Source organism: Cricetulus griseus, chromosome 2 (assembly GCF_003668045.3).
Source record: "Cricetulus griseus strain 17A/GY chromosome 2, alternate assembly CriGri-PICRH-1.0, whole genome shotgun sequence".
Lineage (NCBI taxonomy): Eukaryota > Metazoa > Chordata > Mammalia > Rodentia > Cricetidae > Cricetulus > Cricetulus griseus.
Window position 1 is genome coordinate 389,816,184 of NC_048595.1, and position 72,089 is coordinate 389,888,272.

Here is a 72,089-nt window from a genome sequence, read left to right on the forward strand (position 1 = left end):
GAATTGTAGACTAGATTGGCATCAAACTCACAGAGACCCACCTGCATCTGTCTCTCAAATCCTGGAATTAAAGCTATGTGCCACCATACCGAGGCCTGGTCTCCCTGAACCCAGAGTTCACTGGCTACACTAGCAAGCTCCAGGTCTACCTGTAACCCTGATCAGTACTAGGGTTTTAGGTGTGCATCAGCATGCCTGGATCTTAGGTGCTGAGGATCCTAATTCAGGAATGGAACTAGGGTTCTCTGCAAGAGTACCAAGTGCTCTTAACTGCTGAGCCATCTGCTCAGCCTGTAAAATGGTTCTGCCTGGTAAAATAATTTTGACACGTGAGAAAATCCAATATTTATTGAGTACATCTTTAGTAACAGCAATACAGTTTCTCAAGAAAAACCTGAGCTGAACCCCTCCAAAACAGAATAAGGCATCTTCCAATACTGGCAAGCTAGACCCCACATATCTATAATTTCATATTCCCCTTTAAAAGAATTTTCAAGATACAAAAGCAACTGAAAGATATTCACATTATTATAAAACCAAAATAGTTTAAGGTAAAAGCAGTTTCAAGGCAGTAATGTCTACACAGCACAGTTCATCACAATGCTGTCTATGCAGCACGGTTCATCACGATGCCTTCCTGTAGTTTCAGACAACTCTACTCAGCACACTAATAGACTCATGCAAAACGCCTGGCAGAATAAACGCTTGCAAATGATTTCAGATTCTGAATTCCAGCGCACAAACCTGATCCAGTGCTCATTGACACCTCTGATACAAATATGGATGTCAATGGTAATTCATGAGATACAAAGGCAAGTTCAACTCAACTCTGAATGGACAACCGTCTACAGCAATGCCACGATCTATGGATTATTTTGAAACATTTCAGTATTCCCTGAAGATTTTATACAAAAGTTGAATCTTTTTTTTTTTTAAATCCACTTGTAACAGTTCAAATGGAACTATCTCTACGGAATTATCACAGTGAAACAACTGAGTTTTTAAATAGCATGTAGTTACCACATTCTCTTAAATGAACTTTTAGGAGCTGTCATGGTGTGCTATATGAGTGAATATGCTCTCACAGCTCAACTGCATACATAATCTACATGGGTCAAAGGCTCCAATCAGTTCTCAAGTTTGGAAGTAAATATCTGGTATTCACAGTATTATTGAGAGAAATTCCCTACAAAGCTCCTGATTGCTTGAAACAACAATTTATAGAAAAGTCTAAGGAAATCCCAGTAGATACTTACAATTATTAGTTGGGATGAGGTGACAAGTTTTCAAAAGTAAACCGTCACTGATATGTAACCAACTGTAGATTGCCCAGGCCAATATGCTATTATATGTTTTCTCATAATTCTCTAATTACTATATATTTGAGTAACATACACTTTTAGCGCTTTTTTTTTTTTTTTTTGGCTTTTTGCGATAAGATCTCAACAAAGGCCATACTGGCCTTGAATGTACCTTAGTTTCCCAAGTGTTGGGTAACAGGCCATGTGCTAGCATGCCCAGTTTCAATCTTTATAACAGCTTTTAGACAACTGTCTTAAATCTATATAACTTAGCTTTTTTAAATCTAGTTTTATCTTCAATGAATTAAAAAAACAACAAACATCAGAACAAGTTAGACAGGCTTTAGAGGACAAGAAGGGCTGCTTTGGCAATGTAGAAAAAGATGACTACTGCGATACTAGTCATCTTAGTCTACCTCCATTAAATATTAAAATGTAGTAAGGCAATTATTACTTAAGACGCTTGAAATTACACCTAATAAATGGATAACTGGCCCCACACATGACATATTGCACACTTTATTTTTCTTCTCTATATATTCCAAGAAACCAAAAACATTGTTTGAAAAGGCAACTTAACCATCTTTCTAGAAGTTTGTACTATGTGTTACTATGTAAGCAACTGAAAAGGAGAATGAGTATTTATTTTTAGGTTTTTTAGATTATTTTATGTGTTTTTTGCCTGTGTGTATGCTTACGCACCACATGTGTATCTGGTGTCCACAGGTCAGAAGAGGGTGCTGGATGCTTTGGAATTGGAGTTACAGATAGCTGTGGACCACCACATGGGTGCTGGGAACAAGTGCTCGTAATCACAGAGCCCATTCTCTGTCCTGACAATGAATATTCTTTAAGGTTTTGCTCTTGTTTCTACCATCTTCTGTCCTCTTGAATCCACTTAAAACAGTCCAATTGAAAGTATCCCCACTGAGGATTAAACAGACTGACCACTGTTCCAGCCACCACTCAAGGCAGGGTAGTAATTCCCCTACTGGCCTCCTATTTCTAGTGCTCGAGAAACGACTCCACCAGATTTAGACACAATGAAGCAGTTCTCTTCACACAGCCTTCCCTTGGAGATGCTGAAGGACACTGAAACAGAAAGTGGGACCCAGGGAGAGAACAAAGTATGTTGGACAACTACTACTAAAAAACCAGTGAATAAAGTGACCAAGAAACATGTCTGGTATCAATAAACAAGGTTGGCTCTCCTGTCCCCACGCAGAAGGCACCAGTCCTGGCTGTGTAGGTATAAGGCAAGCATTGACCTAGGCAGGGAGACCCCATGTTACCACACCGTTTCCTCCATTTCTACTTCCCCACTGTCATTCCGTTCCATCTTTCTTCTTACTCAGCCTTTCCTCATTCCTGTACCCCTCCTTCTTTCCTTTCTTTTTTCCTTCACTGTTCATTTGCATCATCCTTCTCTTCTCTACTTTCTCTTCCTTAAAGTACGATCCTTCCACATACCATCAGCAAATCTACACTGGAGGACAAGTCAAAAGTTACTCAGCCTCAGAAGTTGGCCCTCGGCAAACCAGCTTCCATCAACACTGGTGTGGCTGCAGAGCTACAGAAGTTCCTGCAGTCAACCCTGCCAAGTCTCCCTCCTTAGGCCCTATGTACAATCTGTGTGCCCCTCAAGCCTAAGAAGAAGGGAATCCAGGTCCAGCCCCCAACCTGTACTTGTCATCACACTGATATTTGACAGGAGGCAGGTAAAAGCCAGGAGTAGGAAGTGTCCAAGACAAGCAACAGCATAGCTCATGAGCTCTTCTTCATAAGGGAAAATGGCATTTATTAAAATATATTTTCTAGCTGATTTTCAAATTCTTTTTATACAAAAGAACTTTGAATGCATTTTAAGGTCCTTCTATACCACCTCAACCAATCATGCTAAAGCTCAGAGTCTCCAGCTACTGAAAAAATAAAACCTTAAGGAACTTACTCATATAAATTCCTATCTTGTCAATAATTCCAACTGCTTCCTCTATCCAAAAATGGCACTTATAATTTAGCAATTGTACCAATAGCTGTGACCCCCAACTTCAACCTTAAAGATGGAAAGTAATTTCCAGTAGTTCCCAAACTATGTGATAACAGAACCTTCTGAGGAACTCATGAAAAACAGAATCAGCACGTCACAAGCACATTTAAGACAAGCAGGAAAATCTGTTTAAGGGTTGGCTATGAGATGAAACCAAAAGCCAGCTGTCCCTTTTGCTAGGTATAATGTAGTTACTGGAGTTACTTGTAACATTGAGACATTCGCAGCAAGGACATAAAATGATGCCTGAGACTTTAAGATAAGAAAAGGGAATGAAGGAAGTAAACACGGCAAGATACTGATAGGTAATAGAGTGAGTACCACTATATGAGACTCTCAATTCCTTCCATTTTTTATTATTTTTATTATCCCTAAGGAGGGAGTGCTGGGCCTTGAGCTGCTAAGCAAGCACTCTTTCTATTACTTTCATATAATTTTAATCTCTTCATTTAAAAAATTTACTTCTTTATCTTCATTTAAAAATCAGCTTCTTTGGATCTCTCTGAGTTTGAGACCAACCTGGTCCACAAGAGCTAGTTCCAAGACAGACTCCAAAGCCACAGAGAAACCCTGTCTCAAAAAACCAAAAAAAACAAACAAACAAACAAAAAAAACAAAAAACAAAAAACAAAAAAACCTCTTCAAATTAAAAAATTCTTGAAGACTCCTAGTTACAGTATACATAAGCTATTTGTTTTTAGCAAGCTCCCTCAGATTATCAGCCAAACTTCAAAGGATAGGTTCTCATTTTTCTATCTAACAAGCCAAACTTTAACACAGTTCACAGGTTCTTACTTCACAATGGCATTCTGCCAAGGAATTGTGGCTGCTGCTCTCAGTCTATCTGTTCTAGAGTACTAAGTTTGCTAGCAATCCCTGTTCTGGTCACAAAGGGACAAATACTTTCTAACTGTATTTTAAACCTTTTCTCAGAATGTCCCTAGCTGAACTGCGTAAGTTGGAACAACTGTAGTGATCACTTCTTTTGAACATTCCCTTGCAGAGGATACATGATCTTCATAAATGAAATGGTTCCTTCATAATTTCCCTTTCTCTGTGTAAGTACTGAAACACAAGAGAAAAGGTGATACCCGAGAGCACTGGGTAGGATGAGGCCTATGTCCCAGCACAGCACATGCTGCCCACTCAGGATCCACAGTTACATTAGGTGTCAAGACAGAAAGCACATGGAGTCATGTTTCTCATCCTCCAGATTTTAAAAAGGCAACTGTCTTCAACGATGTTCAGAACAGGAAATATACACATTATTCAAATCAAAACGATTTTTCTACAGCTAGATATAAAAATCCTCTTCCTCAGAACTGTCCATTACAGCTGTCTAATTTAAATAAAGTTCTGTATTTGCCTCTTCAAAAGGATCCTGAAATGCACTTTGAGGTAGAAGGAAGTCTACATGGACCACTTTTTAATCTCACAGGCTTATACATTTGGTCCGCTGCATTTTCCACCATCCTGTTACTGTTTCGATTAAGGTTCTCACACTTCATCATCAGCATAATATATTTTGCTTCCAGAATGCCCAGTAAAGCTGATTTTTCACTTAAGGTGATTTTAAAAATGTCCCCAAATATCTTAGAGCTTAGGTTTGGCAAGAGTTTAAAACATACAAGACACACACACACACACACATACACACACACACCCCTCCCCAAGTTTTCATTATTTCCCCTCTTTCTCATACAGGTAATTTTTAAATGTGCAGCTTTCTTAAAAGTCTACAAATAATTTTAAACATGATTGTCACAAGATATTATAGGAGATGAAATGTATGTGGGTACATAGATTGTCAATGGTTACATTGGTTATATCACATTTCTTAAGAAACAGAACTGTTCTGCTCCTGTAAACTTTTTTCTCACACTTTAAAGTGAGGTTAGTGCTGACATAAAATTATTGCTATACTCACAGCTTGAATGTCTCCACTGTGTGTGAGGTACATTTTCTTCATCCATCCCCCCCACTGTTCTTACTTACTTGATTCAAGAGCCAACACAGCTCCCGAGGCCACACTGTTGAATGTTTTCACTAACACTGGAATGACACCAAGTAATGTCACAAAATATCAGAGATCAACATTGTCTTCTTATAGGAACCCAAGGGTTTAACTTATTCTTCATGGCGTGAATATACTGCTCTTTTAAATTCCGGAGACCATTACTCTGGAGACAGAAAGGCCTTCCTAAATCCGTCTCCACTACCATTTCTTCACATCTCTGATGCGCTACCACGTCATCACTTAGCTCAGCAGTCACGAAGAGTCACCTCTCCTTTGGTGGTGTGTCATAACGGCTTCTTATGCTTTTTGTCAACTGCTTGATAAATATTTTGTATGTTTTTCCACAGTATGTGTGAACTGTCTTCTGTAATTCCAGTTCTAAAGGTTTTAATAAGGAACGGACGGCATCATCTTCAAAAGAACACTAGAAAAGAAACAGGCAACAATACATACAAAAGTTTAATATTTTCCAAGTAACTTCTGCTATCAGTTACTTTTTCACATGAAGTACACACTCAAATATTTTCAGTGAATTAAACATAACTATTAAAGAAAGGAGATGTGAGTGATGGCAAATCTCTGACGACAGGGAAAACTTCATAAAGAGGCAATGGAAGGGCCCAAGCCAAGGGAAGAACACATTCAAGAGCAGAAAACACGCAGACAAACTGGGATAAAATGGCTAAACCTTGTTAAAGGCATCTGGGAGAAATTAATAAAAAGCTAGACTCACTTAAAGAATAGGGCCCAGGCTTTCCATGCACTCCATCCCATTCTTGAATGGCACTCTGTGACAGTGCTGATGCTGGCCTAGACGTGAACACGACAGCCACAGAGCGGGAAAAGGGAAATGTTTCACTTTCCAAAGAAACTCAGCACTTACTATAGTTTGGCTATGTTTCTCCAGAAGATCCACACGGCGGATTGGACCCTAGACCATGGTGATACTGGGTGGTAGTGGTAGCTTTGGGAGACCTTCCTTAGAAGGGGACACAGGACTGTAACCATTCCAGTCCCTTTCCTCCCTTCCTCTGCTCTGCTCCCATCATGCTGTAATGTTTTACCACAGGTAATGGGGCAGGATGACTATGAACTGAAATGTCTGAAACTGTGAGCAAAAACATCAAATCTCCCTACACATAAACTGACAAATCTCAGGCATTTCTTACTATAAGGGAAAGCTTGTTAGCACATTGCACAGAAGGACCCAAGGATAAACATACATGAGAACTGCTAAATACCACATACTTTCCACAGGTGCTCTTATTGTACATGAGTGTCTATGAAGCAAACTAGGAAACACATCAGTTAAATGCTGATGGTCCTAATAATCTAAAAGGTGCATTTCTGAGCAGTTTCTATCTATAATGTACAACATATAATCCTCTAAGTGACACACTTCAATACACTGTAGAAGTAGAAATAACTTAGTATGTGTGTGTATATGTGTGTGTGTGTGTGTGTGTGTGTGTGTGTGTGTGTGTGTATATATATATATATATATATATATATATCTTTGATTTAGTGTTTTCAACTATTTTCCACTTAAAAGATAGATGGGTCTTGAAAATAGAGTATTTTACATGAAAGTCTGAGATTAGTGAAAACCAAAATCACAAAGAAATTTAACTTGAAATCTGAGAAAAAAATGAACCAAGATTATCCTGAGGGGTAATTTCACCAAGGGAAAGAAACAAAAGCCCCAAATCAAGCTGGGACTAAACTGGAAGCTACTTCCCTGCTGACTTAGCTTCAGCAGTGCTGGATGGTGCTATGCAGACCAATGCAGAGAAATGTTAACAACTACTGACATGCTAGGCAAGATGTGCCCACTAGGGCAATAGCGGCATGACTATGCTTTCTGAGAGGGTCTAAGGTTCATGCCATAGGAAAGAATCAACATCTAATACTGGAAAATAAAACCTCTCAGCAACTACAGCAGGAGAGGCCACAGGCTGTACAAGGAAAGCTACTATTGCCATTTTACTAAAGTGAGATGATGTGCCTCTCAAATTGCTTTCCTGGGTGTGGTGGCACACATCTTTAATCCCAGCACTCAGGAGGCAGAAGTAGATGGATCTCTGAGTTTGAGGCCAGCCTGGTCTACATGTAGACTGAGTTCCAGGATGTCCAAGGTACACAGAGAAGCCCTATCTCAAAAAAACAAAAAACAAAACAACAACAAAAAAAGCCAAAGCCACCGCACTGCATGCCATGGTCTGTAGAGTAAACAGCTGTGTCTCTTTCTTGGAGGCCTCTCATGTCCTTATCTAACTGCAGGCCTTGCTCTACACTGCTGACTGACTGATCCTTACCTTTCCTAGGTCTCCGGTCAAGTGTCACTTCTGAGAAGCCCTTTCCAGACAGTACCCAGAATACAAGTGTCTAGGAAGGTCTTGCTGTATGTTAGACCATCTGCTATGAAGAGGTATAAATAAGTTGTAAGCCTATGACAATCACAACTAGGCATTTGAGGCATTTTCAAAGAATGCAGTATACCTTAAAAGTATGGAAAACTACTAAAACACAGCAAATCCTGGGTACAAGGTACGTGAAAGGTACAAGGCTTCTGTGGGAATAGTTGTGCTGGGGTGAGCGAGAAAAGGAGAAGCACAGGCAGCATGGAAGTCAAGCAAAGGCTGACTCAGAGAACACCTTACAGAGCATCAGGATGCTCAGTCCTCATTGTGATTTAGCTCTTAGTTTTAAACATTATTTCTCTTTGGGTAGCCACCGTTTAACAGGTAGGCACAACTGTAAGGGCTGCCTACAGCAGGCACAGCCTGTATCCACAGTTCAGAGATGCCTCATATCCTTAGTCATGCTGTTTGCAGCAGACCCTGATTAGACTTCTCCCTGAAAGTTATGTAAATACCCTTCTGATTTTATAGTTATGCCCTTGCTGAATTATAGACAAGAAAAGATAAAACGCAAACAGCACCATAAAAGACCAATTAACTTCATTAAGCCAAAAAAGGACAAATATAAGCTGTAGTTAATAAAGACCTGACACAAACATAACACTGATTAATTCAGTAGTTGAAATCATTTGATATATAAAACCTATTTCTAAAATTACATGTAATTATCAACTTTAAACTATTACTAAAAATGTAAATGGTATATAAGTCAAAAGGAAAAAAAACAGAGCTAGGGAAATTTAATTCTCTAATAAAAGATTTTTTAAAACTGTCCAAAGGAAACAAAATTGCCTTTTTATAGGTACTCAAAAGTCCCAGAACCCCAAAAGTACCTTTCTTCATTTTTATCAGTTTCTGAGAATCCATAGTAAGGCATTATTAAAATGATACTGATCTCTGAAAGCACATAAGACCTGCTACATTAAAGTGAAAATTTACACTATGCATACAACCCTATTTTCATAAACTGGATTACTAACTAAGTATTCAAGTTTATTGAACAGATTTGAAAAAAAATCGACAAACACACGGCAAGTGCAGCCTACGGTGCCAGGAGCATGTGTCTACAACTGCACTTGAGGAACACTGGTGTGCTGAACACGTTTCAACTCACATCAACAAGGCACACAGCCACTCTCACCCCTACTAATGCCTATTACTCAGTCAATGCCTAGCCTCTCCAGACATAAAGACACAGCCCAGGCTAGCCCACTCATCTGACAAACTCCCCCTCATTTCTCATGGCCCACTTCAAATAACCTTTCCAGGCAAGACTGCTAGCCCTTCTTAGTCCAAGTGCACTCTGTCACAAGTAATTAGTTCAGTGTTAATATTTCTGCTGCTATCAATGAAGATTTAAACCCAACCAAAACTCAAGTCACTAGTAAATAATGAGAACCCAGTAAACAGGTAGCAAGTGGTGGCACTTTCCAAGGATAGCCAAGATAGAAATTCATTTGTACCCCACGCCTCTCCTGCACCCCCATTCCAGTCTTCTAGAGAACCATGCCTAATACAGAAGCATAAATGTACCTAACATCCAGGGCCCATTAAAGGGAACAAAGTACCTGTGACAGACAGCTACCTGCAGGGTTACCCAAGCAAAGGATTAAATAAACCTGGACTATTCTGTTGAAGCAGAAAGTAAAAAAGATAGTCTAAAAAATGATGAGAACATGTCAAAGTGTACAAGAAGTAGCCAAAGAGCCCCCGATGGCCAAATCAGCATCAACACAACTGGGAAGAAATATAAATCACAGGAGGGATAAGAACCCCCCCTCCAATTGTCCATAGTGATTATACATACAATGCTGGGTTCCAGATGTGAACTGTGGACACAGCATCCCAACTGTGAGAGGAGAGGAGGCTAAGCTAGTGGGAAACTTTAAGATTAAGAAACACATGAAAAATAGACCTGAGTTAGTATCTGTATAATGCTTAATAAAGAAATACCCTTAGTCTTACTTAAAAAAAAAAAATTGCAGGTTGAAGGGGGGGTCAAGAGGATATTACATACAATGCACATTAAAAAATGTACAGAGAGAGAACCCATGCTAAACCACAAAGCCAAATTTTGGGAGCTGATGACTTTATAGTAAGAAGATAAAAAAAATTCTTCACACTGTATTTGCAATCTTCATAATATTGTAAATTTTAAGTGACAACTTTGGGGGAGCAAACCTTACATTTCTTAGTGCTTCATACATAGCTCTAAATGCTGGCTGCTTGTCATCATGGTAAACACCTCTGTTTCCATGAAGAATGAAGACTCCTTCCTCTTCTGCTTCTCGGCAGTTGCTTCCATAGATACAGTGATCTGGTCGATAATTCCATTGGCACGGAAAAACAAACAGGCTTTCTACAATGAAGAAACGCCCAACAATAGGAAAGAGATAAAGCACAAACTATCTTACAGAACAAACACATGCAAACATTTTAGCTTTAAAAATTATACTTGATATTTAGATTTCTCCCAACCAAATAATATTCAAGCCTCAAAAGAAAATATTGACAACCCTTAATATAAGCAAAAATCAAACAAATGTGTTTCCTGTGGTCCCAAAGATTGAACTGAGGGCACTGTATGTACTAAGCAAGCACTCTCCTAGTGAGCCAGCCAGACCACTATCTCTTGCTTTCTGATTTTTAACCCATGATTGTTTTTACAGACATAAAGAATTAAAGGAATTTAGATGATTACCTGGATTATGGAAAAACATGATATTTAACAGATCTTGATCACCCCATGTGATGTTCAGTTTGTATTTTTTAAGCAGTGGCATAAGTATGTCTCCCCATTGCAGCCGCGCAGTTGTCATATCATTCTGTTGATAAAACATTGAAGAGTTTTAGCATTCAGAGTTAAGTGGCAGCATGACAGCTCCCCTTTGTTCACTTCAAAACCATTACAAAGCCACAAAGAGAAAGAAAAACCCCAATTTCTACAAAACCATGCGCCATTTATTATCCTAAATGTGAGGAGGGCTGCCAGTATGAGAAGAGAAGGCAGCACAGAAGGTAAAAACAGCAGTGATGAAAATAAGACAAGCAAAAGACAGCAAGGAAAGGCAAGGGGGATGACAGTTCAGCCACATCTTCATTTTAAAGTACGGATTATAAAAAGTGTTTGTTTTTTGGGGGATTTTTTTTTTTTTTTTTTTTTTTTTTTTTTTGCAGGGAACAAGGTTTTGCTATGTAGTCCTGGGACTATCCTCAAACTCATGATCTTCCTGCCTCTGCCTCTGGAATGCTAAGATTACAAATTGCACCATCACACCCACCTTTGAAAGTTCATAGTTTGGTAAGGCAAGGTTGCTGAGGACATCACTGATGCCCTGTCTGGGGTAAATAGACATCTGTTCATACCTCCCAAGGAAAAAATTACATAGCAACCCAACCTTTCACTGAGGCATTCACTGAGGGTCTTGTAATGTATCCCCCTCAGATAGTGGGGGATACTATACCACAAGTACACAAAATTCATTACATTTCATTCCTTTGCTCTTTATTTCCCACCCACTCCAATCTATTTTTGTCAAGCTTGTTGCTTTTTTTCTTTTTTGAACACATACTCTTATGTAATCCAGGCTGGCCTCACACTTGTGGCCTAAAACCTTTTCCTTCTCTCTGCCTCCCAAATGCTGGGGAAAGCACAGTTTTTAGTGTTAAAACTTTGCTTGTATTGTATTTATTAATTTCCAATAACTTCTAATTATAAAAGAAATCATGGTCCTGGTACAAAAACAAAACCATACAGGTGCCAGACACTGTACTGAATATTTCTTATCACATTCCATCAGGTTCAACCCCAACTCTAAAACAAACACATAGATACTAAACCTGAGTCCATTTTAAGGACACAGTCTTCATCACAAAATGTACATATGTCATATATAAAACTACATGCACAATTAAAGCAGATTTCACAACAGGAAACAAAAATGACCACAAATTATAATATTTTCAAGGAGCTGAGGAAATAGCTCGGCATATGAGAGCACTTGCTGCTCAAGGACAAGAACCTTAGTTCAGATCCTCAGGATCAGTGTAAAAAGGCAACACCCACAATGCTGTAACAGGGGCAAGAAACAGGAAGATCACTTAGGTTTGCCGGCCACCACCCTAGCCAAAGATCAGTGAGAACCTAACTCAAGGGACAGGTGAGAGTGATAGAGCAAGATGCCTGCTGTCCCACTAAGCATAAGAGCCTTTATCTTCAGAGTAGCTGTGATCACTTGCAATAGACTGTCACCATCAGCCTCGTCACTGTCGATGTCCATCATACAACAGAAGGCAGGGGCAGTCATCAGCCCTTTAGCTGAGATTTCTTCTGCTCACTCCCCTATTTCTGAGCCATTTTATGTAATTGTCTTAACTGCACCCAACCTTGTGGTCTTGGGAGGTCCTAGCATACATAGGAAGTGGAAGTTTCATTAAAGGGGGTTCCCACATACGTAGCTAGGAGGAAGTTGTCATCTATTCTGGGTGAGACTTTCTGGTAGTACAACTGTTAGGAGTCATTCACTCTCTGGTAAAAACAAACAAACAAGCTCTACAACTATGTTCTATAAGTAAGCCACATAAATTCTGGTTCCCCAAGTTTGATTTTGATGACATCATTGTGCTGTGATTTGTCATCAGAGTCATTTTAAGAAAGAGGTGGACATTTATCTCCCCAGAAAAAGTTCCCGATAAAACAAAAGATAAATCTTGCACTCATTCATTAGGCAGATGAAAAAAAAAAAAAAAATCAAAACACCTTCCACAATATAACACATAGTACAGTACAGAGTACATATAAGAAAAGAACTCAGATCCTAATTTAAAATATTTTTTTTCTAATACGCTCATCATTTTCTAAGAAAGGAAAGATCTGAGTGTGGTGGTGCACACCTGTAATCTCAGTACTTGGGAGGTCGAGGCAGGAGGATTATTGGAAATCTGAGGCCACCCCTTAAGCCACATAAAGCCATACAAAGACCCTGTCTCAAAAAAGAAAAAGGCAGGAGAGATGGCTCAGTCATTAATATAACCAAAAAGAGAAAGTACTGGGTAGATGGCTTAGTGGATAATATTTGCTTGTCACACAAGTATAAAGACCAGATTTTACATCCCCAGGAGGCAGGCAAAAGCCAGGCAGGCATGGCAGCTACCTGTAATACCAGCACTTGGGAGACACAGAGGACTGATGGGGCAAAGAAGTCTAGCCATAGACTTCTAATGAGCTCCCAGAAAGACATTCAACATCAATTTTATGTCTTTGCATAAATGTGCATGCATATATGCAAACATATAACATGTACATATATCACACATGCATACACATGTAAGACAAACAAATATTCAACAATGCAAATATCTATCATGAGGACACAAAACCAAGTATATATTAACAGCTTAACCAACACAGTATCACTGCTTACCAAGGAGGGAGAGATACAAAGAATAAAACAGTATTTTTACTGTCTTAATTTTTTAAATGTTACTATAATGTATCAGATTTAACTGCTCAATCATAATGGCAAGAACAGGGTGTCAGTCACACAAACAATTTAAACATGGCCTTTACTACAGACAGGTGGAAAAAACAAAAAAGAAAAAAATCTAAAATTTATGATCTGTGCCCAAAGTTACTGAACAGGGGGAACCAAACCAATACTTGCTACAGATATACAAAACAAAACAAAAAACTATGGAGAAAAATATACATGAAGAAATATATTTTAAAAATCAGTAAGTTCTAGAGAACCACCTGAGCAAGCTCATGTACAAAACTGAAGAACGATGGGATTTTATCTGTCAGCAGAACAGAACTATGTGAACACTCACAGTGAATGCAATCAATTCTACCCACTCAGTTACACATGGTCAATCCACTCCTCTCCTTCTTTGTTAAGCCATTAGTGCACACAACAAAAACATTTCATCAGGCTGGAGGGATGGTTCAGTAGATAAGAGCACTTGCTGTCATGCAGAGAACTCGAGTTCAATTCCCAGCAGCTTACAACTACCTACAACTCTAGCACAAGGGGATCTGAGAGCCTTCTGGCCTATACAAACATGGTGTACTCATAGTCAGGAACAAACGTAAGTAAAAATATAAATAAATCTCCTAAAAAAGGAAAAAATTGAAATTTTGTAAATTATTTAATCCCTCATATCCACACCTCTATCTGGCTTAAGACATACCAGAAAGAAAAAGGGAAAGAGAGACAGGATCTACTCAAGTGGTTGAGAGTTAACTTAAAGTAAATAAAAGATAAACTAAGAGCAGTGATGATCTTGAACTATATAGCCCAATTTTAAAAATCAAAGTGTTAAATTACTTCCACAGGTTTTGGGGGTTTTTTGTTTGTTTGTTTTTGCAATACTAAATCCTCTACAAGGATCAAATGCAGATAATCTTACAGCACCATCTTCTGGCATGACATTACCAAGCACAGGCTAACACTTGGAACAGCAATCATATTGTTATGCTGGCTCCACATAGGAAAGCTTTATGGTTCATGAAAAGTAAGTATTCAAAGCTTAAGTGTAAACTAAACAAAGTGTTCGTTGTTGAGCAAGAGCAGATGCCAGCTGTGATGGCCCGTTCTTGATGTCAACTTAACTACACCTGGAATTAACTAAAACTCAAGCAACTAGGCACATCTGTGAGGGAGTTTTCCTAATGAAATCATTTGAAGTGGGAAGACCTGCCTTTTAACAGGATCTTTTGTGTAGTAATATATTATTTATGATTTATTAAAGCTTGTCTGAGGATTCAGAAAGCAAAGTCTGTCACAAGCTATAGAACCCAGGCATACACCTTTAATCCAGCAGCCAGAAGCTAGGAAGTAGTGGCACACACCTTTAATCCTAGGACTCAGGATTAAGAAGTAGACAGATCTCTGTGAGTCTAAAACCACCCAGATCTACACAAGAGTGAATCAGTCTAAAAAAGAATTATAGCTTACACGTTTAATCCAACATTAGGGAAGAATACAAGACAGAATCAAGGTCTCAGAAAGGCATTTGTTCTCCAGCCACACAGAGGAGAGTCAGCAGTTTGAGACTTGGTGAAGAGCTCATTGGTGAATCAGCCCTTTCAGCCTGAGCTAGAGGGGAGAGCTAGTGGCTGGCTGCTTTGCTTTTCTGATATTCAGCTTTTAAGTTTGAACCCTAATATCAGTCTCTGGGTCATTTACTTTTTGTGTTACACTTTTCTTTTCTTTTCCTTGAGATAGGGTTTCTCTGTGTAGCTTTGGAGCCTATCCTGGCACTCGCTCTGGAGACCAGGCTGGCCTCAAACTCACAGAGATCTGCATGCCTCTGTCTCCCGAGTGTTGGGATTAAAGGCGTGTGCCACCAACACCCAGCCTCCTGTTATACTTTTGAGCTGGGAAGATCCACCTTTTATCTGGGCCACAGCTTCTTCTGTGGAAGGACATGAAAGAAGGAAGCTCTTTGCCTTTTGCCTGCTTGCCCTGACTCTTGATGGCAAGTCCATTCCTTCACTGGCATTATAGCCTACTTCTTTTTTTTTTTCTTTTTTTGGTTTTTTGAGACAGCGTTTCTCTGTGTAGCTTTGGAGCCTATCCTGGCACTTGCTCTGTAGTCCAGGTTGGCCTCAAACTCACAGAGATCTGCCTGCCTCTGCCTCCCAAGTGCTGGGATTAAAGATGTGCACCACCACCACTGGGCTAACAATGTAAATTTTTATCTGGCAGAAGCCACAGAAATAGTGACTCCCAATACCTCTTAGTTTAATTTAATCCTAATTAGATACAACAGAATAAGCATTGGAGGGAAAACCTGTGTTTTCTCAGAAGTTCCTGTTTATAATTAGTTTCATCTAATATTAAAAATTTTGCCTACTAAGTGTCATGCTGTATACTGGACTTTATGGGCTTGTTTTTTGGATTTTGTTTTGTTTTGTTTTTAATTTATGCTATATGTATGTGCCCAAGTAAGTATGTGTTCTTTGTTGATGCAGTTACCTGTGGAGAACAAGCGAGGGCATAAGATCCCCTAGAACTAGAGTTAACAAGCAGTTGTAAGCCTCCAAATTCAGAGTGTTGGGAAGCAAAGCCAGGTCCTGTGCAAGAGGTCATCAGCAACTGTTTTAATAACCCCTCACAGAAAGGCCTAAAGCAGAGGCATATTATATTATCATGCCATCGTACAGATGAGGAAGACCCTGAGATAGTCAAAACTCATTCCAGGTACCTCAACTATGACGCCAAAGTTAGAGCCAGACTGACAGGCTGCAGAATCAATGCTGATAACCGAAACTCTGCCCCGAAAGTCACTTTAGATTCAAGTTCTCTATGCTGTACAACTATAAATTGATGACAGCTTCCTGCAATGACAGTCTAGAAGATGCCAGTCGCTAGTTGGTGCACTGCTATTTTACTTCATCATGAGAAATACCATCTGATGTGACCTACTTGAATTTGCCCCTAAAGAACATTATAAACACATTTTTATCCAATTACCCTAAATAGAAAAATTAAAATAGTTTAATAACTCGCCCTCCATCTCATATATATACATATATATGTATATATACATATATATTTCTATAATATATATTATATATTATCTATTATATGTTATATATATCTATATTATCATATAGATATATATATATAATATATATATATATTGAGGGGTGAGATAGCACACCGCACAACTATGTAGCTCTGGCTAGCAAAGAGACCTGTCTCTGTCTCCTTAGCGCTAGGAATAAAGGTGTGCACCACCATATCTGGAGATACAACCCACACACACATACCATATTCTTGGTTTTTTTTTTTTTGGGGGGGGGGTTCAAGACAGGGTTTTTCTGTGTAGCTCTAGCTGTCCTGGAACTCACTCTGTAGACCAGGCTGGCTTTGAACTCAGGGAGATTCGATCCCTTCTGCCTCCTGAGTGCTGGGATTAAAGTGTACCACCACTGCCTGGTGGCATATTCTTTTTTATTTTATGTGTTTGGCTTACAAGTAAACACACACACACACACACACACACACACACACACACACACACACACACACACCCATGTGAGTATCCAGTACCCTTGGAGACCAGAAAAGGCATCAGATCCCCTGGAAATGGTGTTACAGTTGTGAGCTGCCTGCCACAGAATTTGAGTTCTCCGAGAGAGTAGTAGGTATACTTAACAACTGAACCATCTCTCCAGCCCCAAATCTATGTATTTTTTTAAAGATTTTCTCTGTGTCTGCAGAAGCCAGAAAAGGGACTCAGACACCCTGGAGCTGAGTAACAGGCAGTAGTGAGCTGCCAAATGTGGATGCTAAAAACTCATCACTGTCTAGTGTAAGAGTTCTTAATCTCTCCAGCCCTTCATTTAGTTTAGGTCTTAACAAAAACAAATGATTTCAGGAGAAAGGGAAACGGCAACCAACCACCCCCATCATCAAGTCACCTTAAAGTACTTCCTTCTCATCCGCGTCATGTTCATCAGCATCACTCCTGAGTTCACCCCGGTCTTCCCGTAGTACGGATGCCGAGCAAAACGATTATACCATCCTATTCGAGGCTCCTCATGTTCTGGGGCCATCGCAGCAATTTGTGTGGAATTAAATTTCTTTAGTAATGACCAAATATCATCAACAGGTCGTAAGAAAAGGATGTCAGTGTCAACATATAGCAGTGAATCAACTTCTTTCAGGATTAACTATGAGGAGAGATATTTAAATAATTAGTTTAAATACATCTACTTAATAATAGCGCAGTAACAGAAATTGTACCTAAGAAATAAGACAATTTACAATGCTTTTAAGGTAATTTTTTGAAATTTGACATTTAAAAAAAAAATTGTAACCAAAAAAAAACTTTGTAAATTTTTCCACAAATTTTTAGAAAAACTAGAAAACAAACCCTAATAAAAAAAACCTCAACACTTACAGTGAGAAAAAAAATATGAAAGGTCAGGAGAAAACCGATTTTCAAGATACAAAACGACTACCTTGAGGTAGATTCATACACTGAACCTCAACCAGGTAAATAACAGACACAAATAAAGCAACATAAATGAAGGTCTCCCAGACCCACGCCTTCTGCCTGAACACTGGACTGTATCACTGCAGTACCCACTGCACCATCCATCCCCTCAGTACCCACTGCACCATCGCCTCAGTACCCCCTGCATCATCGCCTCAGTACCCACTGCACCATCCATCGCCTCAGTACCCACTGCACCACCAATCCCCTCAGTACCCACTGCACCATCGCCTCAGTACCCACTGCACCACCAATCCCCTCAGTACCCACTGCACCATCGCCACTGCACCACCTCAGTACCCACTGCACCATCACCTCAGTACCCACTGCACCATCACCTCAGTATCATCACCTCAGTACCCACTGCACCATCCCCTCAGTACCCCCTGCACCATCACCTCAGTACCCACTGCACCATCACCTCAGTACCCACTGCACCATCATCACCTCAGTACCCACTGCACCATCCCCTCAGTACCCCCTGCACCATCACCTCAGTACCCACTGCACCATCCATCCCCTCAGTACCCACTGCACCACCCATCCCCTCAGTACCCTCTGCACCATCATCTCAGTACCCACTGCACCATCATCACCTCAGTACCCCCTGCACCATCATCACCTCAGTACCCCCTGCACCATCCCCTCAGTACCCCCTGCACCATCCCCTCAGTACCCCCTGCACCATCACCTCAGTACCCCCTGCACCATCACCTCAGTACCCCCTGCACCATCGCCTCAGTACCCACTGCACCATCATCACCTCAGTACCCACTGCACCATCATCACCTCAGTACCCACTGCACCATCCCCTCAGTACCCACTGCACCATCATCACCTCAGTACCCCCTGCACCATCGCCTCAGTACCCCCTGCACCCAGTATGCACCATCGCCTCAGTACCCACTGTACAGTACCCCTGCACCATCACCTCAGTACCCCCTGCACCATCGCCTCAGTACCCACTGCACCATCATCACCTCAGTACCCACTGCACCATCATCACCTCAGTACCCACTGCACCATCCCCTCAGTACCCACTGCACCATCATCACCTCAGTACCCCCTGCACCATCGCCTCAGTACCCACTGCACCATCACCTCAGTACCCACTCTTAAGTGCAAAGACAAACTGATCCCAAGCTATCTGTTCCAGTCTATGCTCGTTTCTGCAAGCACCATCAACATATCAAAACCACACACTTAGGAAGAACAAGGATAGGAAGCACACTTTTATTTTAAAACTGAGATTGACTCATTGCACTTTTTAAAATTGTAAATTTTTCAAAGATAAGTTTTCATTTTTCCTTGTAAATTTTTAAAATATGACTCTTTCAAATTTAAATTTGTTGCCTATCCTGGTATAGCTACAAAACTCAATGATTAGGTTAACCTAGCAGGAATATCCAACCTTTTGACATTTGCAGCATGACATCAACCACAAAGTTCACACACTTTTACCAAAAGTAAAATAGTCTCATAATGTTCTATGCAAGTTTACAACTTGAAATGTCTGTATTCATAGCTAACCCCTATTCATATAGCTGGGCAGCTAGCTGGATGTGCCTCAACATTAGTTAAGACACAATGAGAACTACACTTGATCCTCATTCTGCTACTCTGTAAATTTGTTACCTTTCCTGAAACAGAGTTGAGTCATTGCCTAGTAGCAGATAAGGAAAATACCTGATAGTGATGGCTGAGCCTGAATGGGGAAGGCCCCCTTCCCCCTCCAGTTAAAGGAGGTAAGCAAGGCTGTGTCTCCCCACTATCAGAAAGGGGTGGAAATTGGTTTTAGGAGTGTGGCTGGGTTTTGTTTTGTTTTTGAGTCTTGTTAGAGAGTCCTAGCTCACTCTGTGTGATGGCTAACCTTGTTGTCCACTTAACTGCATCTGGAATTAACTAAAACCCAAGCAGCTAGGCACACCTGTGAGGGAGTTTTCTTGATTGGATCATCTGAGGTTGGAAGACTCACTGTAAATCTAAGCCACATCTTCTGGTGGCAATCTACATAAAAGGACACAGAAGGAAGTTTTTGGTTTTTGCCTGCTTGTACTCACTCTTGTTGGCAAGTTCACCTATCCTGCTGTGGAGGCATTACTTTACTGGTATTGGAGCCTACTTCTTTGGGATTCTAATGTAGACTGAAGACCAGCTGAAAAACTACCCATACTCACATATTAAATAGCTGTGACACTGAAATAATTCATATTAAGCCAGACATGGTGGTGCACACCTTCAATTCCAGCACTCAGGAGGCAAGGGCAAGTAGATCCCTAAGTTCAAGACTAGCCAGGACTACATATTGAGTTCCAGAACAACCAGAACAAATATTAAGACCCTGCCTAACAGTAATAATAATAATAATATTCATATTAAAGGTTTAAATCTAAAACATCTTAGGTTTTTCCTCATTTGTGTGTTTTAACAGAAGGGAAAATTGAGAAAGATTTGAGGACCCAAATTTTTTAAGCATAACCTCAAAAACCTCTGGTGAAGTCAATCTATCAGATTCCTAATGTGAAAGTTGGCCTTGTGATCCAGCACACCGAAAGCTAAGGCAGGAGCATCACCTCCAGTTTGAGACCAGTCTAAGTTGTAGGAGACCATCTCAAAACAAACAAAACAAACAACTGGGCTGGAAAGATGGCACAATGGTTAAGACTGCTTCCTGTTCTCCCAGAGGGTCCGAGTTCAGTTCCCAGAATCCACATCTAGCAACTCACAACCACCTAGCAGAACATACACTTTTAACTTCAGCATTTGCACTACCATAAGCATCTTACTATTTATTTATTTTAAATGGAGCAATTTGTTTTGTTTGTTTACTAGTTTTTGAGACAGGGTTTCTCTGTAGCCCTGGCTGTCCAGGAACTCATTCAGTAGACCAGGCTGGCCTAGAACTTGGAGATGCACTGCCTCTGACTCCCAAGTGCTGGGATTAAAGGTGTGTGCCACTGCCACCCAGCTACTACATAGTAGTTTATTACCCACGGTCACCAAAGAAGACCTCTAGTAAGCAAATGGCTCCCACTGTCTCTGAGTTCTCCTGCCTAACAGCTGTAGAACTGATTCACCTATCACTTAGGAAAGGGTCACTAACTAAGCCTAAGACAGAAATGTCATCAGTGACTTCCCAAGCTGTGTGTGCAGCCGAGGCCTGCAGGTCATACTCCCTACTGAGACCTGACCAGCATTCCTTCCTGTGGTGAAAACAGTTCACAGCAACTATGTGTAAGAAATGCTGTTTCAACAGAAATTACTAAAAACCCTCTCTCTCTTTCTCAGTGTTGAGGATCAGCCCTACCACTGAGCTAAATCTGAAGCCCCAAACTTTTCACATTTTAAGTCTTTATTAAAGTCCTGACTTGTTCTATGGAAACTTTTTTCTCATGTTTGACACATATCTTTGTTTACTTAATGAAGTTTATATGTAATTATTCAGAAACTCTTCTGTAGTGCTTTGAATAGGAATGACCCCATAGGCTCATAGATTTAAATGCTTGGTTACCAGGGAGTAGCACTATTAGGAGAGGTGTGGTCTTGTTGGAAGAAGTTGTCACTGGAGGTGGACTTTGAGTTTCAAATGCTCAAGCCAGAACCAGTGTCTCTCTTCCTGCTGAACTTCAATCCAGATGTAGAATTCTGAGCTTCCTCTCCAGCACCTTGTCTGCCTGCATTTTGCCATGCTTCCCACCATGATGACAATGAACTAAACCTCTGAACTGTATGCCAGTCTCAATTAAATGCTTTCCTTTATAAGAGCTGCCATGGTCATGGTGACTCCTCCCAACAATAGAAACCCTCACTAAGACATCATCTGTATAAAGTTAACTTTGAAATTTAAAATATAGAAAGGAAAGCAGCTCACCGGCAAGAACAGCCTCTGGGAAGCACATGGCTTAAAGAGTTTCTTCCACTCCACGGCACTGTCACTTGGGAAGGTGATGGAGTACAAAGTATAATTAAATCTTTGTAGAAATGACCAGCTGTCAAGCTAAGAATATAAAAAGAAATAAAGTTAAAAGCACAAACCAAAGTAGATTTGTCTTACTTTCAACCTTCTCTGTAACATTGTAAACCAAGAGCTAAAAACAAAAAGGCTAAAACTTAAAATCACATTTTACGTTACAAGGTTAAAAGATTCTTTTCCATTACTCTCTTTGTTTCCATTTCAAATCTAAAAATCTACTATCAAGATCTAAGGCACAGTGAATTTTTTTTTTTTTTAAGTCAATGTTCAGGGTCACTACGATGGATCAGTCCATAAAGCACAGAGTGAGAATCTGAGTTCAGACCTCTAGTCCAGTGCCATGCAGGAAACAGGAGGGCAACCAGGGCTTGCTCAGTAGCCAGACAGTCTAAAAAAAAAAAGTGAATTCCAGGCCAATCAAAACTCCTATCTCAAAAAGTGGCTAAGCATGTATAGACTTGATTGCCCTTCATTTTACCCAAGTGAATTTTCTCAATCCTAAACAAATTAAATCAGAAAAATTAAACACTCAATGTATTATCATTGTATATATGATTAAACAATGTTTATATTAAGTATCAGACTAACACAACACCAGTTTGGGCCACTTATGTAAAGTTAAGTGTGTCCTGGTATTCCTAATAAGCTATTCTAATAAATACTTACACAGTGTAAATTTTTAAAAACCATTAGAGACCCAAACTACGTTTTTAAAAAATCTACAATGAGTACTCATCTTTAATGTCCTAAACTCCAAAACACTGACTTGGTCCAGACTCAGATAAATATAATCAATCTATCATTGCTGCTTCAACACCATAGCCTCCCAACAACAGGCTTAGGCTACTGTAGCTGTAAAACAAGGAGCAGCCACTCTCCAGAGGCAAGTCCCAAATCTCAGGCTCCGGCTCAGCCTCCTGATTAACTGGAATGATGAGCACAGGCCAACAGGCCCAGCTTTAGAACTGTTGGTTCAAATTACCCAAAGATCACACAGAAATGATGGGGACAAGAGGGGAAGATAATAGTTTACACCAACATAAATGACCAGGGGTGTTGGGATATTGTTTACACCAGAATGAAATCTCCCTTTGAGTTACAACTGCATTCAAGTAATTCTGAAAGCATAAGTATCTTCCAAGATAGTTTAAGAATGCTTTTGATGCAACATCCTGCTTTGGTGTCATGTTAATTATTTTAAAAGAACAGCAATTTCATTCCCCTTCCAACTTACAGATCACTTAAATGATCTTTTCAATACTAACTTCAAAATGAAGATTTTGACATTTTTCATTTAATATTACAATATTTTGCAATTTGGGCCATCATGTATCTAACATTCTTTCATCAAAACCATAACCAAACATTTAACTAGAAAAGATATTACAGAGCTGAGTGCAGTACTCATGCCTATGTAATTCCTGCACTCAGGAAACTGGGACAGGGGGATCAACAGGAGTTCAAGAACAGCTTGGATTACACTGTTGAGACCATATCTCAAAACAAAAATTAAACAAAAAATATATTAGACTTTAAGAAACAATCTAGATAAAGAGAGTAAGATGATAAAGTATAAAAAAAGAAAACCCAAAGATGATTAGAAATATTTTAAACTGTTAGTAAACCTTTTATACCTTTTAAATTTTGGTTCTCGGCCAAAACCGTAAAAGCTACAAATGGTATTTTTCCTTCAACATGGAAATGAACTAATTTAACTTGGAAAACCAAGAATCTTTATACATAACTAGATCAAACAAAGAAATTCATAGCTGTTAGAGACATTGCTGGCTGGTCAGAGGTCACAGCCTCCCCATGGCCTAGCAGCTTTACGTCAATAACTCGGCGGTAACATTGAGTTCCCTCCCTCCAGCAGAACTTCTTACCTCTACCTACCGCTATCTGGAGAATGTTCCTGTGCCTGGAGGACTGACCCTTTCTAAAAGCTGTCTCTAACCAGATGCCTGATTCATCTTTAGCTTGGCCCTGGGCACAGATCCCTGCTAAAAAGACTTGTGCTAGTGGCTCTGTTATAGGACCCTACTGCCACATAAGCCCTGTGATAGAAGCATGCCACTTACTACAAACTAGGGTTTGTCCCCTGGCTCCCCAATTCTATATATTCCTTATACTCTGGAATAAAGTTGAGCTGATTCAACGAAATCTGTCTCCTAGAGGGCTGTCTTTGGCTGCTCATGGGCCACCAAAGCTTTCTGCTGCCCTATCTGCCTCTTTCCCCTCTACACCTGGTGGCTAATGAGTGGAGGGGGAAAGACGGATGCCCTAACTTTACAAAAAACTTTGGGTGACTGTCCAGTCAGCGAGATGCCTCTGTCAATTCTGGAATTTATTATCCTTCTGAGGTCTTTGATAGAGTTGAAGACAGATAGTTATGATTATGGTTTTCCTTAGTTATGATAAAAGATAAGTTACACATAAAACTTTAGACTTGCAAAGAAAGATACGATGGGTGATAAAATATTTTCTTTAAATTTTGCCAAATGTTAATGGACTAAATATTATTGTTAACTCTAGTTCTTACTTGATAACTGTTTTGTTATATATAATTTTACTATGTTAAAGTTAAAACTTTTCTTTTTATTTAGACATAAAAGAGGAGATGATGGGGGATGTTCTTTTGTATACATGTTTCTCTTATTGGTTGATAAATAAGACACTGATTGGCCAATAGACAGATAGAAAGTACAGGTGGGGCTACCAGACTAGGAGAATTCTGGGGAGAGGAAGGCATAGAGGAACCACCAGAGAGAAGCCATGTAGCTGCTGAAGGAATAACAGGTTTGGACATAAGACCACATGGAAATACTTAGATTAATAAAAATGGGTTAATAATTAAAAGACAGCTAGCCAATAAGCCTGAGCCACAGGCCAAACAGTTTATAATTAATGTGTCCCTGTGTGTTTATTTGGGGCTAAACAGCTATGGGACCAGGTGGAATAGAAACTCTGTCTACAGACCCCTACACATAGCAGCTTGAAATCTAGACTTAGCAGAGATGTCAGTGGGGTGAGATGGGATGGGGACATGTCACAAGTATCATCTCCACTCCTCAGAACACATGGCTGGGAGATGCAAGTCATCTTCCTTAGTGTACAAGATCTGTCTGTCTCCTCTTCGAAATGGACCCTAATTCCTCATGGGCATTTGTTGTTAAGCAGGTTACAAGGCTGCCCTGAGTGGATAGTCTATTTTCAAATCTAACAACTAGTTGTGATTAAAAAACTAAACTCATACCAAAAGTAGAAGAAATGTCACAACTATTATTGCAAAGTGCCCTTAAACCAAAACAAAGCATTTTCCCTTCCTCACTCTTTCCTCTCCTCATGCTGGATACAATATGGTTGTGATGGCTGGAGCTGGAATGGCCACTTTAAACCATGTGGTAGTCTTATATGGAAAATGGCCTGGCCATAGCCAGAAAAAAATAAGAGAGATGAAGAACTATGATGCAACAAAGTAAATACAATCTTCATACTTGGCAGAGGACTTAAGGTTGACTATTGTTCAAAATCCAACCTTCCTTTACCGTGTATCTGGACTCCTCAGAAGCACTCTCCCTAGAGGGAGGCTGCCAAATAGACATTTCTAAAACAGTAGTAGAGAGTCAACTCTGCAGCCTTCACTCTGTGTAAGTACTTACTCTCTCTTTAAAGCTATTGTGTAGTTGGTCTTCAGCAAAGATATGGAACTGCAGCGGCTTGATGCTGAAAATGAGAGCTGACTTCAGCATGGTCACAGTTTCTTCCAGTCGTTCACCACAGGCAACAACAGCAAGGTGCATCTTCTCAGTGGGCTGTGTTTTCAGGCTATACCTAACAGCAAAGAAGCACATTTCCCACAATTACATATTATTTACTACTAAATGCTATTTTTGCCATGTTTAAAAACAGAAGTTTGCAACTTTTTCTTAAATGCAAAAGAAGTATCAAGCCACAAAATATTAGAATGCTGACTCAATCATCCAATCATGTATGCCTATCCTCTTAACCAGTTTTCCACAGCAACACACATAACTAACTTCACTCACCACTCACAGGGGGTGTCAAGAAAGGAAGCCAAAGTAATCTGAAGGCCTTCCACTCAAATATTTTAAAACTATAGTTTTTCACTGTAAGTTCTTTCTATTCCATTTAAAACCTCTTCACATGCCTCCTCCAACCCACAATTAGACCACTATGAAGCAAATCAGCCACAATTTCATCCATAAATATTTCAATATTACCTCCTGTCTTAAGCTAGGCTGATCACAGATATTGGTTCGTGTAACATTTTTCAGTGGCACAAATTCAGTTCCACTTACCAAGTACTTACCAAGATGTGTAAACAATTTCTGAAAGGACCTTGCACACACTGATATGTCTTCTCGGAAGGAAAGATCTCCTCAGTTCCCCTTCCTGCCTAGGCAGGAACTCACTCCTAACAGAGAAGTGGTGTTCTGGCTGGGGAGCCCTTTCCTCCCTCTGGGATGGACATAACTTCTCAAAGCTTACACACACACACACACACACACACACACACACACACACACACACACACACAGAGGACAGATCTGGTGCCTTCTCCCCATCTGTTCCCTTAATTCCTTGCACTCCTATCTGTTAAGCCCTTCATTTGTTAACATGGGAACTATGTGGGTACCACTTAGTACCACTATGACAAGGAAACATTGCTCATTTCAAAATAGCAGAAGCCATAGAACACAGCAAAGGCAATTAAAGGCACACAATTCTAGAGAATTCTATCTCATCTTCCTACTAACTGCATTCAGATCCTACTTCTCACAGTGGTTTTTAAAAGTCTTCGTTGGAACACCAGCCGGGAACTAGGGAGCTGGGTCCATGGTTAAGAGCACATGTTGCTCTTGCAGAGAACCAAGCAGATGCTAGAGCTGGCAATCTCCTTCCTTAACCTCTCAAGCACTTAGGGGCAGAGGCTTGTGTCACCAACCAAGCTAAGATTTTATCTTTATTTTAGTATTTTTAACAGGCCACCCAGGATGTCTTGTTTCCTACATGGTCTCCACTGTCACTGTCCACAAGGTGGCTCACAACCATCTTTAACTCCAATGCCTGGGGACCTGATAGCCTGTTCCGACTTCAACAGGCACCAGGCATGCATGTGGTACACAAGCATATATGCAGGCAATAGACTCATACACATAAAATAAGTCTAAGAAAATTAAAACATCACAACCAAGCAAGGTGGTGTAAGCCTATAATTTCAGCCCTCAGAAGACAGAGGCAAGAGGATCCAGCCTGGCTCAATAACATCTCAGAAAAACAAAAGCACAATTTGAGAATCTTCACTAGGTTCAGGTTGCTTAACTGGTCAACAAGTAGAGTACAACACAAAGTCAGAAGTCAAGGGCAGCTATTCACTGACCTGTAAAAGTCACATGTTGTTCTATAACAAAACTCTGCAGACAATGTTAAGAAACACTCTATACCTTACGAGAAAAGAAAAGTGTTCCTCAAGGGAAAAAAAAAAAAATCTGCCTAAAAACCTCAAGGATCAGTCCTGACTATAACACCAGGACTTGGGATGGAAACAGATGGATCAGGAGTCCAGAGTCACTCTTAGTTGTATAGAAAGTTTGAGGCCAGCCTAGGCTCTGTGAGATCCTGACTGAAAAACAACTAACAAAGCAAAAGTAAAAAGTCAATTCAATCCCCCAAGCATGTTAGTAAGGCCAGCCTAGCCGTGCATCTGCTAGTTCTACTATGACATGCTCTCCCTCCCACAGCATAGTGCAGGCTCCAATACCCAAGCTGACAAGATGAAACATATGCACTGAAGACATCTCTACCCACCACCTGATCCCTCAACACCAAGGACACAAAGAACAACTGCAGAGGGTTCCAAGAAATCCAAAGTAAGCTATTAAGATTGCAGAAATTGGTGACGAAAGCCTCCTAAGCATTCATGGGGAAACAGCCATTCCAGTAATTCTGGCCCGAATGAATGTTAGGCTCTTCATCACAGTCTGTTAAAACGTGCTTTACCTTAACTAAAATCCCTGCAGAGATAGGAAATTTTACCCAAAGAGAATTTTGAAATCACATCTACTTTCCCACATGACAAGAAGAAATCTTTAGATAAGTCAAAACACACCAGTGGGCTCTTAAAATTGAGTAAAGCATAACTTAAGTGGGAAGCACAGCACTGGCTGCCTGTGATGAGAAGGACACCTCACAGAATGTCCTCAAGTGAGAGCTAGGCCCAGCAGGATCCCTCAGATTTCTCACAAAGGGCAACAGTCTAGTCATCCTGAGAGGAGCCCTGGACTACAAAGGTGGAAACTGTGCTGTGGGCTCCCTCTGGCAGGCTTCCTATCCAGCTTTAGTTTTATCAAAGATCCTTCCAACCATCTCGCAAATAATTCTAGGAACAGCTAAAATTATTGTGTCACAAGGTACTGACTAGAAGGCTGTCGGAATTGTAACGGACGGACGGACGGACGGACGGACGGACGGACGGACGGACGGAAGGAAGGAAGGAAGGAAGGAAGGAAGGAAGGAAAAGAGGCCATACATTTGAACTGGAGCAGAGGGCAGATAGGAGCAGTGGTATAGAGGATGGAAATGATACAGGTATATTTTAATTTTTTTTTTGCAACCAGCATGGTCACTGGCAAACAGTGAGAATTTAAATTAACCATAAAGATACTATAAAAACAGATGAGCCTCAAACATTTTTGCTCTTGAAAAGGGCACGGTAGATTGTTCCCACATTCTCCACAACTACTACCTCAGGAGAGCGACTGCCTTACCCCATTCCTACCAATACGATTCTTTCCCTGAAGGCAACAGAAGCACAGGCCCCAGTCCAACACCTTCTTTCTCACACAGTGACTTAAAATGATGTCTTCTTTTACTCCTTCAGGAAGGATGTTCTTATCCTCCTCATCACCACAGACCTCTAGGCTACAGCTAACATAATCTTCCCTTAGCTGTCACATCCCCTATAACGTGTTTTTAGTACACTAGCTTTTTGATTTTATTACATTTTATTTGTTTGGTGCTGGTGTGCACAAACAGTATACACATGGAAGCCTAAGGATCATCTGCAGGAGTCACTTATCTTCCTCCGCTCAGTGGTAGGTTTGGTAGCAAGTGTCGTTACCAGGTGAACCATCTCATCAGTCCCAGTGTTTAAAAATAGTGGGCACTTAATACCTAGTATCAAAGCCCCCACCTATCAACTAGGACACTGACAAATGTGTGTATATACATACATGAATGCACAAACACATACATACAGAATTCGCATGTTATCCATAAATGTCTAGTCAAAACCTTTTATCTTCTTGCCTTATATAAATCTGATCTTTAACTTGACACCGCTTAAGAGTTATCTGAGAGAAGAGCTACCTAGATCAGAATGGAACATGGGCATGTTTGACAAAGCCTGTCTTAATGACTGATGTGGTAGATTCTAGCCCACTGTGGGCAGTAGCATCCTGAGATAGGTGGGCTTGGAATCTATAAGAAGGGGAGCTGAGCAAGCCAGCAAACAGTATTCCTTCATGGTTCCTGCCTTGAGTTCCTCCCCTGACTTGCCTCAGGAATGCACTATGACCTGGAAGTATAAACCAAGCAAACCCTTTCCTCCCAAGCTGCATTTAGTCAGAATATTTTATCATAGCAACAGAAAGCAAACTAGATCATACCTGCTTATCAATTTATTAGAAAAGTTCAATCATAAATTCCCCTAAAATTTACAGTTTAGAAAATTTTAGAGCATCTACATGTAATATGTATTAAAATTAGTAATAACTAAAAGATGAGATTAAAGGAATAGAAAACCCAACCAGAATATCAATTATTTAGTTATATGACATTGAATTTCAGGAAAAGAAACACTATTATGTTTTATTACAATGAAAGGTTTGATTATCTACTATCTAATCTTACCTACTCTGATCTACCAATTAAACATTAAGGGCCTACCTAAGAGCCGCTTCCCAAAAGCAGTTCATTCCACAAACATCAGAGGGCAGCATCCAATAGGGATTCCAGTAACTCAGAGAGAAATCTTTACACCTGACGGTGAGAAGAAATAACAGTCCTGTATGAGTATTTAGACTGGGCACTACCCAAGGAATTTACTGAATAGCACAATAACTTAATGTTCAATTTTACAGCAACAAAACTGCAAATCCAACTGCTAAGGAAAAATGAAGCATTTTTTAAAAAACTGATTTCTTCTTTACTCAAGGCACAGTGTTTTAAATAAAACCTTAAGACCACTAATTAGGTGAGAATATCCTGCAAATGGAAATTTTTCTGGTCAGGAATTCTCTGGATACATTAAAATCTCCTCCGCTCTGATGACATATACAAGACATTAATACATTTTATCTTCTTCTTCAAGGACTATGCACACTATCCTGGAAAGTTCATTCCGCCCACATGTTCTGTTTACCACAAAAGTAAAATGTCAAAAATGCAGGTGTAACAGGAGGAAAAGATCATTAAATACATTCAAATTAATCAACTGAAACTACTCATATGGTATTTCAAGCTGAAAAACAAGACACTGTACTGACTGTCATGGCTGCTTCATCCCTACATTCTCTGTTTCGGTAGAGAAGAGACCTGCAGGCTTTCTTAAGGCTGGAGTTAAAAATGAAAAAATGTCTCATGCTGCAAAAATGTTGTTCACTGTTACTTCCTTCTGATGCTCCCTCACTACCCTGAAGGCCTATGCACCAAGTCACTAACCTAGAACACTCCACTTCTCAGGCCATGGAACTTTGTTCACCATGGAGTCAATTCAAAGTTGCTGTTTTAATTATCAAAAGGTCTAGGAAATTTCAGACTTCCCACAAACTTCTACAATCCATGAAGTAAGGCAGGAGTCTTCAGCCTGAAGGCATCATGACAATTCTTGAAGAGATGCACATGAAACTAATGATGAAATAAGACTCTGGGACCAGGGTCTGACTGGTGAGTTCTTAAATACTGCCTATGAAATTCTATGTGCTATTGCATAAACTACAGTCCTGGGATTTTAAAATCACTAGGAAAAGTATACTGTTCCTTGGTTTTCCTTTGATCAAAGCGTACAAAGTTGTGTACTTTAACTTTTAAAAAGATTAGTCGGGAAAGTAAATGTGTACCCAACAGTAATGTTGGTCTCTTGATTAGAAACTTCATTTGTGCCCTACTAGGGATGATCATTTGTGTATCAAGTATAACACTTCCTATAGGCAGCCAAACTCAGTGGTACCCTAAAAAATAACATACATATACTTCTTTAAAATCCAAGTGCTTGCACATACATTTAAGCCTCAGAACAAACTTTTCAGATAAACACATCTTCAGTGTTATTTTAACACAATTTACAATCAACACCTAGCATGCACCTTTGTTCTTGATGAAAAAAAAATGTGAACTAACCTGATTATTCCATTTCTCCTGTCAAAGTGCACAAAAAGGGTAAAAGGGAAATGAAAATGGAAATCTGGAGTTTTCAATAAAAATTACTTTGTAAAGTTGGGTATACACAATACCATTTTCTGCTGCATCTTTTACTCTATTTTGCACTATTGTGCACTATTTCCCAAATCTGCCTCGTCCTAGGGTCCCTTATTAGAAATGCCGATACAGGTTCTAGCCTCTGCCCAGTTAATCAAGCATCAGCACAGGCCACAGTGGCTGAAAATGTTACCAAGCCTCAAGGCCAAAAGTGAATGAAAACAGTGTCAAGCAAGAGGCAACATGGGACTGCTGTGTGGAGACACAAGCCTAGAAGGAATCCAGAGGCTGAAGCAGGGACTCTTCAGTTCTAGTCTCCACAAAAGAATTCTTCATCAGAAGCACTACTACTGGCTTACCATATATGCATAAGTTATATGGATTGTTCCTTGCACCCATTCATCCCCAAAACAGTTATCAATAAAATTGTTCATAGAGTAAATGCTGTTTATTTACCGTCACAAGATTCTCTCTCCTCTCTCTCTCTCTCTCTCTCTGTCTCTCTCTCTCTCTCTCCCTCCCTCCCTCCCTCCCTCCCCCCTCCCCCCTCCCCCTCCCTCCCTCCCTCTCTCTCTCTCTCTCTCTCTCTCTCTCTCTCTCTCTCTCTGGAAACAGCATCTCATTATGTAGCCCTGGCTGGCCTGGAACTTGTTATCTCAGAGATGCACTTGCCTCGTCTCCAGTGTGCTGGAATTAAAGATGTGTGTTCATGCCCAGCACAATTTAGACTTTTAAGTTTGGATGTTTCAGTGGGTACAGTCACCAAGCACAACTTAAAATTTTTCAAAGTCTAACAAACCAATCATACTGCTAATATTTGTATATCCTTACTACCCATATTTTTAAGCTATCAGCCTGCCAGGCATGGAAGTGCACACCTTTTATCTCAGAATTCGGGAAGCAGAGGCAGGCAATCTCTGAGTTCAAGGGCATCCAGGAAAATATAGTTAAGACCCAACAAAAAACTACCCACAAATGTCAGTAAGAAAAGTTCATATACATGTTGCCAAACATGGAGAAGTTGCTGACACTGCTCAAGCCTAACTACCTTCTAGTAAACACCTATGTAAGCAGAAGAGGCCTCCACAAACTGTGCACACAGTATCCACAAGAGTTTCTAAGCCCAGGGGCTGCTCCTCAGTATCACAACTATGCTACATCCCAAGTCAATAACTTAATAAAGGTGACATAGGCAGGGCCACACACTTGAGAGTCAAATTCAAGACTGTCCTAGGCAGTTAAGCAGTCTAAAGGCTTAAATCTTCTAAATCTTTGAGATACACAAAGGTCTCTGAATTTTGCTGGTGTTGAACTCTGAGATCAGTACAGTAAGGTAATATAAATTCTAGAGGTAGGCAGATTTTATTTTACTTCACCCCAAATCTAGGTACATTCTCACTGTCTTAATCAAAATACTGCCCTTACTTTTAAAGACAACTTTTAAGTCATGTTCTTAGACCTTTGAACCCAAGGATACACACTGTAAGACACCCAAAGTGTTTGAAGAAATCACATGAGCGGGTGCAAGGCAGCAATCCAAGCTGAGCTTCCAACCTGCTGCAGCATTCGCACCCACCAACCTACTGGGTCCTCTTCCAGTCAATGTCGGTCTCAGGGCCACCTTCTACCTGTCAACACCAAGTTCTTTCTCTCCCTGTTTACTCAATAAGTGAAATGATCAAATACACTGGCAAAACACTAGAAAAACTACAGTGAGTAAAACAGGCACAGATCACACTTGTCTCGTGGGGAATGAGAAAATATCATCTTAGCTATTGCAATGTGGGTACCCAATAGTCAGTTCTGCAATTCTCCAATACCACTAACTTATACTCCCACTCCTCTGAGCTACAACAGGAAATCCTTGCTGGACCTGGTCATCACATGAAAGTGACACCCTGAACTCTAATCCCTGTCAGGTAACCTCTAGGTACATGCAGGCTCCCTCCTGTTACTCTAGAGCACAGAGCTAATCCATCCTTTCCTACATCCTTAATTCTTACTCGGTCCTTTGGCAATACCTTTCTAGTAAAATATCAAGTTAAAGCCGGGCCATCTGTTCACATGCACAGATGACTACAAACAATGACAGAAGTATCCTGACTCACTGAACTAATTCAGACTTGTCCTTCGCTAGTCCCTCTGTCAGATCACAACACAACAAGCACTTCACCTGCACTATATTGTTATACTTTTCCCAGGGGCCCTCAAAAGACCACCTTTTAGCTGGGCAGTGGTAGCACACGCCTTTAATCCCAACACTCAGGAGGCAGAGGCAGGAGGATCTCAGTGAGTTCAAGGCCAGCCTGATCTACACAGTGAGTTCCACCACAGGCTCCAAAGCTACACAGAGAAACACTGTTTCAAAGAAAAAAAAAAAAAAAAGACCAAAGACCACCTTTTATCAAACAGCCCTTCTTCCTCCTTAAGCAGAAGCATCTGGTAAGCATCTGGTAAACTATCAAACTGCTATAATTATTCATCCCACACCCTCAACTACATGTAAGTGAACCCCACTCATCTCCCTTGACTTTCCTATCTCTAAAGGGAACCTGTATTACACTGTTCACTGACTTTGGCCTTAACTTACTTACTTTGGAAAAAATAACTTGGTGCTAAAGACTAAACCTAGGACCTTGAGCATGGTAGGCAAGTGCTCTAACCCCTGACTTATATCTCCAGCCCTCTCATTCAACTTCTGTACGAGACTCAGCATATTCAGTGTAAGGAGAGCTTCTTCAGCCTTTACTTTAGGATGAGATGTACAATGCAGAGTCATAAGCACAGGCTTGTAATGTTTAAGAAACTGTTATGTTTATAGTTTGGAGTTGTTACAAAGGCAAGGGAGAGTGCTACAAGCCACAATTCCCTTTAAAGTACAAATTTGGGGTCCAGCAAGATGGCTCTGCAGGTTACTGCTGTTTATGACGACCTGAGTTCAATCTCTGGAACCCACATGGTGGAACAAAAGAATCAACTGCTGCAGGTTGACCTGTGACCTCCACATAGTCACTGCAGTGCACACACAAAACAAGTCTTGAAAAAACAAAAAGCTAATGGCTTGAGCAACCACAGCCCACAACTTCTACTCCTAAAACTCCTAAATACTCAACAGCACTAAAAACACTTATGTACACAGGGAAAATGTGTATATATATATTAATATATATATATATATATATATAATATATATATGGCCAGGGAGTGTGAGAGACAGAGGGAGGAGTAGGTCATTCTAGGTCATACAGTAGCTTGAGGGCCAGGCTTAGCTTTAAGGAGACCCTGCCCTAAAACAATACAAAAGTAAATATAAATGGATGGTAATAGCACCATTATTCATAACAGCCAAACAGTAGAAACCCACCCAAGTACGTATCAGCTAATAAACAAAAATGTGTTAGATCCATGAACCCTAAAAATATAACCTAAATGAAAGAGAGCAAGCTCAAAAGTTCACAGTAAAAAGACAAGACTCACTCACTTTTTACTCACAGTAAAAAGACAAATTCACTACTGGGGGCGTAAGGAGACAGTTTTGAGTCTGTAAAGTAAAGTGTTTGAGAAACAAGCATAAAGACTGGATTGAGACCCCTAGCACCCACATGAAAAACCAAGTTTGGCAGTGCTATGGGAAGAGACAGGACGATACCTGGGACTTACTGTCCAGCCAGTCTAGCTCCATCATCAGTGAGAGACCTATTTCAGAAACATGGTGATTAAGAGAAGACATCAAATGTCAGAGAAGTCATGTGTTACGTATGCACGTGCATGCACTGCCTATAATTCCATCTCCAGGGGATCCAACACCCTCTGACCTGCACACACATGCAAACACTCACACAAACACATATATACACATAAATGAAGATAATTCCAGAAAAAAGAAAACACTAGAGATATGCTGGCAAGAAGTAGAATTATTTTAGTGTCTTCCCTTAAAATATCCACTCACCCACTTGTGAAAAACTGCTTTTTAGGTCAGGGATAGTAGCAAACACCTGTAATGCCAGTGCTCAAGAGGCTGAGGCCTGAAGATTCTAAGTCTGAGGCATGCAATGAGCTATATGGCAAGACCCCGTGGGAAGGAAGGAGACAAATACAAGTATGTTTCTGAAGACTACAGTGTTACTAAATGCATAAATGAAGGGAGGTGGTTAATCTAAAGACAAATGGCAGCTCTACTTTCAGTGTCCTGACCACACTCAAACTGAGACTCAAAAATCCTGAGAAATAAAGGTGATTGCCCAGTTTATTTTTTTGTTGTATTTTTTTGATTGCCCAGTTTATAACAGCTCAAAAGGTCTACTAGATGCTCAACACACAAAGCAGTAACTCTAAATAACTAGCATATGGTGAGACTTCGAGGGAAATGACTATGTTATCAGTAAATCAGCAAAGTCCCTGAAGTATTTGTACTGTGCTTTGTGTGGCTGAATATAAGCAAACTAATCAAGGGATAGCACAAGTCACAGGGATTTATAAGTGTGATTAAGATGCACAAAACTATACTTGAACAGACAGACAGACAGACAGACAGACAGACAGACAGAATTGCACAAAACATGGTGTCTGAATGAGTTCTGGAGACTACAAGGTCAACTTTAGGGCATTAATATGATCCTATATTGATCTATTTTTTCTGGATATAAAGAAACTCACTCTAATGTAAGATGTTACTATTAGGAAAACTTGGTCAAAGATACATGAGGTATCTCTAAACTTGCCAAGAATTAGAATTTATTTCAGAACAAAAATTTTCTCAAAAGGAAACTAACTTAGAAAAAGATACATTTTGAGGGCTGGAAAAATGGCTCAGAGGTTAAGAGCACTGGCTATTCTTCCAGAGGTCCTGAGTTCAATTCCAAGCAACCACATGGTGGCTCAAAAACAGTCTATAATGGAACTGACGGCCTGTTCTGGTTAAAAGCATACATGCAAATAGAGCACTCATATACATAAAACAACTTAATTTTTAAAAAAGACATATTTTCACCAGGAAATAGTAATGCATGCCTTTAATCCCAGCACTCACGAGATAGAGGCAGGCCTATCTCTGAGTTTGAGGCCAGCCTGGGCTACAGGATGAGTTCCAGGACAGCCACGGCTATGTAGAGAAATCCTGTCTCAACAAACAAAAAAGACATTTTCAAAATTGTCAGTAATTACAAATTTTTAAAAAATTACACTCTGGGAATGTGGGCACACACCTGCGATCCTAGCACTTGGAAGGCTAAGATGAAAAGACTAAGTTTAAGGCCAGCTTAAGCTATACTGAAACCCTGCCTCAAGAAAAACAGATACAAGAGACTGGAGAGATGGCTCAATGGTTAAAAGCACTGGCTACTCTTCCAGAGGATCTGGGTTCATCTATAGCTCAAGTTTCAAGGGATCTAACCCCCTTCCTGGCCTGAGAGCACCAAGCATAAAATGAAAATAAATACATCTTTTAAAAAGATGGTTTTTTTAACATTTTTAAATTTTTAAAAAAGCATAAAGCCAGGCTGGATGGCTGGTGGTGCACTTCTTTAATCCTGGTGTGGAAAGGCAGAGGCAGGTGATTTGTGAGTTCCAGGACAGCCAGGGTTCAAAACAAAATAAAAACCGTGTGGTACCAGCTACCAGCTACCAGCTTGGGAGGCTGAAACCAGAGGTTTTGAGTCTAGGAGTTAAAGTCTGGTGTGGGTTATAGTGAGAACCTGCCAAAGAAAAAACAACAACAAAGCGTTTAAGGCAAACGCTCTCCACAGTAACATCTCTCAAACATGAAACAGACTTAAGTCCAAGATGTCTGCTGTGGGGAATTGAGTGAGTATGCAAAATCTGGAGTGAAATGTGAATCATTGATATGTCAAGAACCTCATGCCTCAAATCCATGGGAACTGCAAAGCCTCTTCCCCTCAAACCCCACCCCACTTCATTAGTGAGGCTCAGAGGGACCACAAAGCCATCCTCTGGTCCCAGTGTTATTATTGACAGTGCAGACCAGTGTGATTACTGACAGTGTCAACAGACTGAGCAGTGTGTGCAAAAACTACCAACTGCCGCTTCCTCCTTTCTAATGTCTCCAGCCTATGAATTCTCCACTACAGACACCGCTCACAGATAACTCTCCCTCTGTGCTATGGTGCCTCTCCATCAGAGTACACACACCCCCACCCAGCTTTTCTGTACATGCGGCTCTACACCTGACCTTTCCTCACTCTCTCACTGCTCCAGTCAGCTTTCCAGGACCAAGCCACTTTTCATTTCAAAATATCCATAATAACCACAAGATTGTTCTAAAAATTTGTATAAAACTAAGTTTCCCTTACTCTATAAAGAGTCAAGGAAATTTTCAAGCAAATCTACTGTAGAAATGTGGAGGGCTGAGTGCAGGGCTACAAGGCAACAATACAACCTCAAGCCATGGGCACCCATGAAATGCAAGGGACCACAATTCAAGCAGGTTAGGATATTATTCTCAGAATATGGGCAACTTAGGGGGACTTACGATCTGCCTGGGCAACTCACTTGCAACTGCTTTGTGTCTAGACACTTCTGGCTCTCCATTGGATCTCCCCTGTGTCTTATGTCTCTAATTTCATGAACACTCACAAAGTGAGGAAAGGGCAGTTACACACGCAGATGAAGCTGAAACAACTGTATGACCATCTCAAAAAGTGATCACAGAGCATACTCTCTTCCCTCGACAAAAATAAATCAAGATTACAGATTTAAATGCCTTTAAAAAAATGCGTGGGAGGAGGTTATTCTGTGCATAATAAAGGTAAAAAATGAAAAATAGCCAACTTGAAAACAAAAATTTTTAAATTCATGCAACATATACTTTCCAAACAAAACTTAAGTTAATTTTCAGGGAGAAGAATTCCAACAGACATGACATGGATAACAGCATTTAATATTTAAAATAAAATCTCTAAACCAGAGCACAGTGGTAGCCTACACCTTTAATCCCAGCACTTGGGAGAACAAGTACGAGGAGAGCCAAGGCTACAAAGAGAACCCTATCTCAAAAAATCAAAAACAAACAAACAAAAACTCTAAGCCAAAAGTACACCTCTTAGTCAAATAAGTATCTCCAAAAGCACATGTTACTAGCCTTTATTAAATATTATGGATCAGGATTACACTAAGTATGTGGACTGTTTTTATATGACCCCACACACACCAAAATATTCTTATCTTTGATGTGACAATTGACGTCAGGGGTGCCCAGGCCTATGGTTAAGTGATTGAAATATGAAGGGTCCCAAGAATGAGATTACTGTCCATGTAGAAGAGGCTCTGGATCTGCCTGGCTATGTGACAACACAGCAAGAAGGTATAAGAAATAATTTACTCCTGTTGTTTCCAATTGGCCCAGTCAAAAGAGTTTTGTTATAGAAGCCCAGACAACACTCAGCAAAGATGTGAAGTAGATACCACTATGTTGTTCAATAAACTAAAATACTAAGTGTGGCACTGGTGTTACACAACTCATTAATGAGGCAGAGTAAAGGGGCCTTCCTTACCTAAATAATTCAACATTCTCCAGTGTTCAGTGCCCCAATTCCTCTCTCCTTCAAAATCAGATTTAGGGAAAAAGGGGGAAAAAGTATTGCAAAAATAATGGTCAAATCTATCTCTCAATTTGCATCTTTTTTTGTAATTTTTTTATTAGTTCAAATTAGGAACAAGTTTGTTTCACATGTCAATCCCTTCTCCCTCTCCCCTCCTCCCTCCCTACTCCCAACCTAGCCTCCACCCCATCCACCCTCCACTCCCCAGGTAGGGAAGGGCCCTCGACAGGGGCTCCCCAAAGTCCACCACATCATCCTGGGCCAGGCCTAGGCCCTCACCCATGTATCCAGGCCAAGAATGCATCCCTTCACATGGGATGGGCTCTCAAAGTCCCTTCTTACACCAGGGAAAAATACTAATCCACTACCAGGGGCCCCCTAGAGTGTGAAGGCCTCCTAATTGACATTCATGTTCAGGGGTCTGGATCAGTCCTGTACTGGCCTCCCAGACTGTCTGGGGTCCATGTGCTCCCCCTTGTTCAGGCCAGCTGTTTCTGTGGGTTTCACCAGCCTGGTACCGACCCCTTTGATCTTCATTCCTCCCTCTCTGCAACTAAGTTCCAGAGTTTAGTTCAGTGTATATCTGTGGGTGTTTGCCTCTGCTTCCATCAGCCACTGGATGAGGGTTCTAGGATGGCTCTAGGACTACTTTTTATGCCATCCTAGAGCCTTCATCCAGTGGTTTATTTGCATCTTAATAACAGCCCAGGGTTAAAACACAGCTCCCAGGACTTCAGTCTCAGGCCTTCTAGTTTAGCAGGTTTCTTACTGAGTCCCAGTGAATAAAATTTTTCCCCAAAGAAAGAAGAGGAAAAAAGGGGAGGGGCTTACACTTTAAAATTAAAACAATTACCATATTAGCTACAGTTTTATCGTACCAGGTACCATCTAGGCAATTACTCATTCAGTTCTCATAAATGGTTCATATCTAATGAGGAAGTCAACACAGCCTGAATGTATCAAAGGTAAAGTTCATGACTCAAAAGCCCTCACTTTTCCCAGTGTTTAAATTCTTAGTATATCCTACCAGTGTTTACAGTACTCAGCAAAAAATGAACTTGATGTCTAGCCAATCTGAAAAAGAGGGAAGTGACAATCATTTCTTAATGTGCATCAAAATATCAAGTTACTAGTATTAAATATACACAACTTTTATTTGTCAGTTATATACCAATGTAGTGAAAATTTATTATCTACATTTTATAGTAAAGAAATTAATACACCATGAATGTGGGTGTCAGTGAGGAGGCCTCGGAAATCTATGGGGCCTCTTGTAGTAGATCAGTACTTAGCCCTAGCATAGGAATGGACTTTGGGAGCCCATTCCACATAGAGGGATACGCCCTGAGCCTATACACATGGGGGAGGGCCTAGACCCTATCCCAAGGGTAGGAACTCTGACAGACTCTGAAGATCCCCCCTGGAAGGCCTCGGGCGAGGGTAAGGGATAGGTAGGGTGTTAGTGGGGGATAGGGAATGAGGAGAGGGAGAGGGAACTGGAACTGATATGTAAAACAATCTTGTTTCTAATTTAAGTAAAAAATGGAAAAAAAGAAAATACACAACAAAGTAACGATGTGATCAAGGGATCCTGTACCTGTGGGAGAATGAGTACACAGGTTTGTCTGACTAAAATGTATACATTCTCTGTCTACTAAAACCCTGCAGAGGAGCTCAGCACCTGTGGAGGCAAGTCCTTCACCTCTGGGGTACACAGCCAGCCCTTGGTCTGTTGAACCCGGGTCTCACTAGCCTGGAACTCATTATGAAAACCAGACAGACACTGAATATTCCATCCTCCTGCCTTACCTCCTGAGTGCTGAGAATACAGGTATAGGCCACCAGGACTGGCTTGAAATAATCGTTTCAAACAGTATACAGTGAGAAGGCATTTCTCTGAAATACTATTCTTACCATTTTAAATGTTTTACTTTATAGAGGTGGAAACACATTTTTTCCCCAAGAACTTCTTGTTATGTAATTCTAGGCAATTAATACTTTAAGATGTGGGCAATGGGGCCTGAGAATATACCTAGATCCCACATTTCTCTGACCTCAATCAAATCATCAAACAGTAACTCACAATCTCCATGCTCTTTACTGGAAGTGACCATCAACTCTCAGATGCTACACAATAGCTCAAAGAGGATGGTACTTTTTACAATTCCTCTGTCTTCTACTCTCCAATATGTTAGTCTCAGAATTGCCCAAAAATACATGTATCCCTCAAGGCACTGCGAAACGCTCAAATTGATAAATGCACTGCCAAAACAGTTGTCCATTTAAACTTCTTAATTCTAACCCTGGCAGTGATTTATGCAAATCCACCAAATCATCATTATGCTGCCATAAATATCCAATTTAAAAAAATGGTATCTTCATTCCACTCCTCCCATAAAATATAAGCATAGTAAGTATCGCTAGTGTTTCTGAACTTTCTTTAGGTTTCCAGATAAACCGAGTATTTCCAAAACAAAAACTCATAGCTCGTTTATGCCACGGCCAGATTTATCTAAGACTAATGATGAAAATGCTAAGATTCACGGTGAAAATTTAGACACCTGGGAGGTGGGGACTCAGCAAGGGCGCCAGCCTAATTCTTAAATAGCTCAGCTTCAACTCCATGGAAACAGGAGGGAATTCCCACCAGCCACACTGTAATCGGGATTTTTGTGGGCCACCACTGACTTCCAACAAACCTTTGAGAAAGTTGTAAATTAATTCAATTTCTAACTGCTCTAGACACTGGGTCTGAAGCCAAACAAAGTGCTCGGTGGTGGAAGCCGCGCGGACTCCCAGACCCCCGCACCCGGCACTGCGGCCCGTACCTGCCCGCGCCTCTCCCCGGGCCGCGTCCGCTGTCCGCCAGCCAGGAACCCATCGCCGCGGCCTGCGGCCTGCGACCTCCGGCCGCTCCTTCCTCCAAGGACACTGCGAGCTGGCTGAAGGCGTACAGCAGCGAGCAGAAGCCGCAGGCCAGGCACAGCCCTACGACCCGCAGGTAGCGCCGCATCCCGGCCCGCGTTACCGCCTCCACCGCGGCGGCACCGTCTCCGCCTCCGCCGCCTCTGCCGCGCCCGCCCGGGCGAACTGCGAGGAACAGCAACGCGCAGCCGCAGCGTGACCAGCCCGGTTCCCGCCCCACGCCGCCCCGCCCCCTGCATCTCCGCCCCTCCCCGTGAATCCCCGCCAGGTCCCAATCCGCCCCGCATCGCCCAAGCCCTGCCCTCCACCATGCTCCTTACCCTGCCATGCCACGCCCCCGGTTACTCCCACACCAGCTCTAGCCCCGCCTCCGCTCCACCCACTCCGTAGCTCCGCCCACGCCCCTAGCCCCGCCTCTGTGTTTCGCTGCGTTCCACCTCCACGCCACGCCCCAACGCTCGCCCGGACTCTGCAGCGCTTCCGGTAACGGAGCTGTTCAAGGAAGCTTTCCCAGCCGCCACGCGGAGTCGCAAGGCGGATGCTGGCGCCTCTTTAGAGCTCGCCCGGCTCTGAGCTGCCGAGAGGTGTAGCGAGAGGAACCGGGCTCTAAGCCCCTGACCTCAATGTTCCATTCTTCCTCTGCGTCGTTTGTGACGCTGAGCAGCTTGAATTCTAAGATATCGCAGCGTGACTAAAAAGACACCGTGGTTTTCCGCACTGGCTAGCTCTTCCTCATCCCATCCTGCTCCCCAAGGACCTCAGCCTCGGGTCTAGACTGTCTGTGCTTCGTGCGGTAGTTCTGGCTGCTCTGCCTGCCCCGCCACACGACTGGCCGGGAGGCAGGAGTCCTATCTTTTAGGTTTTTATTTTTTTACAACTCATTTGCATACCCAAAGCTATTCTGGTGGTCTCCCTACCGAGTCTCCCTTCCCCCCCCCCCGCTTCCCCCCGACTTACTCAGCTGCTTCCACGCGCAGCATTCACCCGCCACTTCCCGCGCAGTGAGCTCGGCTCACGCTGAAGCCTAGTGGGGACATTAGTACAGGTATAGATACTGGAACTGACTGCAGCTCGGGTACGCCGGCTGGTACAGGACACCTGCGGTGACGATTTTACAAGGCAGAATGACTGACTAGCTTAAACTTGATTATCCTTAGATACCTTCAATCCCTGAATAAGGCATTCGTTGATCACCCGTGTCTGCCCTAACATCCTTGTGACTCAAAACCTTTCAAACAATCTCAGCGGATCCCTTGTTTCCACCACTTTGAAAGCTAAGGATACAATCAGTTAAAGCTCTGAAAACTCAGTCTTTCCTCAGTTTACTACAATCATCCCGATGATCTAACCGGTGTCTGGAAACTGCTTAACTTCTTTCTTTTATTCTGTGACTATAATATAAGCGCTTTCGTGTCAGTACATGTTATTCCAGGCAACTTGAATCCATGTTCCCCAACCATGCACAGGTCACTCATAATTGGCTCAGAATAAATTATCTTATTCCCTTTCGAAGGTGTCTGTTTTACATGGACAGGATAGTCATCTGTAAGGTTGTGGATACACCCCCAAAGTGCAGTCAGTTGTGCCTCCCAGTGTAGTTGGGATTTCTTAGCTAGGGCGGCCCTAGTAAGGGAAGGAAATCTAGACTGAGTGAGCAATGAAGCCAGCTCTTGTATTCAGGAGACTGTGGGAAGTGTGATGCCAGGATGAGTGAATGCAAGAGTGGACTCGAGGAGTGATAAGACTACAGAAAGGGGTAGCAATTACAGTTCCTTCTCTCAGCAAACTCTTGGGAGTTTAATCTGCTTGAAGGGTTTTTAAGGAAGGAAGTAACATGATCACATTTGCATTTTAGAGAAGCAATTCTGGCTGCAGTGAAGGTTGGAACAGAGATTAGGGAAACTGGGTCCAGAGCCAAAATTGTGACTTAAACACACACTTTAAATTGCACACAAAAAAATACATTTAAACACACACTTAAAATGAACATACACTTAAACAATACATTTAAACAGTTACATACTTTAAAATACACACTTAGAAATGTGCACACTTAAAACACAAGTATTTAAAACTACAGGTAAAATGCACACATTTAAAAATAAACACACTTAAAAGCATACACTTAAAATGCATGCATACATAAAAAATAGGCTTTAAAATGCACACACACACACACACACACACACACACACACACACACACTTACTTCATGAGGAAAACCATGCTATTGGATTGATCAAGTTGCATCTAGGTCACTGGAAGTTTGTTCACAAAGGACAATGTGAGGGAAAGCACAGCAGCTTTCAACACCAAGAATTGGCTCTGCAACCATTAAGAAGTCACTAGATGAATCATGGGCTGTTTCCTCACCTTAAGGATTAAACTTCTTGCCTTGCCTAAAAAAAATAAAAAAGATGAAGAAAAAGAAAACATACATTTGTTCATTCAATACATATTTATTGCATATTTTCTACATGCCAGATGACAGGCTTGGATGCACAGTATTCAGGCATAAAAGGAGTGTCATGCCCTCAAAAGGGAGACAGGTCAGTAAAAACAAAGAAAATGCTACATCTTTCTAATGCACCTTACAATTCTTAGAGAAATAAGGATTTAAAAGAACAGAAAATTACAAGAGCACTAACAAAGAATGGAAGATGGGAAGATGTGATACTAGGCAAATACCCCAGCAAAGAATAGCTCATTTAAAAGATGCTGAGTAAAATTGGCTTGATGACTTACATATGTAATTAATTCCTGCACTCTGGAGGCAGAGGCAGGGGTACCACCACAAGCTCAAGGCCAGCCTAGTCAACATAGAACAAACTGGGCTAAAGAATGGAGAGGAGAGGGGGAGAAAGGGAAGAGGGAGAGGTAGAGAGAAAGGGGGAGAGAAAGGAAAGATAAAAAAGAGAAAGAAGAGAGAAAGGAAGGAAGGAAAGAAAGGAAGAAGCAAGAAAGGAAAGAAAGAGGAAGAGCCGGGCGTTGGTGGTGCACGCCTTTAATCCCAGCACTCGGGAGGCAAAGGCAGGAGGATTTCTGTGAGTTCGAGGCCAGCCTGGTCTCCAGAGCAAGTGCCAGGATAGGCTCCAAAGCTACACAGAGAAACCCTGTCTCGAAAAACCAGAGAGAAAGAGAGGAGAGAGAGAGAGAGGAGAGAGGAGAGAGAGAGGAGAGAGAGAGAGAGAGAGAGAGAGAGAGAGAGAGAGAGAGAGAGAGAGAGAGAGAGAGAGAGAGAGAGAGAGAGAGAGAAACTACATGTAGGAAAAATGAAGTGATCTCTTGACTCATAGATTGTTAAAGCCATGGAATAGTATAAAGGGAAGCCAGCCAACAATCTATAGCATACAGAATAATCATGTTCTTGACATTGGAGTTCAAGACCATGTCCTGTCACCTTTTAAGTTCCTTCTAAAAATAAAAACATTGATATGACCTACACACAAAGTCCCAATGAACTGGAAAGGTGAGGAACCACACCATGTTGCTCTCTGGCCAGGATTTGCACACTGCATTTTTATATTCCAAAATTGACTTTTGTTCACTGAAAGCTTTACCTATTTCAACACTGAATGGGTATTTCTTTTACTTACTGCATGTATGTATTCCAAGTCTATCTGTAGAACAACTCTCTTTAATTTTCCAGTGACAGACTGGAAAAATCCAAATTCTCAACTCAAAAAGGACAAATGTGAATGAAGAAAATCAAATTTAAGATCAGGCACACCCGAGGTGATAATACTGTATAGGCGAGGACAGGAAATGAAATTTGAAAGTGGTAATTTGTGAAGTTTTATTTCTCTAAAATTACACAGATCTCTACGAGATTAAAAAAAAAAAAAACTGACTCTGGACTCAAACAGAATTGTAAGGATCTTTTATTTTAGAAGGTATTGGCCTAGAAAGAAGATTTGGGGGTTGGGAGTACTGCTTTTGCAGAAGACCGGAGTTCTGTTCCCAGTACCCATGTTGAGCAGCTAGCTCACAAACACCTGTAACTCCGGTTCGAGGGGATCTCACGCCCTCTTCTGAACTTCACATGCATACACACACACACACACACAAAATTAAAAATAACAATTTTAAATGTTGGTGCTCCTCTCATTCTTTTCATCCATCCCTCTCATAGGCCACTCAAATATGTATGGAGTCCTGTACATTATTTCCTTCCCATTTCTACCTTTGAGTTTTTTTATTAAAAAAAAAAAATAGTAATCCTATGGGAGAAATCCTCTTGCCCAGGCCTCCCAAGTGCTGGGATTACAGGTGTGCATCATTGCCTCTCCCCTACGTTCCTTTCTATATGGACATCTCAGTGTTTTAATAAAGAGAAAACGATTCTTAGCTAGCTGTGGTAGTACACACTGCTCATATTAGCACTGAAGAGGCTGAAATGGGAGGTTTGCAAGGTCTGGGCCATCCAGGGTGATAAAACAAGACCCTGTCTCCAAACAAAATACAAAATTAAAAATGAAAATGGAGCATGAGTTTAGTGCCACCATTGGAAGGCTGAGGCAGTTGATCTCTGTGAATTCAAAGCCAGTAAGTTCCAGGACAGCTACATAAAAAGACCCTGTCTCAAAAACAAGAAAAAGTCAAAGTGTCCCTCAGACTATCTCGTTCCATGCTAGGCATATAGTCCTCTTTATTCTGTACTTCAGCCCCTCCTAGGCCTGAACTTTTTTTGAAAACTCAACCTGCTCCATGTGAAGATGTGCTTGCTGTTTTAGTCTTCCTAGGCTTCTCTCCTCCCAAGCTAGTTTCTTACTGTCCAGATCTTCCCACTTTTTCTTAACTCCCCCCACCCTCAAGAAGGCATAGGGCCATCTCACTGATGCTCTAATTATGAAATAAAAGGAATAATGAAAATAACAATATGGGGAAGCCTAAATTATTACATCCTGATCCTCACTTTAGCTTCTGAATTTTCCTATTAAATTTTAAAGAAAGCTAACTAGAAGGTAGCTTTCTTCTATGAGTCATCAGGTGAAAATCAAGATTCAACCTAAGAGCCACACTCCTCAGAAACTGCCGGGGAAGGCAACAGAGGCACTATATTCTTGCCCCCAAATTGAACTTTGCCTTATCCTCACACCTAGAAACAATACAATTTTTTTTGTTTTTGTTTGTTCAAGACAGGATTTCTCTGTGTAACAACCTTAGCTATCTTGGAACTAGCCCTGTATCCCAAGCTGGTCTTGAACTCACAGAGGTCTGTCTGCCTCTGCCTCCCCAAATGCTGGGATTAAAAGAGTGTGCCACCACCTTCCAGCTCAAAAACAATTTTTAATTACCAGTATAAAGGAGCTGGAAAGATGGTTCCGTGATCGAGAGCGTGTTGCTCTTGCAGAGGACCTGGCTAGGTTCAGTTCCCAGCACCCATTTGGTAGTTCACAAGCCTCTGTAGCTCTGGTCCAGTTCCAGGGGATCCAGCACTCTTCTGACCTCCATAGGTACCAGACACCCACATGGTGCCCAGATACACACACAAGCAAAGCACATAAAATAAAAATATTTTTAATTACTAATTTTAAGTACTATTTATTCACAAGAGTTGAGAGTTGTATATAAGGACAAAAGAAAATCATAAAGTCAGAATTGGTAAAGAATATATATGTATATACATATATATTAAAAATAAGTTGGAATCTAGACAACCATTGAGTCCTACATAAATTAAACAGCCCATTTTAGCTGAGATTTCATACAACTGCATCAAAAATTGAAAATAATGACAATCTGACATGAAAATGGCAAATTTATTTCTCAGATGAAGTAAACAGTAATGCAGTATCATCCTTCAGTGAGAGAGAGAGAGAGAGAGAGAGAGAGAGAGAGAGAGAGAGAGCGCTTACTTTAAAAAATTAGGGGGGGGAAATGGCTCTGGAGTTAAGAGAACTCAGCTCTTGCAGAGGACCTGGGGTTGGCTTCCGGTACCCACATGGTGACTCACAGCCAGTTGATCGAACACCTTTTTCTTACATCCTCAGCCACTGCACACATGTACTTACACATGCAGGCAAAACACTGATACATATATTTGATAAATTAGAAGGAAATCTCCTTCCTCTGCTATTTCTGGGTCTTGTACATATTTTTATTGTTACAGGGCTATCACTGCATTTATAGACCTCTAAAGTGTGGATTCCACATCTGTTAGCCTCTTTGTAACAAAACCTTGAAACAATAACTAAAATCCAAAATATATTTAGTAAGTATCCTCAACTAAATAATACTGATCTGACAAAAACTAAATCACTGAAATTCAGTAAATAATTGAATGGTAAGCTATGATCTGTGGAAAGATGCAGACTGCAGGGCTGAAAGAATGGATGGGGATTCATTTGATTCTCCAGAACTACAGCTTAAAATAAAATAAATAAATAAAATAAATAAATTCAGTGATCCACACTTCTAACTCAGGACTGGGGCAGTGGAGACAAGCAGTCCTGTGGGCTCGATAGTCAATCAGCCTATTCTACTTGGTGAACTAGACCCTTGAGAAACCTTGCCTCAAAAAACAAGGTGGGGGCTAGAAAGCTAGGTCAGTGTTTAAGAGCTGATCTCGTTGCTCCTGCAGTGGACCCGGGTTTGAGTCTCAGCACCTAAATGGTGGTTTACAACTATCTGTAACTCTAGTCCCAGAGGACCTAACGCCATGGTACACATGCATACATGCAGACAAACATTCATACATATAAAATAAAATCAAACAAACATAGGCACACACCTATAATCCTGGAACATAGGAGACAGATCTTCATGAGCTCAAGGCCAGCCTGGTATACACAGTGAGTTCCAGAGCAGACAGAGATACCCTGTCTCCAAAAAGAATTTTTTAATTAAAATTTAAAAGAAAAACAAAACATGGCAGATAGTGTCTGAGGAATGACACTGGCAGCATCTACACAAATATACTTTATACACACATAACATAGAAAAGATAGGAAACATGTCCCCCAAAACACTGACATCGTCTTGAACTCTTAGTTGAGTTTCCAATGAAGTCTCTGATCTTTTCGTAGTATTTCAAATGGCCAAGAATTAGCCTATCCCATAAAGACAGTATGATCTACACTAAGAAAGGTCTAATCAGTGCACTGAAATCCTAACATTTAAGTGATCTGGGCTAGTAGGTATGTGTTCAGAAAATTATTTATATAAAGAAAACTTATCTGCAATAGCTTACAATGAACGGGCTTGATTAAAAACCACTCAATTATTAAAGTGCTGAGGAAACTGCTTTTGACTAATTATGAAGATGACTTATCACTGCATGTCATTAACATGTACCCAGAGACTTGTATACTGTAAATTGTAGTCCAGAAGCCTAGCCACCCTCTTTCTACTGCCTCTTTCCTTCGTTCTTTCATTTCTTCCATGCCAACTCTGCCTCACCTATGCTGTTAGTGGAGCTTGCTTTTCATCACTCTTAATGTCGAGCAAAAGCCTTCCTTGCTTTCTGTGTTTAAAAACCGTCAGTTTTGTTTTCTGCACCTCTCACTGCCTGCCTTTGGCTGTTGTCACTGATTTTTCTGTACTAACTTTTTTACATTCTTTGTTCCAGGCTTCTGCACATGGTGGTGGTGGTTGAGAGGGTAAACAGCATGAAGTCAAGGCATTACTATTTTACTGCTACCCTCGCCACACACACACACACACACGTTCTTGTTTTCACTTAATAGTAAAATAACACAGCAAAGATTCCTTTCTACGACTAGTTCCTACATCAGATCCTTTAAGATTCCAAAAAAAAAAAGAGATAAGCTGCTAAGGAAGTATAATAAGAAACTCAAGCCATTTACCAATTATGTATACAATATAACAAAAGTACATTCTTTTAGGCACTGAGGATTTATACCTAAAAGAAAGTTGACATATGCCATCAATTTAGTTGATTTTATTCCTTCTATCACTGTATTAAATCTGGTCTATTACCACTATAATCTTAGGGAAGCACTTAACAAAACATTTAATTAAACCTTAATTAAAACCTTTAGGCCATTAGGTTGGTCATCCATCCCCACAAAGGGTTTTAAGAGTGCTTTAAAGTACATATTCTTGTCTGCTTTAAAGTACACCTTCATTTTTGCTTATCTTTAGGCTAATAAACTCTGAAAAATACCCAAATACTTTCAATGTGAAATCTGGTTAAAAGAACACACTGCTGATGGGGCTGGAGAGATGGCTCAGCAGTTAAGAGCAGCTGCTGCTCTTGCAGAGAACCCAGAGTTTGATTCCCAGCACCCACATAGGAGCACACAATTGTCTCTAACTCCAGTTCCAGGGAATCCAAAACCCTCTTCCAACCTCTGCAGGCACCAGGCATGCACATGGTGCACACACGTGCATTCAAGAAAAACATTTATACACATAAAATAATCAAAAAATAGAGAGGAATCCACCAATGAAATTATATTACAAATTTACAAAACAGCTACAAATATACCCTAAGCCCTGGCTCTTAATAGTCTTTTGCATATTCTAACATTAAGTGTATGTACAATGGAATTTTCATGCCTTCCTGATATGAAGGTATATTTGAGGTAGAGTAAATAAAGGAAGATGAAAGGAAAACAAAACCCCACGCTAGATAGCATAGTTCACTTCTCCAGTCTCATAGTGTAGAGTATTAAGTTCTCTAGTCATAGAGAGATGGTCTCTCTGGGACCACAGCAAACACTGAAAACATTGTTCTCTTAGATTACCTATGAAACATTAAGATACCTTGGTTATAAAAATGTATTTTAATTGCATTTTCCCTATAACGATAGTAAAGGCTCACATTTACTAGAGTGTGCTAGAGAAATGTTAAGGATCTTACATGGGTCAACATTTAATCCTCCTACAACCACATGTATCAGATATAGGCATCATTACCCCACTCTACAGATGGGAAGTAAGCTTGATAATGTACTCGTTTGCTCTAGAGAAGACTCAAACAGCAGCAGGCAATGGTACTCTGACCCTATCCGCATCACTGTGCCTTCCACCAACACACAGGTAAGTGTAAACTACTCAGGTAAAACCTCACCTTCTCTCATGCTGTTCTTTCTTGCAGAAAAAAATGAAAATACATTGTGAAAATATATGATCTCTATAAGATAGATTATTGCCTTTACTTATTTTGTCTTAGGAACTAGAGTATTTCCCCATTACAAGTATTTAAAATTGGATACACTGGACATTTATCCATGAAAAACAATACCAAAATAACTTGTTTGAAAAGAACACAGCCAGATAGTTGGTGTTTCACTGGAAGAACCTTAGAATAAAACAGGTTTTACATCTTCATTTAACAACATTAAAGAATGAGGTATCTGAATGTTTTCATCACAGATGTTTACTGTATGCAATAAACTGTATTCACAACTAGCAAGTTACAAGAGTAACACTGTGCCAATAAAAAAGTACTGCAATTGAACAGTTACATTACCATGAGAAACCAAATACCAAATCAAATTTCAGGGTCCACAGTTTTATTTTTCCTTCTATGTTATCATGGCATCTTTTATGTGATAGTTTATATTCAACTTGGGTTTTGTCTTTAGGCTGATTTACATTTCAGAAGTCCCCTATAGGTAGATGTATATTAAGCAAATGGCTGGAGAAAACAGGAGATTTAGTAGAATTTAAGATGTAGCATGTGGTTTCTAAGATGGATTTTTCAAATACAACATAACGCACTTCATTTAGTTGTAAACAGAATGCAAAATCTGAAGTCATAAAAATATTTTATTGGTAATTGTACATAAGTGAGTGGGGCTTCGAATACTTTTATTTCACGATATTGATAAATGCATAAATTGAAGGCTGTATCTGGTTTTCATCCCAATTACTGTATTTGGTAAAAGGCCAATGAAACTGATTTAAGATTAACCTCTCAGCTCTGTGCAATAGTCACCATGGTTATGCTAATTAGGTTCACATGTCTATGACCCTGGATAGGTTTGGAACAAGGAAACAGTGATACACTATCATTAAGTTACAGCTTTGCCATGGATGGCAAATTCTTTTCTGTTTCTGCCAGATGCTTATCCTTCTTATGTCTTAGAGAATACAGGGAAAACCAGTGTTCAATGACAATAGCACTAAACCTGAATTAGAAAGCTAAACAATCCATGTTTTATTGTTTACAATTCTGCTAGTAAACATTACAATAAATTGATGCTTTGAAAAATAAGCAAACTAACAAACATAAATTGCAAAATGGATAGAACATAACTCAGAAACAATAATTTAGTAAAAACATGTCAAAAACATTGGCGAAGTTTCATACAAATTCTTTATTTAATAACAACTTTCCTATTTAACCACACCAAGTACCAGCAGGTGCATTAAGAGGATAACCATTAAGAAAATCCTGTTGCAGCAATAGTTGATTAAGTTGATCTCTGACTTGCATACATATAACTATTTGTTTCACAATTCTCAAATAATACATATTTAGGCAGCTTGCACTATGTAATAAAAAATTTAAACTCATCACATGCCAATAGTAGAGAATTCAATAATTATGTGTTAGAATTCACTAAACTATAAGTGAAAATAGACTTACCAATAACACTGCATAATGAATAAGTCAACCACATTTTCATGGCATTAACAGCAGAGACCAAAATGTTACGTCTGGAAACGTTTGGTAGCTTACACTGCGATAAGATCTAATAAATCCTGGCAAATTCATAGTTCATGTAAAACTCAAATTATAGGTTATGTATGAATGTGTCTGTCATGAAAATGTGGTAGTTCTTGGCATAATCTGTATTTCCATGGAGGACAGGTATGACTAAGTGGAGCGAGAATGTTTAGTGAGACTCTCCGTTCAGGGATGAGGCTTCTCCTCGAGGCGAGGAGGACCTGGACACGCCCCGCTCCGTGTTGTCTGAGCTGCAGCTGCTCTGGCTGTGCTGATCCCCAGCAGCAGCACTGGATGCTGGCGCTGACTTTGCTTTCTCCTTAAAGTCTGTAATAATGACTGTTAGATCTCCAACAGTGACTTCCAAATGCTGAGCGCTACTCCGATCCACATTTTTTAATCTTGGTCTAATAACAAGAAAATGAGTTTTTAAACAAGCTTTTCTTAGTGTCAAATTTTTGAGTACACACTAAATAACCAAGCTAAGGTGACAAAATGAGTGTACTTCCATTTAAAGCAATTCAGATGTAGTAAACCACAGAAGTATCACAAAATATTTCAACTCGTTAACATTAACCAAACAGATCATTCATGAATGGCTTTCACCATGTTTTAAAATCATACTGAAGTTTCCAGGCAGCTTAATAATTTTATTCCAGTAGATGTTTTAGGGCAACAAAGACACTACTGAACCACAAAGGCAGTTGATAAAAGCTAAGGCTGGGGACTGGAGAGATAGTTTAGTGGTTAAGAGTACTGGTTATTCTTCTAGAGGAACCAGGTTTGAGTCCCAGCACCCACATGGCATCTCAAATGTCCCTAATTTCAGTCCCAGAGGAGGTAGCATACCCTTCTGACCTTTATAGGCACCAGGTATGCAGGCAGTACACATACGTACATGTAGGCACCACACTCGTACACATTAGAACAATAAAATAAATAAATCTTTAAAATAATAAAATAAAGCTAAGGCTAGGATAACCTCTCACTTCATTGTTGTACTCTGACTGTTATGACAAAATCCACAACCATGACCACTGGTCACACAAATATCCATTTATGAATTTCAAGTACCTCTTCTTTTTAATGAAGGAAAAAGGACATAAATATCTACTAAAAAAGAAAAGCCCCAGCCGGGCATTGGTGACTCACGCCTTTAATCCCAGCACTCGGGAGGCAGAGGCAGGTGGATCTCTGTGAGTTCAAGACCAGCCTGGTCTACAAGAGCTAGTTCCAGGACAGCCTCCAAAGCCACAGAGAAACCCTGTCTCGAAAAACAAAACAAAAAACAAAAAAAGAAAAGCCTCTTCACATTTAAGCTCATACTTTGACCTTTTCTTATCACCAACACAACTTTCACGCTCAGAAAAATTCTGTGATATTTTATATTGAGATAAAATAGTTAATTTTCACTTTATGTATAGGAATATGATCAATGTTTAAAAAAGTCTATTAATGGTTATTTTTATTCTTTCAAAAATACCATAAAACACTTTCTCACCTGGTTTTTTTATGACAGTTCTTTTTGCTAGTTGCTTCCTTTTCACTTTTTTCCTTTTCTACTTTATCTTTCTTCTCTTTCTTTGACTGGGTAGGGGGCACAAACTGTTGAGTAACCTGCTGTGCGACCAGCTGGGAGACAGGTCGAGGTTTCCTGTATGCACAGTAAAGAGAAAGGCTTTTATTATAACTTAAGGATACATGTTTTTATAAAAGAATAGTACTTGTTATGAGGTTATATTTTATGAAGAATTCAAGTATAAAATTCCTCATCTGTAAAATGTAGATTTTCATTCCTTGCTCAACAAAATAAAGCAAACTGTCATATAACAGTTAAAATTTTAAGTCCCAGATATGTGGTCAAACCATTAGAATGTAACTGTACATAAAGGAAGATATGACATTACTTAAAATATATATCCATGAAAATAAGAAGGTACACATTATAATAAACATGAATTTTAGACATTTAGCACAAGTTTATGCTTTAGTTTCTGTTGCCATCAATGCTGAGGCCGAAGTACAGGACCTCACACATGCAAAGTATAAGCTAAGGCACACCCCAGCTCCAAGAAGGTGTTTTAGCCCATCCTTCCCTCTAAGCCAAAGAGCTGAGTTTCTATGGTAACATCTATTTCTTCCCTCTCTAGAATCTTCCATCCACTCACTGATTATGTGTTTACTGTCCAACTCATTACTGAAATCACTGAGACTCCTCTGTCTCTGGTACAATCTTCCTATGCATTTCTGATGCTGGAATTCTCTGAGATTTTCCGACGACCTCATTTTAAATGTACTTATTGAAAATCTTCTGCGAGACTTTTTAGGGTACCTGCCTGGCTTTTCCTTTGGATGCTAGAATGAGCAAGCACCTATCACTCCAGATCAAGGACCCATCCTTGAGCTGAGTCAAGATCCAGAGACAACAACCTCTAAGTTCCTAAAAAAGAAAGAAAATTAAAAGAGGAGGACAAGGAGTGGAGAAATAAGGGCAAAACAAAAATTATTTTATAAATAATGGTAACGTCACTGCCAAGAAAATCCTACTTAAAAAAAGAAAGAATTAAAAAAATAAAAATAAAAATAAAAATAAAAATAAAGAAAGAACTTAGAATGTATAGTATGGAGCTCGCACAATTGTGGGGGCCGGGGGACACACGCAATGCTAGAGAACACTAGACATCCTCCTTTGGCCAAAAAAAAAAAGAAAAGAAAAGAAGGAGGGAGGGAGGGAGGGAAGAAGGGAAGGAGAGAGGGAGGGAGGGAGGGAGGGAGGGAGGGGGAGGGAGGGAGGGAGGGAGGGAGGGAAAAACACATTTCCTTGCATCTACAGATCCTAGCCTAGTGTGTGTACACAGCCTAACATATAGAAAGGAGAACAAGAATCGAGTCATAAAGATGATATAAAGCTAATTATTATTCTTGTTTCAACTCGTCATGGATTTGTTTTTTTTTTATGGAGGATAAGTACATACAAATATATGTGATAATACAGAGTAAAATCTAATGGGAAGTTTAACAGCTTTGGAGTGGCTATTCTAATTGTATAGAAATTCATTTAGATGTTCAGACGCGCGCGCGCGCGCGCGTGTGTGTGTGTGTGTGTGTGGGTGTGTGTGTGTGTTTAGACATTTGACCTAGCTAATTTGGGTGTGTAATTTTCTTTATTTCTAAGTTCTTCTTTTCCTTTGTTTTTGTTTTGAGCTAGGATTTTCACTATGTAGCTTGGGCTATTGTGAAACTCATTATATAGACCAGGCTAGTCTCAAACACAGAGATCTGACTGCCTCTGACTCCCAAGTGCTGGGATTAATGTTCAATGTTTTTACAGTAAAATTTCAATTAAATTCTATTAAAAATACTATCCTATACTGGATAGAGCATTTCTTAAAATCTTTGATGTCTTAATTATAGCAGGACAAAAATAGGAAGTGAGAAAATATTGCATAATCAAACATTTTAAGTTTGAAGGCTAGTGGGGTATAAAGAAGCAGTGTGTAAAACAGATTTCAGGAAATGGGCTGTGAAATACTGGAAAATAGGTCTAACAAAAATCAGAGCTAGATGTCTAGACTAAGAGTCTACATTAACAGTGCTTGAGGACATGGCTCCATGAGTTGAGTGGTTGCTATGCAACTAAGTATGGTCACTAGCACTCAGGTAAAAAAGGTGGGCATGTCCTCTGACACACCTGTAAACTCCAGTGCTGGTGATGAGGACAGATATGCAAGACAGCTAGGGCTTGTTGGCATCAGCCTAGCAAGTTCTAGGTTCAGTGAGAGATCCTAATTCAAGGGAATAGGGTTGGAGGTGGGGAGGCAAGGAACACTAGAAGAGAACACTAGACATCCTCCTGTGGCCTCCATGGACAGACCTATGTGCACCCTCACACACATACACATGCATACACCACACATACAAGAAAACTGCACATATGAAAGTGATTTGAAAGCATTGTTTTAATGATTAGCTCTGTTAAGGAAATTAACACAGCAACAAGGGTTAAGGTAGTGGTTTACACATTAAAGCAATGTCAGAATCTCCTGGAAGGCTTTTTGTCTTGCCAACTCCTACATCCAATTTCAGGGTAGAGAATAAGAATTTGTATTTCTAGATAATTTTCAAGTAACACTAACCTGATTGACATAGGAATGTCATAGGAGAAAACTCTTCCTGGGGAGATGCAACCAAACATATCTACTCACTGAGAGGGAACCCATAACAGCAAAAGTACAGACAATACCAAATTCCAATTTAGTTAACCAATGAGTTTTATTCGGGTTGCTTACAGGAGTATAGGTGAAGGGTTACTTACAGGAGCAGAAATGATTCACAGACAGCTGGATCACCAAGGCCCCGCCAGCACGGTAACAGTTCATAAAACTAGGAACCTAGAGCACACTGAACAGCCTTCAGGTAGCTCAAAAAGATGGAGGGTGTCCTTCCAGGGTGCCTTGGCTGCTCTAAAACTTCACCAGACAACTAGGCTGATTTCTCCTTCTTCCAGGCAGCTGGTCTAGTCTCTTTGAGTCTTCATTGTAGCTTCTCTACTCACAGAGTCATCTTCCCAGCTTGGCTTGTCTAATGAGAGTCTTTTTTACAGCTCTGTTCCATTAGTCTCTAGACTAGACTCAGCTTTCATTGCTTACTGTGGCAGGGAGGGGGAAAGTGAATCTAGTCTGTTTCAGGGACTTCCTAAAGCTCTTCTGAGTTGTTTACCTTCCTGCTTAAGGAGCCTCCCTGCAGGATGGAGTATTTCAATACAAGAGATCTTTCTGAAAAGAAGCTTCAAGAAAAGTAAAAGACATGCATCCAGTCCTGGGATTGTTGCAGCAGAAAGTTCCAGACTGCTGAGAGCAGCAGAGGAATGAAGAATGCTGCACACATAGCACCCGGAAGGAAGTTAAGGAGTATTAGTTAACCGTGAGAAGCAGAGTCACTGGAGAAACTCAACCAAGCTTAACAAAGAGTATAGGCATCAATCTAAAGTGAAAAGGTTCTACAAGACAAGAAAGTTGTTTGTTAGCTCCTTTAATAAACCAGGAAGGAAGATATTCTTTTAAAAAATCAACCGAAAAAGAGAAAATAAAAAAAAATATCTAAAATAAAGAAGCAGAAATGAACTTCAGACTGTCTGGAGAGTAAAATCAAAGATGTGTGGTAACTGATTAGCTGTGCCCGCATCACTTCTAACCAAGAGATACTCTTAAGCAAGAAACAAAAATTCTTGACTGCATGTAGCCAATATTCTGTGGGTGAGTACTATGGTCTGAATGTTAACATTCCCTTAGATTTTTATAGTGGGACATAATCCCAATATGACTAGAACCAGGATGTGAGGTGATTATTAGGTCCTGAGGGCAGAGCCCTGACAAAGGCTCTGGAGAGATATTGTGGCTCTTTCACAACCACACAGAGTTGCAGCACACAAAAAAGAACCCTACATCAGACACCCCTCAGTGCCAGCACCTTGACTTATAATTCCCAAATATCAAAAGTGGGAGATACAAATTTATTATTCATGAAGTACTCATAGTATGGCATTTCTATGTTATTTTATTACAGCAACAAAAATAGATTAAAAGACGGACTCAAAGACAAAACAAAAAAATAAAGACAAACTCTTCAATCTGATTAAGTGCTATGTACAAAGTTTAAGAAACACATTGAGTGTTATGAAATAAGATACTACGTAATTTTATATTTCCTGACCTAAGCTAGAAACCCCTGCCAGTAAAGGGAAACAAAGGGGTCAGCCACCAGCATGTAGCTACAATTACTACTGGACGCCGAGAATGCTGAGGAATGAAAAATAACTTAGTATTTTGTTTACTGACCCATAATAATGCATATGTGGTACAGTGTGACATCTAAATAGCTAGATATAACGCATATTACCGGATCAGTGTAACCTGCATATCATCTTCTGACATATGTCCTTAAGAAATAGGATACTGTTTCTAGGCTTACAGGCCAGAATCAACTGCATGTTACAAAATGGTAAAGCACAGTGTGAAAGTTTTGTTTTTTCAGTTATACCTAAATATGGAAAGAGAAAGCTATGACATGACTGGAATATGTTTGATCAGGCTAATGTCTAATAAATAGTGAGTCACTTAAAAGTAAGTTCCTTAAAGTAGAAAATGTAGCTACGAAATTGTCATTAGAGGGCATTATAAATCTCTGGGTCTGTCCATTAAATTACAGGTTTGTCACATTCATATACTATGTCTTGTATTGGTATTACTAATCCTCAAATTTTAATATAAATGGTATATAAAAATGTTACTGAAATAAATTTAAAGTGGAAATTCTGGGGCTGGGAGATGGTTTAGCTCTTGCAGAGGACCCAGGTTCAGCTCCCAGCACATACGACAATGCAAAGCCACCTGTAACCCCAGGTTCCAGTGTCCTCTTCTGGCCTCCTCATATTCTGTGCACACGGATGCACACAGGTGTGGTGTGCATATACACACACAGGAAAAACACATACACATAAAATAAAAATAAATCTTTAAGAAGTGGAACTGCCTGGCAGTGGTGGGGCACGCCTTTAATCCCAGCACTTGGGAGGCAGAGGCAGGCAGATCTGTGAGTTCCAGACCAGCCTGGTCTACAAGAGCTAGTTCCAGGACAGTTTCCAAAGCCACAGAGAAACCCTGTCTCAACTCAAAAAAAAAAAAAAAGAAGTGGAAGTTCTTAAGTTTCCAGCCATTAACAAATTGAAGTGCCTTATTATTTTCACTATAATGTATCACATCAATGCCAACTATATTTAGTGTCACCTTTAGAGAAAACTAAAGTTACATAGTTTTCCTAGATGAAGGGATTCTGACCAGCTTGAGTATAGCAAGTACAGCTCTGGCAAGCCTTGCCCTTCTCTCCCATTCCTTCTGTCTTGCTAAAAACCATTAGATTTTGCCGGTCAATAATGGTGCACATCTCTAGTCCCAGCACTTGGGAGACACAGGCAGGAGGATCATGTGAGTTCGAGGCCAACCTGGTCTACAGAGTGACCAGAGAAACTCTCAAAAACCAAAAAGCAAGGGGGGGGGCAACAACAACAAAAAAATTAGATTTCATTCCTAAAGCTAGCCATCAAGATCTAGTCCCTTATTTTGCCATTTCCTCCTCCTGAGGCTGACTATCCAGATTCAGCAATCAAAAGCCCCCCCTTGGCTCACCTAATTGACATGCCTAATTAAAATCAAACACCTCATCCTAACACAGGGGTTCCCTGTACCTTTATAAACTGCCATTTTCCTGTGTGCTATGTCTGCCCCTTCTCAGTTCTTCCTTTTCCCTTGTCCCTCATCGTCGATCTCCAGTATTTGTCTCTTATCCCTGCCCTCTGTCCCCCTGGGGCAAATAAATCTCCTTTGTATTGAGAACTTGGTCTTGGGTCCTGAGCCAATACATTTCCTTTCACTATGCACATCAATGATCGCAGTGCACACAATGAACATTCTTAATTCAACCATTATGCTGTAATGTGGTGCCAAGTAACTCTGTGACATGTTCCTCCCGCCACGCACAGCAGTTCCACAACGTCACACTCACATGTTCATTCAGAAAGAAAACAACCCTAACTGTGCAACTCACAAATCTTACAAGATAGCTGCTACTCTGTCTTTTTATTCTCTTAAGTCTTATTTACTCTTAACCAATATTCTCTCCCTAGAATAATTATTCCTTGTGAGGGAATAGGATGACATGCAGGCTAACCACCGTAAAAGAAAGTATCTATTAGAAAGGTAAAATTTACATCATAAATCCATAAAGTTGAATTAGATCCTTTACTTTAAACGAACTATCAATCTAGAGCATTCCTGAAGTACTACACTCTCAATGGTAAGAATCAAATGTAAAATGTCTCCCACTGCTCATCATGTGTTTGAACAACTGGTCTCCAGCTGGCAGGGTTGTTTTGGTAGACTACAGCACCTTTAAACAGAAGTGGACTGGATCACTGGGGAAGGCTTTCAAGGTGACATCCATTTCTGGCTCTGGCAGGAGTTCTGCTCCCTCATCTTCCAGATGTGAAGAACACACAACCCCTGTGGTGATGGACTGTACTATGAAGCCACGGGCCATGTAAAGCTCTTCTCTGTTAAGTGGCTTTGTCAGCTATTTTATCACTGAGTTTGCAAGTTTTGTGAACTGTGGGTTGAGCTGGCCATGTCATGGGGCAAGCAGAACTGTAGAACCAGTACTCTGATAAGCAATTATAACTATCAGCTCTGTACCCCGTGTCTTTTATTTTTAGTCATCAATGAATTTTCTACAGTATTACCTGCCTTTAAAGTGCTATTCCTTAAAGAGACTCATAGATTTTCAAAGTGCTGAGAAAAAGTGACAGCTGACTGCTTGGCCCTAATCAGGATATTGATATCATCCCACAAAAGGCTCAGAGAACACTACAGAAGAGAGAGTAGAAAGAATGCAAGAGCCAGAAGACAAGGAGAAGGGCTGAGATACACTATTTTCTAGGTATGATACAGCCATCACAACTGTGATCCCATAGCGTGGGTACCTACACTAGGCTTACACAAGAATGGGCCTCTTAACAGTCAATCATGAATGGGAAGGGGCTCATGGGTGTAGCAGGAATAATAAAAACCCAGAGACAGATATTGGGATTCAACCCAAAGACCAAAGAAGCAAAGCAGCCAAGCTACCAGAGAGTTCTTACCTCTACCAAGGATCACACCAAAGGGACAATCCTGTCGTTGGTGTGACCGAAAACTGAGGGAGTACACTACACTCCTGTCTCCACCTACCTTATGTTCCTATCTAGTGTTGGGATTAAAGGCATGGACCACCACCACCCAGCTTCTAAACTAACTAGTGTGGCTGCTTAGATTAAAGGTGTATACCACCATTACCTGGCTGACTAGTGTGGCTAGCTCTGCACTCTGATCGTCAGGCAAGCTTTATTTGTTAGATCATAAACAAAGTATCACCACACATAAGGCCTTACCGATCACTACTTGAACTACTGGTTAGCAATGGTTCCTGATACAGAGTCATTGCCTTCCATTGTTTACCCATTAGAGAGCTGACCAGACTCCAACACAGAGTTCCAAACCCAGAAGGCCCTGGTTAAACTACTGTGTCACAAAACAAAAGAAAAATATGAACGTGGGAAAGGGGTTTGTAGGGAGACATAGGGGATTACTCGGGGTAAGAAGAACATAAAAGAAGACACAGGGTGAGTCACCAGAATACATTAATATGCATAAAACTGTCATATAATGAATTAATTTTTAAAAGTCTGAGTAATTTTATCTCTTATCATATGCTTTTCTCAATGTATATTACATAATATGCCACTGTTTTATTCCTGTTCTAATGAAATGGATTAATTTCATTTGAACACTATAACGTTACCCCAATATTCTAGACTATTTAATCTGATTCAACTTTGAATGAAAAGGAGAGTGGGGTCAGAGATTCATTAACTGAAACGAAATTCTCTCTGGCTCTTCGGAGGCTGAATGAGCTTTAAAATCCTTCACTGACAGCAGTGGCCACAGTTACTGATAGAACTTTAGGATGCCTAGAGAGACACAACTCCACCATGCACACGTTACCTGTCCACAGTGATCATAAGAACGTGTGACCTCTCTTCTATTTGATAAGAGCAATCTGCTGAATCAGGAGTATGGTCTTTTAGTGGTGGAAACAGTTAAGAAAGTAAAAGAATGCCATTACAAAATAAACTTTTTCTTTTATTTGGAATAGGGCTCCATGTATCCCAGGATGGCCTCAAATTTACTATGTAGCTGAGGATGACCTGGAATGCCTCATCCCCCGGAGTGCTGGGATTATAGGTATGTACCTCTATGTCAAGTTTCTGTGTTTATAGGAGATCAAACCAGGGCTTTCTGCATACTACACACCTTACCATTTAGCTATATCCCTAGCCTTCAAATGCATGTTTAAAAATCTGTATGTTTATGTGTATGAACACAGGCATCTGTAAAATATGGAGCAGGTCTGCTGATTCACCATCATTTTTAGACAGGGAGCTGTAATGGTTAGTTTTTGTCAATATGAGACAAATTAGAGTCATCTAAGAGGAGGGAACCTCAACTGGGGAAACTTCTTCCATTAATTAGACAGGCTGTGGCATGTCTAGGAGGCATTTTCTTGATTGATATTTGATGTAGGAGGGGCCAGCTCATTGTGGACAGGGTCATCCCTGGGCAGATGGGGCTGGGATGTCTAAGAGAACTAGCTGAGCAAGCCAGGGTAACAAGCAGTAAGTAGCATTCCTCTGCAGCTGCTTCTTCAAGCTTCTGGCCTGGCTTCTCTTGACGATGAACTACAGTTTGTAAGATAAACTCTCCTTCCTGAGTTGCCTTCTGGTCATGGTGTTCACCACAGAAATAGAAAGTAAACTATGAAAGGAACTCAAAAATGGGGTAGGATGGGAATGCCCAAGATCACAAGGAAACCAGGTACAATAAGCATCTATAACCAGCACTAGGAACAACATTTGGGAGGCTGTCACCAGAGGATCCTGAGTTCCAGGACAGCTAAGGTTACAGAGTAAGAACTTGTCTCCAAACAAAGAAATAAAAGTTTTGTTTTTTTTTTAAGGAAAAATAAATTTCAGAAAGCAGTTAATGGGTACTTTTCTGTGGGACATGTTTGAAAACAAAAGGGTTATCAAAGGGATGGAAGGGAACAAAGAACAAGAAGGCAGTGGGGGGGGGGGTCAAGCAGAACAAAGGGTGATAAAAATGTAAGAAAATGTCATTAGGTAACCCATCATTGGTAATTTTAAATATTAATTTGGGGCTGGGGAAATGGCTTTAGAAGATTAATAGCATTTGCTGCACAAGAGCGTGGATTGGAACTCAAGTCTCCAGCACCCACATTAAAAACAAACAGCCTAGCATAGCCACCAGTGAGACCATAAGCATAGTACTGTGTGGCGGGACACAAGAGGATCACTGGGACCTGCTGGCCAGGATGGCTCAGAGAGAGAGAGAGAGAGAGAGAGAGAGAGCCTGTCTCAAGGGAATATGGTAGAGAATTATAGAGCATAGCACTCAATATCTTCCTCTGGCCTCCAAATATACACATATATTGACCCACACCCTCCCCCCAAAAAAACTAACTAAAAAAAAAAATTTATGATAAACACTTAAAAATGGTGCTTTACTTAGAGAAAATATGAAGATGTGTTATAAACAGATGAAATACCATTCCTTAACCATTACTGTGCCAAGAAAAGAAAAATGAAACCTTATTGAGCCTTTTTGGATAATACACAAAGTATAAGCCTATTTTGTCCCATAATAGTTTGGTTTTGACGATACACTGCTGTCCTTCAGTATTTACAGAGCACTTATTCTAGGAGACATTGTATATACTTCAAGGCTATTAAAATCCATAGACATGGGAAATATATATATTATATACTTATATAAAATAGTATAATATCCACATATAATATATACATACACTTGTACACGTTAGAAAATTACTGATATTAGCTTATAACATATAAACACTATGTGAATAATCATTATGCTCTATTTTTGGAAATGATAACAGATGAAATGTCTATACAAGTTTAGTATACAGGAAATTTTTTTCCTGAAAATTGACTATGAAAAAAATAATTAAATAAAAAGAAAATTGACTATGACTGGTGTTTAATCCACACATGTAGAAACTCTGATTGCAGGGCGTAGGCCAAACGGATATGAAATCACTAACAGTTTTATTTGTTTCATTTTGTTTGATGGTACTGGGGGCAAAGGTAGAGCTGGCTAATATATGCTAACACATAAATCCCCTACTTCAAAATCCTTCCCACCACCTGGGAAAGCACCTACCACTGAGCTATAGCTCTATCCCCCTTCATACGCTTGAAATAGAGCCTCACAAAGTGACCTAGGCTGATCTTAAACTCACTCTGTGACCTATATGGGCTTTGAATTTGTGGTTCCACAGGTAAAGCCTCCAGAGTAGCTATGATTACACATCTATGCAGTTAGGCAGTCTTTCATTCTTTCTCCCTTTCTTTCTTTTTTAATATATCTGATTGTAAATCTACAAAGAAGTCAGAATGGCTAAAATCAAAAGCACCAATGACAGTTTATGCTGGAGAGGATTTGGAGAAAGGGGAACACTTCTTGACTGCTGACGGGAATGCCAACTTGTACAGCCACTTTGGAAATCAATATGGTGACTCCTCAGGAAAATGGGAATCAGTCTACCACAAGATCCAGCAATTCCACTCTTAGTCATATACCCAAAAGGAGCACATTCATACAACAAGAACATTTGTTCAACGATGTTCATAGCAGCACTATTTGTAATAGCCAGACTGGAAGCAACCTAGATGCCCCTTAACTGAAGAATGGATAGAGAAAATGTGGTATTTTACACAATGGAGTACTATTCAGCAGAAAAAAAACAACGGAATCTTGAAATTCACAGGCAGATGGATGGAACTAGAAGAAACCATTCTGAGAGAGATAACCCAGTCACAGACAAACATGGTATGTACTCACTCATTTGTGGATTTTTGACATAGAGGAAAGGGTTACCAGCCTACAATCCACACTGCCAGAGACGCTAATAAACAAGGAGGGCCCTAAGAGAGACATACATGATCCCCTGGAGAAGGGGAAAGGGTCAAGATCCCCTGAGCAAATTGGGAGCATGGGAGGAGGGGGGAGGGAGCTAGGAGAATGAGAAGGAGAGAAGAGGAGGGGTGAGGAGGACATGAGGGAGCAGAAAGGTTGAGTCGGGGGAAGAATAGAAGGTAACAAGAAAGGAGATACCATAATAGAGGGAGACATTTTTAGGTTTAAAGAGAAATCGGGCACTAGGGAAATGTCTAGAGATCTACAAAGATGATACCAGCTAACAATCTAAGCAACAGAGTAGAGGCTACCTTAAATGCCCTCCCATGATAATGAGATTGATGACTGACTTATATGCCTCCTATAGCCTTCATCCAGCAGTTGGTGGAAGTAGAAGAGACACCCACAACTAATCACTGAATTGAACTGGAATCCAGTTGCAGAGAAGGACAAGTGATGAGCAAAGGGGTCCAGACCAGGCTGGTGAAACCCACAGAAACAGCTGACCTGAACAACAGGGAGCTCTTGGTCCCCAAACTGATAGCTGGGATACTAGCATGGGGACTGATCCAGACCCCAAGAACGTGGGTGTCAGTGAGGAAACCTCAGAAATCCATGGGACCTCCTGTAGTAGTCCAGTACTTATCCCTAGCATAGGTGTGGACTTTGGGAGCCCATTCCACATAGAGGGATACTCCTTGAACCAAGACACACACATGGAGGTTGGCTTAGGCCCTATGCCAAAGGATATGATAGACTCCGATGACCCCCTATGGAAGGCCTCCCCCTCCCTGGGAAGCAGAAAGGATATGTGATAGGTAGGGTTTTAGGTGGGGAGGGGGGGTGGTAGGGGAGGAGGGGAGGGAGAAGGAACTGGGATTGACATATAAAACAATCTTGTTTCTAATTCAAATAAAAAAAGTGAAAAAATCTACAAGAAATATATTCATCTTGGAAAGACTTTTTATTTCAAATACATTTATTACACATTTCAAACTTATCTTTACTTCCACTTCTTTCTATACTTACATCATCAAATACTTTACTTTCAAAACTTTTTAAATTTTAAAAACAGAACAGCTATTTTCTTTGATTAAAAATAACCCAGTGTTTTCTTTTTTGTGTTTTTAATTATTTAGCAGTGCCACAATATGATTTTTAAATACAGGTGCACAACGTATTTTGATCATATCCACTCCCTACTACATCTCTCCAACTCTCATGGCCTCCCCCAAGATCTTCCTTCCTACTTCAGACTTTCCCTCCCCCCACTGGGTGCAACTGGTGCTGCCCATATGCACATGTATGTGAGAACAGGCTCCACAAGTAACGGACACTTGAGTCAGGGAAGAGGATATACAACTGTCTTTCTAGTTTTAACTCATGTTTTTGTCGTGAGTAAGAATAAAAACACATATGATAGTGGAAGTGTACCACTGTGAAGTCCCAAAACTGTACAGATGTTTATTTAAGATGCATATACTTCCAGTCTGATGTTAGATTTTTTAATTTGCAAGTTCTTTATAATAAAGCTTTAATAAAATTTTTAAAAGAAACCCCATTGTTCACTTAAGAATTCATGAATTTGAGAAAAATAGTCTAGGATACTATTATTTGGAGATTTGCAGTCCAAGAGTTTCCTGCTGTGGTCTATTTCAGCAATTTCATTACAGGTCTAGGTCTCAATCTCTGCATCAACCTTTCACTCATCTAGTAACTGTGAAACGCCTTCATCTGTTCATCTTCTTCTCTTTACCTATATGGAAAAATAATACTCTGACTTTCGTCATATTGAAGAAACTATAAAGACTAGAGAGAACAAAGACTACAAAAAATGATGACTCTAGCCAGTCATGGTGGCAGACATCTCTACTCCCAGAGGCAGACAGATCTCTGAGTTGAAGGCCAGCTTGATCTACACAGTTCCAATGCAGCCAGACTAAACAGTCATTGTCTCTTTAGTCTTCTTTTATACTCCCTTGAGATTGATATGATAGCACTGAGTTACCTTACAACTGCATCATCCTGCTTGGTTCATTGCATTGTTTACTGTCTTTGTACTTTTTTAACCACTTTGAAGAATACAATTCGGGCCAGACAGTGGTGGCACACACCTTTAATGCCAGCACTCTTGAGGCAGAGGCAGGCGGATTTTTTTTGAGTTCCAGGCCAGCCTGATCTACAGAGTGAGTTCCAGGACAGCCACGGCTGTCTCGAAAAGCCAAAACCAAATGAACAAAAAGAATATAGTTGGAAAAAAATTGATAAGCAAAGATGAAATTATTCCTAGGACAATGAAATAACAAACTATTCTGGTTGAACTCCAGTATATGGGAGGCAAAGGCAAGAGGATCTAGAATTTAAGGACAGCCTGTCTTTAGCAGGACTGTCTTTAAAACTGAAAAGCCCAACAGAGGTCAGGGCAAATTCATTAGGCTGCTCCCAGGCACCATGCTACTCAGAAAGAATCTTCATCTCTAACATAAACCTTGGATCTATTTCTTTGCTAAGGTGTCACTGGTGAAGGATAAGGGAGTTTAAAGGTTTCAAAAGACTCGTGCCTTTCTAAATGTGCTCTCTCTCTGCCTCGAAGGTCTCTGCTAGAACTGACCTGAATGCCTCCTTCCTGAAGGCACCATACAAACTTCCAAAGGAGAGAAAAAACCAAAACTCCCACCCAGTTATAACAACTATGAACCACAATGACCAACATGGCATGATAACCCTAAATAATAGGGTGAGACAGTGACACGCATGCAATGGCAGGAACCAACAGCTCTCTATTTAGGCTTACAACACACTCAACAAGAGGAATACCATGCCTGGTACTAGAAACCTAATTAACAACTCAGTAATGGGGGAAGTCTATAATCTCCATCTCCAAGGGATCCAATGCCTTCTTCTGGCTGCCACAGGCAATAGGCATACAGATGGTGCAAAGATATACATTTAGGCAAAACACACAGAGAGACACACAAACATGCATACACATAATGTGTGGGGCTATGATTAAAAACACTCCTCAGTTAGACGCTACCCTTCACTTCAACCTAAATAGGTACAATTATCTGAACAGTCTGTGACTGTTATCAACTCAGAAATCTATAGTTTAATTAGACAACTCAGAAAATATGGTACAGAAATTAAGAAAAGAAATACACTAAATGGGGATGTGATCTATAGTTCAAATTCATGAGCTCTACAAAGAACAGAATGAAAAGCACTTCCTCGCTAGACCTGGTTTCCTGTAATACTACTATTTGGCTTAAATGTGATTTTTAAAAATTTACCAGAACATGTCATACACTTCCATATCCAGTATGTTCCAAGAATACTAGAAGACTGATATGCATGGGGTACAATTGTATAATGTCCAACAGTTTGACACTGAAGACTGCCCAGAACCTTATTTATTAGTCTATTATTTATTAGTGTGTGTGAGTGCATGTATAACGTGTTGGGAATCAAGTCAAGACTTCACATGCCTTGGCAAGCACACTAGCACTGTGCAGCACCCTCACCTCCTTTTATGGTGTTGGAGTGTAGCCAGTGGTAAGAACTGACCTAGCAAGTTGAAGGACCTTTGGTTTGATCCCCAACACTGGGGGAAAGATCTAATTTTGTTACCTACGTGTAGTAAAAATTTTACATAGCACTAAATGGAAGACCAGAAACCCCGAGCTTATAGAAAAGAAAGTGGAGAATGGGCTTGAACTCACTGGCAAGGAAATGACTTTCTCAATAAAATGCTTATAACTAAGACCAACTATGAAACTGAAAAGCTTCTGTATGGCAAAGGACACCATCAGTCATACAAAACAGCACCCTATGAAACAGGAAACCATCATTATACTTCTGAGAGAGGATTAGTTTCTAAAAATATATGAATAACTAAGAAAATGAACATCAAGAAAACAAGTACGTAAATAAAATCCAATTAAAAACAGTACAGAACTAAACAATAGTTCTCAAAAGATGAAACACAAATGTCTGAGAAATGTTTAAAGTAATGTTCAACATGGTTAGCCATTAGGGAAATGCAAGTAGAAACTACTTTTGGATTTCATCTTACCCCAGTCAGACTGGCCCAGATCAAGAAAATAAAGGGTAGCTCATGCTGGTGAGGAGGTGAGGTTAAGGGGAACATTTATCCATTAATGGTCAGAGGGCAAATTTCTACAGCCACTATGGAAATCAATGTGGCTGTTGCTCAGAAAGATGGAAATCAATCTCCCTACCTTAAGATCCAGCTATATCACTCCTGAGCACATAACCCAAAGGACCCTCATCCTATTATAGATACTTGCTCAACCAAACCATCTTCACTCCTGCTCTTAGTAGTTAAACCTGGAAACAGCACAGATGTCCATCAACTGAGGAATAATCATGAAAATGTTGCACATTTACACAGTGGAACATTATTCAGCTGTTAAAAATGAAATTATTAAATGTTTGGGCAAATGCAGAGAGTTAGAAAAAGACTCATCCTGAGTGAGGTAGCACAGGCCTCTAAAGACAAATATTAAATGGTTTCTCTTATATGTGGATGTTAGCTTTTAAGCTTTTTATATGTGTATTATAGTACAAATCACAACAGAGGTGAGGTACCTAGTAAGGGACCAGGGAGGAGGAGAGGCTCTTACAAGAAAGCAGAAACAGCACAGTGTTATGGAGAGACAAAGGCAAAACTAGAATAGGAGGATTAAACAGAGAAGGGCTCAGGAGAGCAGGATAAAGGAGGGAGTATGTTGAGAGCCAACTAACACTAAAAGCCTTTTGAAAAACTGTATACATTCCTAAAATATATACATAAATGAAAGGATCCTAAATGTAGCCATCATATAATGGGGGAGGCAATGTTCCAACAAGACACCTTCTGCCACCACTAAAATCTCCAATGCCCAAGAGTGGCTGGCCAACACAGAATGAACTCCATGTTGTTGTTGTTTGCTGTGTTTTGTTTGGGGCGGGGGTGGGGGGTGGGGGGTGAGGGGAGAACATGTTAAGAGGAAAGCATAATTAAAATATATTGTTTGAAAAAAAATTAAATAAAAAATTTGTACAGCTTGAAAATATATACTGTCATATGCTGTCTTTATTACACATTAACAAACATTAAAGAAACAATTGTTCTTTTTTTTTTGGGGGGGGGTTTCAAGGCAGGGTTTCTCTGTTGCTTTGGAGGCTGTCCTGGAACTAGCTCTTGTAGACCAGGCTAGCCTCGAACTCACAGAGATCCACCTGCCTTTGCCTCCAGAGTGCTAGGATTAAAGGGAAACAATTGTTCTTGAAGGTTACCCTGGGTTTTCAGGCAATTGAATCCATGAAAACCTTGAGATCAAACATGTACAAACAGTACCAAAGACACTTAAAGATGCATCTCCCCAAGACTTTAGTTTCTCCTCCTTTGTCATCTTTGAACAATGTGGCAATGTGATACTCCAAAGTCCTATTCAAGAAAATGCAAAAGCTGTTTGTCTTCTCCACCTTACTCTAACCTGGCTTTCCCAGCTCCACAGGAGGCATCAGGCAATTGCTGCTTTGTTACTTCATTCCATTCCCCTGGAGACTAGTCCCTCCAAACAGTGCTCAGTGAGTCTAACACCTGATGCCATTCCCACCATTGTACACTACCTTAAAAGAGCTCAAACTATCAAAGAAATGACAAAGTGGGACCTCTAAGTCTGGGTCATTTCTGTCTTAATCATCTGGATCACTTGCTCTGGGGAGCCAGCTGCTATGGCTAAAGGACTTGCTTAGCAGCCTTATGGAGATGTGCACATGGCAAGGAATTAGGCAGTCCTGTGTGTGTGAGCAATCTTGGAAAGAGGTACCCCAGAGGTCAAGTCATCAGATAAGTACAGCCTCAGCATTTTTCATGATTCCTTCCCTACCCCATCCTTTCTCCCTAGGGTCTGACTAAACAGATTAACCTAGAACTAGCCATCTCCTTGTCTCAAGTCTCTTTAAGAGACTGGGTTATTAGGCATGGACCATCAAGACTGGCCTCACTGGACATTAACTATAACCTCAAAGTAATCTAGAGCCTGAAGTATCAGATAAAAACTAAGGCAAACTTAAGACTTATTGAAATTGAGAAAATAAACGTTCTAAAGCAATTTGTTGCAGAGAATAATCATAAATATATTTACTAAAAACATCTGGCTGGGCGGTGGTGGAGCATGCCTTTAGTCCCAGCACTTGGGAGGCAGAGGCAGGCGGATCTCTGTGAGTTCGAGACCAGCCTGGTCTCCAAGAGCTAGTTCCAAGATGGCCTCCAAAACTACAGAGAAACACTGTCTCAAACACACACACACACACACACACACACACACACACACACACACACACACACACACACACACACACACGCATCTGAATAAGCCAGGTGGTGGTGGCACATGCCTTTAATCCCAGCACTCAGAAGGCAAAGACAGTGACTCTCTGTGAGTTGGAAGACAGCATGGTCTACAAAGAGTTCAGGGACAGTCAGGGCTGTTATAAGAGAAATCCTGTGTGGAAAAACAAAACAAAAATCAAAGAAAAAGCAGTAGGAGAGGGAACACAACAGAAAGAAAAAAAGCAAGGGTCTGGAGAGATGGCTCCTAGGTTAAGGGCACTGACTGCTCACTCAAAGGCAGCTCACACCTGTAACTCCAAGATCTGATGCTCTCACACAGATTTTCCTGCAGGCAAAATACCAATGCACATAAAATAAAAGTAAATAAATTTAAAAAAGAAAGAAAGAAAGAAAACAGCAGCCAGCAGCGCAATGGGAACACAGCTCATCAATGCACTTGGGTCATTTGCTCTCTGGAGCCAACTACTGTGTGGAAGCTGGTAGAAGAAACCAATGATGCTCAAAAACATTTTAGGCTACAACTGTTTCTATGTTCCTAAGATCATTTAATTTTCAAGTTTGTCTTTACTGTGTTTTGTAAATATTTTTATTACATTCCTTATTACATTTATTTGTGTTCATGTGTGTATGTGTCATGTCATGGTGCCTGTGAAGGTCAGAGGACAACCTCTGGGAGAAAGCCCTCTTCTTTTATCATACGGATCCTAGGGACGGACTGAGGTTTGTCAGG

At 40.4% G+C, this 72,089-nt stretch overlaps 2 protein-coding genes across 9 annotated transcripts in view; both read right to left on the reverse strand.

Annotated features, from left to right (window-relative positions):
* Positions 1–5,119: 5,119 nt before the first annotated feature.
* Positions 5,120–41,904, reverse strand: Gxylt1 (glucoside xylosyltransferase 1). 2 transcript variants are annotated; one of them, XM_027396338.2, is made up of 8 exons: positions 41,652–41,904; positions 29,735–29,827; positions 25,426–25,597; positions 21,665–21,790; positions 17,216–17,467; positions 10,487–10,610; positions 9,972–10,144; positions 5,120–5,789 (listed from the first exon to the last, which is right to left on the reverse strand). In XM_027396338.2, the coding sequence occupies exons 1-8, from the start codon at positions 41,834–41,836 to the stop codon at positions 5,628–5,630; spliced, it is 1,287 nt and encodes a 428-aa protein (XP_027252139.1). In that variant the 5' UTR covers positions 41,837–41,904; the 3' UTR covers positions 5,120–5,627. The 2 variants fall into 2 exon arrangements, with proteins under 2 accessions (XP_027252139.1, XP_027252140.1); XM_027396339.2 differs by lacking the exon at positions 29,735–29,827 and having other exon boundaries at positions 41,652–41,903.
* Positions 41,905–51,213: 9,309 nt separating this feature from the next.
* The window catches only part of LOC100760251 (YY1-associated factor 2), a 64,745-nt gene continuing 43,869 nt past the window's right edge, over positions 51,214–72,089 (reverse strand). For 6 of the 7 annotated variants that reach the window (XM_027396344.2, XM_027396341.2, XM_027396340.2 and 3 more), the window contains 2 exons: positions 53,892–54,044; positions 51,214–52,797 (listed from right to left, as the gene is read on the reverse strand). In XM_027396344.2, coding sequence (XP_027252145.1) covers positions 52,560–52,797; positions 53,892–54,044 — 391 coding nt within the window. In that variant the 3' untranslated portion in view covers positions 51,214–52,559. Of the gene's footprint in view, positions 52,798–53,891; positions 54,069–72,089 lie in introns of all 7 variants that reach the window. The other variant, XM_027396346.2, reaches the window with a different exon arrangement.

Excerpts from the sequence above, each read along its gene's own strand:
- Gxylt1 (XM_027396338.2), bottom strand. The coding sequence starts at position 41,836 with ATGCGGCGCTACCTGCGGGTCGTAGGGCTGTGCCTGGCCTGCGGCTTC. Across the intron at positions 25,598-29,734 it reads TTTTGGGAAGCGGCTCTTAG|GTATAGCCTGAAAACACAGC; the intron begins GTAGGCCCTTAA and ends CTTTGCTGTTAG. Across the intron at positions 10,145-10,486 it reads CATGTTTTTCCATAATCCAG|AAAGCCTGTTTGTTTTTCCG; the intron begins GTAATCATCTAA and ends TCTTCATTGTAG.